This window comes from Tenrec ecaudatus, chromosome 10 (assembly GCF_050624435.1).
Source record: "Tenrec ecaudatus isolate mTenEca1 chromosome 10, mTenEca1.hap1, whole genome shotgun sequence".
Taxonomy (NCBI): domain Eukaryota; kingdom Metazoa; phylum Chordata; class Mammalia; order Afrosoricida; family Tenrecidae; genus Tenrec; species Tenrec ecaudatus.
In genome coordinates, this window is record NC_134539.1 from 135,214,689 (window position 1) to 135,281,878 (window position 67,190).

Sequence of the window (67,190 nt, forward strand, 5' to 3'; positions counted from 1 at the left end):
ACTGGGGGATGGGATGGGACAGAGGGGAGACAAGAAGAGCCCACCCTGGGAAAGCCCAGGAATCCTGGGGTGTTTCCTCTTGAATTTATCTGCCTGCCCTCCTGTTACCCCTGGAAATCCCCTGGGTCCCCCACCCCAATTTCCTACTTGGGGGAGGACACAGGAAACCCAGTCTCAGCAGGGGGCAGAGAAGATAATGCCATCACTGGCCTGTTGTACATACTTACCACGTGCCTGTCGTTGCGTGCATCAACTTATTTCATGATGAGGCCAATTCTATTACTCTGACCCCCCAGCATTTGTTAATGGAGACATCAAGGAAGAAGAGAAAGATGAAGTGACCCATTTGCTCCAGGTCACACAGCCTGTGAGTGGAGGAACCAGGATTTGAACCTTGGCAACCTAACTCCGGAACTGGTGTGCTTGACCGCCCTGCCCCCCACCACCCTGCCTCCTGCAGAACCAACTCCCCTGTGGTTATAGGGGTGTGGCCAGGAGCAACCACCCCTCAAGTCAGGGATCCCAGTGGACACAAACCTCTCCCTTTCTGTACTCTTGCAGACTCGGGGGTGCTGTTCACATGGCCCCAGCCCTGTGTGGCTTGTTAAGGACAAAGTCGGTTTTCCAGAAGGCTCTAACCCCTCCCTTCATTAGCCTGAGGAAGGCGGTGAGGATACTTGCCCAGCATCCTTTGCCCCCTCCCAGCCCACCCTCCAGGGCATGGGTGGGAGTCAGTTAGCATCTGTCAGGGGGACCACCCTGATACAGGGTTCTGAGATTCCAGCGCTCCCAGGGATAAGCTCCCCCGGCTCAAGGGGTCTTCTCTAAGGATTCTGGGCCTCCTCATCTCCCCAGAACTCAGAAAATCAGGAGACTGTGAGCAGGGGAGAGTCACTAGGAGACATGACTTTCCAGTGGAAGCCCACCAGAATAGAAAACCCATCCGCAGCTTAGCATGTGAGGGCAGTCAGAGAAACTAGGTTCTCCCGGGTTTTGCCCCAATACCCCCAGTTTCTAGGAGAAAGGGGTGATCTGGAGGGGCTGGGTGGGGTGGGGGCTGGGGGTGGGGGTGAGGGAAGGAAGCAAGAGGGACAGGCTGGCAGCTCTAAGCATCTCCTTGCAGCCCCCGGGGCCGGGTGCCTGGGCGGGAGGAGGGGGCAGAGCAGCTGCTGGCGATTTATTAAGCAGTCACGGAAAAATTGGTTTATAAATTAACAGCTGTTTTAACTTTAGGGCCTCTTCTTCAGGGAATGGAAGCAGCCGACTGGACCGGGATTGGAGTGTGTGTGAGGCTGGTGGAGGGGGTGGGAGGCGGTGGGCTCCGGCAGCTGGCATTCTTCGGGGGCAGCCTCAGCTGGCACCTCGGGGGCACCAGGCAGTGGCCAGAGCAGGGGGTCTCCAGGTGCCCGGGGCTGAGGCTGCCCCCGCTGTGGGCTGTCTGCTCGCTCGCTCGGCTGAACGTCCCAGCGCCCACCAGGGGGCGCCAGAGGGACCCGGCAACGCTCGGCTCGCGTCGGCCACGAGAGGGCAGCCTCGCGCGGACTCCTGCCGCCGCCGCCGCCGCCGCCGCCGCGCGCGTGACCCAGTCCAGGCCTGGTCCGGGGCCTGCACGTGCGCCTCCACGTGTCCCCGCGAACGTCTTCCGTCAAAACTCACCACCGCTGTCGAGTCCATCGTGACTCAGCTGCCGGGTAAGGCAGGGTAGAAGGGCCTCTTTGTGTAGAAAGTCTCCTCAACCCCCTCACGGAGGCGGCTGGTGGTTTCGAAGCGCCGACCTCGCGGCTAGCAACGCCCCTCACAGTCACACCACCATCACCAGAGGCCCCGAGCGTGCTAAGCGTGGACAGTTGAAGGTGCCGTCCAAGAATGAGGGCAATGGTTTCACCCTGCGTTTGGCCCCAGCCCCTCTGCAAAAGCTGCTACACCTCTGTGCGTCTCCGCGGCCTCCTCTGCCCAAGGGAATGGCGCTCGTGAGGATGAAGCGAGATGATGCGTGTGAAATGCGTGGCCCAGCGCCTGAAACCAAGTCAGACCAAAAAAACCCCCAAAAAACTCGGCAACAGGCAACCCACTCCTGTCCAGTTGGTTCTGACTCACACCAAGGACTGAGTTGAACTGCACCCCCCAACCCCCCAGGCTGTAAATCTGTGTGGAAGCCAACTGTCACGCCGGAGGCCTGGTCCAGTAATGAATTATTCGCTGGACTGCTGATCACAAAGTCAGCTGTCCGAACCCACCAACTGCTCCCCAGAAGAAAGATGAGACGTTCTGCTCCCATAAAGATTTACCCACCAGGGACAGTTCTACTCTGCCCTGGGGACCAGCTATGAATTGCAATCCACTGAGGACTGCCTCACCTTTCTACCATGGGGTGGCTGGGGAAGCAGCCGGCCACTTGAACTCCTGCACCACGACGGCTCCTTAGACCAGTGCCCAACGCAGACAGGGCAAATCCCCCACCGATGTCCCCTGGTGTCCATGGTAGATGACTTCTATACCCATCTGTTCATTCCTCCCACCACCCTGTCCTCCTACAGTGCTTGCTGGGCTCCGTCGCTGGTACTGGACAATTCAGCAAAGATGGATGGAGATGGACACTTCTCAAAATAGTGTGCTGAGGGCTAGGACTTGTTTATTTGTAACACATGTTTTATTGTACATTAGGTGGTGGGCTATGTATTCAACTACCAATCACCCCCCCCAGTCGATTAGCCTTCACGTGCTTCTTGATTTGTGGACTGCTCTCGTCCATCACACTCCCTTGCCCCCTCCCAGCCTGTGATTTGTTTGGGGAGGGGCGTGTCAGGGAATGAGAATGTTCTGGAATGTGCTGGTTACACGCTGTATAAACTTTGTCCCAAACTCGTGGAAAGGTACATTTAAAATTGGTAGATTTTTGGTAAGCAAACTCGAACTCAGTAAAGTTCATTAGAACGGAAGGAAAAACAAAAAAAAAAAACAGCCATGGGTAAATATTGAATGGGCAAAAGGACTGATACCGGATGAGTGAATGAAGTCAGTGTGTGAATGAGTGTCTCTTGTGACTGCCCACGTGTTCTGAGGCCACCATCGGCCCAGATGAGGGCGCCCTTGCCCTCCCCGCTCACGAGTTTCCCCAGAGGCAGCACTTGGAGCTGCCCTCACCCAGGTGGCCAGGACCATACCCAGTGTCCCCAGCCAGCGCTTCCCGGCTTCTCCAAGGCTGCTTCCCGGGGCTTCCGGAGCCTCCCTTCCAGCTGCCACATGCCAGCCGGGCCAGCTCCGGCTCCATGGTGCCAAGGTCACGAGTGTGATGGCCAACGCCAGACCTGCTGTGCCAGCAGCGCAGCCGCCAAACCCTGGTCGAATGCGCCACTTGCTGGCCGTTCTCGAAACGACACTCCGAGAGCCCTAGGGAAGCTGGAGCCCTCTCTCTGGAAGACCTACCACGTTGGGGAATGAAGACTGTTCTCTCTTCTTCTACCCTGTGAGGTAGACTCAGAGACCTACACAAAAGCGAGCCCAGAGAAGCGAAGGCATTTTGCCGAGGTCCCATGGGGAAAGACAGACCTCGAAGGCTGGCTTTGATCTGTCCCACTCTGTCCTCTACCCTCTGTGCACGTGACCCTTCAAGGGAGGGGAGCAGAGCATGAGCATTTGGGATTGTCCCCTCTCCTCACCTTCCAGAAAGTATGTGTATGCAGCCTTCCCAGTCCCCTCCCCGAGAAGGTGAATGCAGGTCGTGGGCCACGACAGATGGCGAGAAGGGCTTGGGACCTTAGCAGACACCCGCAGTGCACTTTCATTTTGTCAGAATTATAGGAAACCGAGCAGACTGACCCCTGGGTTCAATCAGCAGCGCTGAGTCAAATGTCGTGTTGAATTTGTTCCTTGGACCCAACCACCGGTGGTACTTTTAACTCAAGAATAATAACTGAGGAGTGACATTATTTTTACATCTCGTTTGCATATGATTAACTCTAAGTCGAGATGTAAATGGAGGTCACCCTGGCCTCTGTTTCTCAGTCTCAGGCATGTATTAGGTCCTGGGTCTCTCTCCTAGCCCAGGCTGGGCTCCACCATCTCCCCCACCCCACCCACTCCCTGCCCATCCTCCACTCACCCTCCCCCAGCTCCCAGAAGTCCCCGCGACCATCCTCCTCACCCACGCAGCCCCCGCCACCTGGCCGCCCACCTGAAAAACTTTTCCCCAAGTTCTCGAGAAGTTGCGTAGGATCCAAGAGAGAAAAATCAAAGTAATAAAACCTCATTTAATTCCTAACGGAGGGCAGAGCAGTGAGCTGCAATTATCTTAATGCTGAGCTATTTTTACTCTCTCCATCTCTGTCTCCTGCTTCTCTCCCTCACGGGGAGGTAGGCATCCTCTCCCTCAGCCTCCCTGCTTTGTCTCCCCCTCTCAGGCACTTGCCTTACCTACACCCCCCTATCTCTCCCTCACACCTCCTGTCTCTGCCACCTTGCCTGCCTGCCTTCTTCTCTAGCAAGGGACTGGACTCCTTCCACCAGCCAGCCAGGCTTCCCCACCCCTGGTCAGGGGTGCCTGGGCGAAAGCTGGTGGAAGGAGGCAAAGACCGCCCCCCCTCCACCCAGAAGGTTCCCTGGTCCTGGGAGCCTTGCTGGCAGGGAGAGATTTTTTTTGAGGCTCCTTTTCCTTCCTGGCCTGGGACCCCTGCCTGCATGGCCAGGGTTTTATTTTGCTGAATCAAGATTAGTCTTCCAGAGCACCAAGACTTTGGGCAAATCCTCCAGAAATTCTTACCCCCCACCTACATACACTCCAAATGAGACTCAGTCACAGAGTCTCCTAAGGCCTTTTCAGTGTTCAGTGTGACTGGAGATGATACCACTCTGTCCCTGCTCTCGGGGCATCTTCCCAGCTGTCCGCAATCCCCCTCAGGGCACCCAGGACCATTGTCCATGTCCCCCAGAGGAAGGACAGCCACTGCCCCGTGGCTGCTCATGCTCTCCGGCGCCTCTCCTTACCTCATTGACCTCCCTGGGCATGGCCAGACTGCTCCTTGCCATTCCCCACCCCACCCCTTCTGGGCCAAACCAGGGGCTGCCAGAGATGCCCACACCCAGGGCCAGCAACTTGGCATCTGGCTCTGCTCCCCCAACAAGCATGTAAGTCAACATATACAGAGGGACCTTAGCCAGGCCTGGGGTTGGGGGTGGAGTTGAGAGGCCAGAACTTCCCGCTCCCACAAATAAAGCTCTGCCCTGTGGCTACCCTCGCCATCACCCTGGGAGTGGGCACTGACCCTGTGGCTGAACACGGTTCCACAAGATTCCTCTGGCTGGGCCTCTTGCTCCACTGAGGACCCAGCAGGCTGGCGGGGGAGGTGGGGGGCAGAAAAGAAGCTGGGAGTGGAAAAGTTGCTGGAGGAGTTGGGGGGCAGGGAGGGCTCTGACTGCTCCAGGATTGAGTGTGACCAGGAGAGAAAACAGCCAACATAAACAGAGCCCCAGGAAGACACACACACATGCAGGTCCACACACACGCACATACACTCCTGCTCTCACGCACTCTTGGTGCTACAGACAGGCATTCAGAGCCAGTACAGGAAACACTGCTCCTCAGACACCCCTCCCCGGCCTGGACAGATAAACAGGGCCCTAGGGGCATACCAGGCCACAGGCCCTGTTCTCATGCCCCTGCTGAGACCCACATAAGTAACCACACCTCAGAGCGGAGCACACACAGGCATGACGGCACATATGCTGGTACAAGCAGACTCTGGCACCCCAACTTTGCCCCCTGGGCTGGCTCATTCTGGGGAGAAACGGCAGGAGGCGGCACTATCCGGGTACATCTCGGCAGGCCCACATCCCTCGACGCACACTCACGACCTCGCGCCCCCCCCCCCCAGGCTCTCAGGCATCAAGGATGCAGTGCCCCACCTCTGCAAACTGCACCCTCCTGCCACAACCTGACAGCCTCTGACAACCGCCTGGCCCCCACTCCCACCCCCGCAGGCACACAACCGGTCCTCCCACACCCTGCCACTCACTCTGCATCCTGACACTCTGACACACTTACTCACACTGGCTCACACCGCACCGACCCCCTCCACACAGCCGCGTGCGCGCGCGCGCACACGCCAAGCTATAGGCTGCCAGGCCTGGCGCTCACGCTCAGCTCACACCCTCCCTGCCACGAGGACTGACAGGTGTCCGCCCACGAGCAGCCCACCCGTGTTCGCACGCACAGGCGGGTAGGACACCCCCATCCACAGCGTGACTCGCTGCTACTCTCTCGGGACCTCACAGGCCTCCCCGTGACACTCCGGGAGCCCTGCTCCTGAAGGGATTAAAGCCCCGTCCCCAGCGCCGCTGCCCGCTGCCCCGCCCTCCCCAGCCCTCCCAGGGGCTCCGTCCATCACGCAGCTTCAAGTTCTGGGGACGCGGCAGGGGGTCCCCCGGCTCGCCTGGCCACGCCCCCGCCCGGCCCCCAGAGCGGGAGTCGCGTGCTCATTGGCCACTTCCTCCTGGGCCCGCCCCCCCAGCACGCGGGCCCGTCCCCCGCCGAGGAGTCGACGCGCCGGGGACCCCGGGGCTGGGGCCAGAGGGGTGAGGTCGGGAGCCGCCGCGGGGCGCGCGCTGCGAGCGGAGCCAGGCGAGGGCGGGAGAGCGGGAGAAGCCCCCGAAAGACCTTCGAGGACCCGGAGGGGAGACGGGCGGCGAGCCCGGGACGCGGCGGAAGGCGGAGGGTCGAGCCCGCGCCGAGCGGGCGGACCCCAGGCGGGGGCTCCCAGGCGACCCCGGTGAGCCCGACCCCCGCCCCCCCCCCGCTCGCGCCCCCGGCGGCCGCGGTATTTTTATCCGCGCGAACGCCCTCCTCCTCGTCGCCGCGCGCTGCCCGCAGTCAGCGCGGCGCCAGCAGCGCGGGGGAGCCCAGCGGCGACCGCCTCCCGGACCTCGAGCCGCGCGTCCCCGGCCCCGCCGACCACCCGCCGCCATGGACCCCAAGGATCGCAAGAAGATCCAGTTCTCGGTGCCCGCGCCCCCCAGCCAGCTCGACCCCCGCCAGGTGGAGATGGTAAGGGGACGCCCCCCCCCCTCCTGCGGCGTCGCCCACCACCCAGCGCCCTGCCAGCCCGGGGTGGCGCCGAGGGAGGGGATCCCGCACCTCCCTCCAGGACCCGGGCGTGAAGTTGAAGGGAGACGCTGCAACTTTTTCCCGGGGTTTGGGGACGGAGCGGCGGGCAGGGACCTTCCCGCGGACACCCCCAGGGAGCAGGCCCTTAGGGTCCCAGCGGCAGCGCCTGGTCCACCGAGAGACTCGTGGTCCATGGCCCCCCTAGACGGACCAGGATCGCCGGCCCCCCCTCGGCGCCCCCACGGCCCTGCCCCACACGCCTCTGGCCCCACCCTACAGGCCTGGCTTGGGGCCCCACAACCAACAGCGCTGTGACCCTCTTCTGCTGTCAGGCACCTGAGCCTCAGTTCAGAAAGCATGGAGGCCAGGCTGCCTCCCAGACCACTAAGTCCGCCCCCGCGCCCCACCGCCTACCAGTTCCCTCAGCCCATGATTGGGGAGGGGGGACTCCGGGTGAGGACTCTGCTCCCCAAGCCCAGCCATGGGTCACTTGTTGCTAGGACGCAGCTAGCTCCCACCAGAGCAGTCAGTGTGGGGACAAGTCCTTCTGGAGGCGGAGATGGGGGATCCTGAGGGATCATGGCTGGCGGGGTGTGTGGGGGACTTGGGGGGGTGATCCCGAGATTAGAGATTAAGCCACTTTTTATCTGAAGAGCTGGAGCTTTGGGAGCTGAGCCTGGGGCCTGGGCAGTTTCCATCCCATTCACCTGGTTCTTGGTGAATTTCCCTGGAGCTCAGAAGAAGGGACCTAATTAAGCAGTTGGTCTGGTTTGCTAAGCTGGGGGAGGGGGTGCTGATGAGAATGTTCAGGGTCCCCCCCCCGCCCCCCGCAACACACACACATAATAGCTCAGGCCTGGCTCCTATAGTCAGGAGGACACGGGTTGACTCTTCATGTTTGGAGAGGGGGAGGGTCCAGCCCCAGGCCTACCCTAGATCCCTGTGAGAGGGTGCAGGTGCATTCAGTACCCCAGCTCAGCTTCCCTCTGCAGCGGGATCTGACTTCTTTGGAGTCCTTGAGCTGACCTTAGGTGGGCAGGGCCATGTGGGTGCCATGCCCAGGGGGCATCTTCCCCAGAGGGCCAGAACCACCCTGGGCTCCTGAGGCCTGTGGTCCCCTGCAGAAGCGCCTGCTCCGCAGGAGAAGATGGGCAGTGAGAGGCATGGTGGGGGTGGCCAGGGAAGGCGGGGAGGGCATGGGCTTTCCTGCCCTCTCCCTGGGTGGAGTGTGCTGGCCCGGAGCACAGTGAGCAGCCTCTCAGAGGCTAGGTGGACACCTTTGTAAGTTGAAGGGACTGGGTGAGCTGTAGAGCTCTTTTAAGCCCTGCTAACTCTTTGGTCCTTAGGTTTCCTGGGGACTTCAAAGCACTGTTTGTCCCCTGCTGTCCCTGTCAGCTGTGTGTGGGGGGAGGGGGGTGGCAGAGGGTTTGGATTTGCCTTGAGGTGGTCAGCGGGTGTCTGTGCTGTTCTGTCCACCCACCCACCCCCATCCTTAGATCCGGCGCAGGAGACCAACCCCTGCCATGCTGTTCCGGCTCTCAGAACATTCCTCACCAGGTGGGACCCCTGCCCTGTCCCCTAGCCCCGGGTCTCCCCAACCCTGGCACAATAGATAACTGGGTGCCTTCCTGGGGTCCCCAGGAGCAGAGGCCAAGCAGAGCAGGAGACAGGGATGGGCAGGAACTGGGCGGCCACTCTGTGCCCATTTGTTGTCCCTGTTGCCTAACGGGAAGGGGGTGGGTGGGGGGAGGACCAGTCCCTTCCCCAGAGAGGAGTCTTTGGGAGAAAATAACTCCATTCTCTTCTCCCTCTGCCACCCCCCCCCCTTCCTTCTGCATGGCTCACTGGGGCCTCCCTCAGAGGAGGAGGCCTCCCCCTACCAGGTGAGTCTCCAGAGACAGATGGTTAGAGATGCTGGGCCCTTTGGGGTGGGATGGGGTGGATATGGATGGGACAGCCACCCCAGGGCACATTAGTCTACCAATCAATCGCCCCACCACTGCCCCCTGTAGATTTTCCTCTGACCCCCTCCTCTATCAGACCTGCTCCTCTTGAGGCCCCTCCCAAAGCCTGGGCTGTCTCTGCCTAGGTGAAGGATGGGGGGGCCTGGGGGGAAGAGTGGATTGGAAGGAGAGCGAAGGGGGGTCACCCAGGTGATCTTGCGTTCCCTGACAGAGAGCCTCCGGAGAGGGACGCCACCACAAGTCGAAGAGACCCAACCCTTGTGTCTACACTCCTCCCTCACTGAAAGGTACTGCCCTGACCTGCCAAAGACCACCATGCCTTTGAGCTCCCCACTCCAGCTCTTGCCCCCACCCCACTACCTCCCCACCCACCACAGCTGGGCCGACCCTGAAGTAGCAAGGAGAAATGGGGAGCTAGTGTTAGCTCCAGGGGGGCGGAGGTTATCCTGTGCACCCCTACTCCTAACGGGAAAACTAATTATTTCCTCATCTGATGGAGGGGGGTCAGCGGCGGGGGGCGGGGCTGGCAACCAGCAAGCAGGCACCTCCAGGAGAGCCCTGAGGCCTGCAGCTCCTTTTGCAAAAGGAGAGGTGCACTCTGAGCTCCCCACCTGTTTACAGAACATCTCCTTTCTCCACACAAAGCCCTCCTTATCCCACTACTGAACACCTAGTGAGTGCCAGGCTTCCTCTGGACACTTCCCTGGGGAGGAGCCACCTCCCCTGGGCATGAGGCAATAGTAGGAGTTCAACAGGATGGTGAAGCAGGGAGAGGGTGGGAGTGCAGGGAGGACAGTGAAATCTAGGTGGGGCGGGGGGGGGGGGGTGGTCCTGTCATGTCTTTAGCCTATTGGCTTCTGGGGGGCGGGTGAGGGGCACACCTGGAGGAGAAGGCAGGGCAGATCCGGGAGTAAGGGGGGTGCTTTTCCACACCCCCCAGCTCCTGCCTGAGGCTCTTCAGGCCTTGGGCCACCGCCCTGTTCCCACAGAGGGAGGTCAGGAGGGGGCCTGAAGGGTGTGCTGAGCTCTCCCTCAGGGGTGGGTTTAATCAGCTCCCAGCCTTGGCCAAGGTCAACAGGCGTGTCTGTCAGCCTGCCTGCCTGCTGGCCAGGGGTTGGGGATCGCTGGGGAGGACAGAAAGTCAGGGACCCTCAGTCTTCCCCCAGCAGGAAAAGTGGAGGGACTGAGCTGCAGGTTGGGGAGAGGGCCCAGCTGCTGTAGGGATGTGCGGGAGGGGTGAGGCTCTAAGTGGGGGGTGGGAGGCGGTCCCGGGGGTCCCAGTCAGGGGAGCCAGAAGAAGGATGAGCAGTCTGGAGGCTGTGCTGTGCTGAGGCGACCTGGGGTGGAAGTGAGGGGTTCAGAGGCACTGAGGTGGAGACCCCACCTGAGCCCAGGTGAGGTGAGCTTAGACCGCAGAGAGCCTGCCAGGCATGCAATGTGGCAAGGCCCTTCAGGTGGCTAGCACCTATTGTCACCTCACTGGAGCTCAGGAATTCTCCCAGGCAGGGGAGGAGGGGAGACTGAGGGCACTGCCACCTCCTCCCTGTCCTCCTTCAGAGTCCACCCCTCTGAGGACCCTCCCCTCTCTCTTGAGGCTGCTTCCCTGATCCTTCCCTCCTCTTCAGTCAGGATAGCCCCCCCACCCCAAGAGGAACAGCCTACTGGCCCGCGGGCCAGATTTTGTAGGGGGAGAGGGTGCTCCCCCTCATTCACTTTTGGCTCAAGGTGAAGCTTTGCTGTGTCCCCAAGGCCAGGGTAGGATGATTTATTACTTTTATTGCCTGGGTCTCTTGCCCAGCGCCAGCAGGAGGCACTGGGCTGGGGGGAGGGGTGTAGGGTGGGGCAGCACACAATGCACCCTCTGTGCCTGACCCCTGGCTGAGGCTGGCAGGAGTTCCTGCCCCACTCACCCCACAGGAGGCTTCCAAGCTGGACCTCCCCCTGTCGGCCTTCTGAGGGGGGAGCGGCCCCACGCCCTAGCTTGTCAGCCTCTCCTCTCTGTTCCTCCATGCTGCCAGCTCCTAGCACCCTGCTGACTCTGTCCTCCCTCCCTCCCTCGCCTGTTGGGTCCCTCAGCCCTGGTCCCCCTTGCTTCCCAGCCCCCTGCTTCTTTCCATCTTTTGGAATGTCTCTCCATGGTCCCTTCCTAGGCTAGGCGCCGTCCCAGCAGGCCAGGGTGGTGCTTTGTGGGGGGAGGTGTGCTGGTTTCTAGGTTACCGCAGCGGGAGTTGGCAGCTAGGGGATGTGGGTCAAGATGGGAGGGGCCAAGTCCGAGCCCACCACATCCCCAGGCATGGCCTCCTCGCTGGCCCTTGGAGCAGCGTCTGTGACTGAGCACATGCCGGGCAGGGTCCTGGAGAGCAGGGAGCCCTAAGCAGGCAGGATGCCTGCCCAGCATTTGAAAGGGGCAAACCAAACCACCATGCGGGCTGAATGTGTAGCCTGGGCAGGAGTCCATAGGGCCGTCTCCAGCACCGGGTAGCTGGCGGAGCCAGGAGCTACAGTCGTCGGGGAATGTTAAGCTGCCACAGTGGCTGCCTGGTCTTGTCCAGCCTGGTGCCCCATGGTGGAGTGGCATTGCCGCGTGCTCGCTTCCAGCAGGCTGGCACTTGGGGGGGCAGCTTGATTCAGGGCCAAACACCAACAAGAATCTCTCCCTGCTTCTGCCAAGTTCTGGTACCCAGCAGGGGGACCTGCAGTCCTGAGGGGATTAGCTCTGCCCCCCTGGCTAGTGTGAAGGAGGGGGCAGCCAAGCCACCCCCCTCACCAGCTCCACCAGCTCTTGGACTGCTTCTTGGGCCTGGCCGACCCTTGCTTTCCTGGGCCCCTCTGTTCCAGCTGTGCAGCGCATCGCCCAATCTCACCTGCAGTCCATCAGCAACCTGGGCGAGAACCAGGCCTCCGAGGAGGAGGAGGATGAGCTGGGGGAGCTGCGGGCCCTGGGCTACCCCCGGGAGGATGAGGATGACGACGACGAGGAGGATGACGAGGAGGACGAAGAGGACGACAGCCAGGCTGAAGTCTTGAAGGGTCAGCTGAAGGGGCTGGGACCCCGGGGTCTGGCCACCATGGGCAGAGCAGGGCACCAGTTCCCAGTTGCTCACATGTAGGCCTCGACTTGGCTCACTGCGGCTGCTGGAGCAGAAACACAAGGGGTGGCTTTCACAAACAGAAGTGGGCTTCTTACTGAAGCCCACGTGCAGGGAGCTGGCTTCCTCTCTCTGTTGGTTCTGGAGGAAGATCCTGGTCTCCTTGGACAGTCACATGGCTTTACGTTTCTCCCCCCATCTCTGCTTGCTCACTGATTACTTCCTTCATCTCTTTCATATTTCACTAGAGATTGATTTAAGATCCACCTGACACTAATCCTACCTCATCAATATAACAAGGATTATAACTGCAGGCATTCAGAAAATCTCCCCACGGCCAGCAGTGGAGCCAATTCTGACGCCTAGTGATCCCACGGGACAGAGTGGACTGCTCTCGGGCTGTCAGTCGCTCCGGGAACAGACAGTCTCATCTCTCTCCCTCCACAACAGGCAGATTTGGAGGAGATGCCGTTCAATCCATAATTCCCCATCAGGTTTCTCCTGGTTCCTCTCATTCCTTAGGAATTAAGGCATAGTGGGGTTGAGACTAGACACACAAGAAAGGATGTCTGATCTGTAAGGACAAAGGGGCACAAGGACATCCAGGGAGAGAGGACGGAAAGTCACTGCCCCCTTGCCTGCATTTCTGAACCCCAGTACCTTCTCCCCTTGGCGCTCAGGGCTGGTGGAGGTACCCTCTCCAGGCCCAGGGGCCACTTCTTTCACTTCACTCTCTTCTCTGGGGGTGAGAGGGTGCCCTCTGGTGTCCAAATGGAGAAACCAAGATTCAAGAGCCAACCTAGTCCCCTGCACCTCCGACCCTGCTTGCCCGGAAGGGTCTCAAGACACACCGACAGCCTCAGAGCCAGAGGCCCCAGATCCAAAGCATATGGGAGGGTCCTCAGGTCCAGAGAAGGTCTAGGCATAAAGATCGCATCCTCTACTTGTTGCTGCTCCGTGCGTTTCCAAGACTGTCGGTCTTCATGGGAGTACAAAGCCTCCTCTTCCTCCCACAGAGCAGCTGGTGGATTCCAACCGCTGACCTTGTGGCTAGCAGGTCAAGGTGTAATGCACTACGCCACCAGGTTTCCTGGGCCACGGCCACCCACTTTAAAAACCACCACCAGCACAGGTGTCATTGATCTCCATTTCACGGTGACCCCATAAGTATCAGAACAGAACAGCGTGCTTTAGGGCTTACCGAGGCGGATTTTTCTTGAAATAGATCGCCAGGTGTTTCTTCTGAGGTGCTTCTGGGTAGGCTTAAACCTTCAACCTTTTTGGTCAGCAACCAGGCAGACCAGCCACTGGCACCACCTAAGGTCTCCTGTGGGAGCCTGATGGCCTAGTGGGCCCATGTTGGGCTCCGACTCACATAAAGATGGACAGCCTCAGAGCCCCCGGGGGCAGCCAGAGCCAGAATGGACTCTCTGGCAGTGACTCCGGTGCTTTGGCCTCAGGCTTGTCTCTCCCTCCTGTCCGATGTCGGACTTTTTAGCCCCATCATGTATGGGGCGGAAAAAACAGCTGACAGCCCGGCCTGAAGGGTTCAGACCTGCACCAGACACAATGGCTGTGGGCATCCTGTTTGCCTCTCCAACGAGGAGGGTGGGAGGGGGTGCCCTGCTCGCATTGCAGGAGAGCTGAAAGAGCTAAGTCCACTCCCACGGAGACCCCAGAAGGAGGGTGAGGAGACAGTGAACAGAAACTGTCTCTTGAGGAAAAACGGCATCAAATGACAACTAAGGAGCAGTGTTAGGCACCATCGCCAACAGTGCGGGCACTGTATCCTTCCCCTGCTGGTCACCTACATGATTGCCCTCGTCCTCACAAGATTGTGGTGGGGAGCTCTCTGCTCCCAGGAAGACTGACAGTCTCTGAAATGCCCTGGAGCAGCTCCACTCTGCCCTATAGGCCGCCGTGAATTGGAATCAACTTGCTGGCGCGGGATCCCCTTCAGAGGGGACAAATGACTAGACTAAGGCCCACAGCCAGTCTCTGTGCTCTCTTCGCTGGATTCTGGGGCCCTCAGAAAGCTCTGCTTCCGCCATTGGAGAGAGGAACTGGGCCCGTGCGCCGGGACTGCTGGGTGGACACGCAGAGCTGGAATCGTTGGCCCTTTTTCCCATTCCCGGCAGGGCCGAAAGCCGCCTGTGGCCAGGGTCTGGAGGGGTCCTGGGAGCGCCCACCCCCTCTGGAGGAGCCCCAGAGAGACAGAAGCTCCGAGGTTCAAGTGGAAGACTCAGCACAAAGTGGTGAGGCCTGGGGTGGGGGAGGGGAAGGGAGGTGGGGCTCTTGGGGGGTAGGGCCAGCTCCTGAGTCCCTCCTGGCTTGCCTTGCAGAGCCAGGGGAGGAGCCGCGGCGCCCTGCCCCCTCTGAGCCTGGCACATAGGCACCAAGCCCAGCATCTCCCAGGAGGGAGAAAGTGGAGGGGCATAGCTGTTCTCCCATCACCCCATTCCTCCCTCAACCTAGTCTGTGCCCTTCCCCTCATCTGCTAGGGCTGCGGCTTCTGACTTCTAGGAGACTAAGGCTGGTCTGTGTTTGCTTGTCTGCCTACCTTTGGCTGATGCCCAGATTTCCGGGACTCTTGCTACCCAATGTCTACCCCTGCCAGTCTTGCCCCCAATACACCCAAAGGGAGGTGGGATGTAAGAAAGCCTGCACTGGAAAGTCCAGGAACTCTGAGACGATGAGGGCCCACCCTTCATTAACACCCCTCCCTAGGCCCCCTCCCCTAGGCGCAGGAGACCACAGGGCAGGACCCTAAGATCTGGGGGTTGGGGTGTGTGTGCTGAGAACCTGTTGGTGCCCATAGATTCTTCTCCATCTCCTCTCATATGGGGGATGCCAAGTCATCACCCTTCGACCTGGGATCAGACTTGGGCATCTCTCTCCACAGCCTCACTATCGTGGGATCGCTCCTTTTTACCACCCCCCACCCTAGTCTGGGTGCCTGGAAGGTGGACTGGCAGAGGCTGCTTTGTTGCGTTTTGTTTGTGCTTTGATGCCAGGAATGCCACCCAGTATGCATCCTTGTGGGGGCACGTGGTGGGGGTAGCCAGGTTTTCCTCATCCTCCATCGCCTGTGCCCACCCTCCTCACCCTCCCCCCCTTCTTCCCTGACTCCAGGTCTGAAACGTTCCCCTGCTGTAATAAATCTTTGTAAATAAACGTGCAAAGGCTCCTCTTTCAGGGGGAAGGCTCGGGGTTGATGGTCATCCAAGAGGTCGATGCTTCACCTCGATAGTGTCCAGTTTAGGAGCTATTCCTGCAGAGGACACACCCACAACAACAACAAAACCAAACTCACTGCCATCGAGTTGTTGCAAACGAATAATAGCCGTATAGGACGGGGTAGAACTGGCCCGTGAATTTCCAAGACTAATTTTGCAGGAGTAGAAAGCCTCCTCTCTCTCCTGTCACCTGAACTACTGCACCCCCAGGACCCCTCTGCAGACACAGCCTCGCTTACTCGTGAGGAAGGCCATGGGGATTCTAGGAAGAGCTGAAGGAGGCAGCGGGGAAAGAGAAAAGCCCTCCGAGAGTTACAGCTTATTCCTTCAAGGGCCCTGTCCTCCCTTTGCCCCTATAAGACTCCTCTCGGGAGTCCTCCCACACCCCCTTGACCACAAGAGCCAGCACTGTGGCCGACCAGCGATGCCGTTCATCCCTGGGTGTATCTCCAATAGTTCACACCCTTAAAAAGACCTTCCACATGTAATGGGAGGTTCTGCATCCGCCAGCAGTTCGAACCCCCAGCCGCTCCGCTAAAGAAAGACCGGGCTTCCGACTCCGGTCAAGAGTGATGGTCTCCGAAACTCTCAGGGAAAATGCTACTCTGTCCTACGGGGTCGGTAACGTCCAAAGGCTCTGTGGCGGCGAGGAAGCCCCCCACGCTGCAATCTCCCTAAGGCACCAGGGCTCGGGGCGGGGCCTGCGCCGAGGGGCGGGGCCTGGTCGAGAGGCGGGGCCTGGGCCGAGGGGCGGGGCTACGCGAGCCCCGGCTCGCTCTGGAGGGCGGACTCGGCGGCGGAAGTGGCGGTGCGGAGAAGTTCCCTTCCGCCCAGAGGCGCTGCCGCGGCCGCGGAGCCGGACTGCGACTGGGGCGGGGAGAGCGGGGCCGGGGCCGACATGGAGCAGGTGGGTCCTCGAGCGGTGCGCGGCCCGGGGTGCCGGCCCCGGGGCTGTGCCTGGCCGGCGGGCCCCGCCCCCCAGCCTCCCCGCCCGTCCCGCGCCGTCCGACCCTCCCTCCGCGCCTCGCGCCGCGGGTTCCGCCCCCTTCCTCGGCGGGGCCGCGCTCCGCCCCGCGCTGCCGTGGGGGGCTCCGGCGCCCACCCTCCGCGGCCCGCCGGCCGCACGCGTCTCCCCGGGGACGGCCCGGGGCCCCTTCCCGCAGCTTTCGGTTCCCGGGTGCCGGCCGGGGCGACGGGCCGCGTCCGAGAGAGCTGGGTGGAGGGAGGGACCGGGTCCTGAGAATGGGGGGGCGGGGATGTTTACGCATTCCGTTAGCTCGGGGCTGCGCTGTGAGCCCGTCTCCCTCGGCGGCTTCTCCGTGGAAGACTTCCATTGTGGGCTGTGGAGTTGATTCCGACCCATTTAACCTTTAGGACACACAGGAATTGCCCCGAAGGGTTGGTTATCGTTAAGGAAGTGGGCTGCCACGTTTTACAACCCCCCAGCAGCGCGGCAGGTGCATTCCGACCCAGTTTTGAACCATCGTGCCAACCGGGCTCCTGAATCGATAACACCCAGCCCCCTGCCATCGCGTTCTTGGTGGCCCATAGAGGACAGAGCGGAACTGCCTCACAGGGCTTCCAGGCTGTGTGGAAGCAGACTGCCACATCGTTCTCCCACAAAGCTGGGAGGTCAAATTGTGAGCACCCAAGCCCTTTAACCACGGTTCCTCTAGGGCTCCTTAGCCCCAGTGACTCTCCTACTTAACCTGCATGCGCTCCCCACACCCTCAGTAGCCTCGCCTGGATGTCTTCCTAGCCCTCTGATAGCACCTGCATGCCCTCTTCTTTTGCCCAGACCCTCACTGGGTGCATAAACAATCTGCATAAACCCGTCTACCCCCATGCGCCAGCCTTGGCCATCTCACTGTCTGTTGAACAACTCCCACTTCCATTCACGTGGGGGAGACCACCTCAGATTCACTCTGGGAGTGGGTCTTTCCCCCTGCAGACCTGTTCCTCTTCGGTGATTCCATCCCAGCCGGAAACCTGAGACTAGCTTGCATAACCCTCTTGCAGTACCCTCACCTCCCTCATTTGAGGGGTGACCTCACCCAGCTGACTTCCTGAACATCCTCCACACTTGGCCCCAGCCCTTCCTTCTCCTCTTCTGTTGCCCTCCTTGTTCGTGCACCTCTCACCTGGATGACTGACTGCAGGTGCTTTCCAGCAATCTAGTCTAGTCATGGTTGCCCCCAGCCCAGTCTCCACACTGCTGTGATCCTTTTAAAACTCGGCTCTGATACTGTCACTTCCTTAAAAGTTAAAGCCCGTTGCTAACTTCCCATTGCTTGTGTGAAAAGGCAGGCTGAATCCTGAGCACAGTTTTACAAAGCTCTCTGATCTGAGCAGAGCTCTGGTGGTGTAGTGTTTTGTGCATTGAACTGCAAGACGTAAAGTTTGGTGGTTTGAAGCTGCCAGCTGCTCTGTGGGAGAAAGATGAGACTGTGTACTCTAAAGGTTGAAAGTCTCAGAAACCGAAAGGGGCAGTTCTACTCTGCCCTGTAGTGTTGCTATGAGTCAGAATCTACTTGATGGCAGTGGGGGCTGGGGGTTGGTTTCTGGTGCTGTGCTCAGACCCCTTCCCTGCCAAACTGGTGTGTGCCCTCAGCTCCACTACTTCAGCGAGACAGGATATACTTTGCCCACACCTAGCTATTCCCTGGCTCCTTGCCTTTGTACATCAAAGCTCCTGCCAGCCTACCTTCCATTGTTCTTCAGACCTTTGCTCAAACAGCACCCCCTGGCTCATGCTCACCCCGCCCCAGGGCTATTTCCTTTCCATGTCCTCTCCAGACTTGTCCTAAGAGCACTTGGTTGATATCAGATTTCAAAGCCGCTCCACACAGCAGAGTGGACCTGCCGCCCCAGAGGGTGTCCCAGGATGCAGCCTGGTACAGGAGCAGATCCTCAGGCCTTTCTCCCGGGAGCCGCTGGGTACCACGCCTCTGACCATTAGCAGCCAACCGCTTAAGTGTTGCACAACCAGAGTTCCTCTTACAGTGGCAGAGTGTGTGTGTACTTGTATGTGCACTTTATTAATTTTTTTTCAGCAAAGGCCATTTGGATATTTTGTATCATCGTTGGCAGGCCATACAAAATGACCAACTGAAAGATTAGTCTACTGTATGTCATCAGACATTTAATGAGCTGGGACCGCCACTTTGGTGAGGCCTGTGCTGTTAGCGGGTGTTGATTTCCAGAGTCTTCTATGCCCCACAGGCCAGACATCCCCCACCCCTGGCTAAGAGCATCCCACCCACTGCTGCCAGGTCCATATTCCAGCTCCTCACCACCCTCTGTGGAGTAGCCCAGAGCTGAACCCTCGGTGCCACCAGGACTTCTTTTTAAGAGCATCTCAATTCCTTTGCCCCAGTTGATTCTGACTCAGCAACTCTAGAGAGGGTTTTCTTCCTACTTCCCCTTAATCTCCACAGGGGCTCTTTTCTGAGAACACAGTGGGTGGGAAACAGCCCGCTGACCGGCCTGCCAGGAACAGGTGGGCGTGTTCTGATCCATGACCTGGATGAAGACAGCGCCTGTGTTCTCACTTGTAAAATAAAGATCCTAATGTACCCACTTTCCTGATCCTTGGGAAGGTGAAGGTGTGGATGGAGCTGAAGACAGTGCCATGCACACGGTACTCAACCGACAAGCCATAGTGGTCACTAAACTGGCATGGGTTCCACCAGTGTGCTTGGTTTTCTTTCATTTCTGTCGTGAGAACAGTGTCACTGTGGGTGTGAGAGCAGTGGTACCGTTGTCTGAGAACAGTGTAGCACTCTCTGGCTGTTGGTTCCATAAGCTGCCTGAGGACAGGGAGTGGGCTTCTTCCTCACCAGAGGCTGAGTGCCTGGCTCGGCTTGTTGTCATTACCTCAAGTGTTGGGCTGGTGGTTACTGGAGGCAGGATATGAATTTATTGAGTGAGAATTCAAGGGTCAAGAAAACCCCAACCTAAGGCTAGTCTTCCCAGGAAAATGACTCTGGAAATGGAGAAATGTTACATTGAAGCAAAACAAGAAAACACTCACCTCATGTCCTGTTGAGTCCGCTGTGACTCGGGCGTGTCCCCGTCAAACGGCTCCCCCAGAGTTGCAGGGTCGGAGTTTTTCCAAAGAGGACCACCAAGGACCCTTGGGTGGACCCCGCTCTGGTTAGAAGCCAAGCACACGAACCATTGCCCCCCTCAGGGGTGCCACATGTTACATGATCAGTGGAGCTCTGGGAACCACAAAAAGGCTAGGGGAGCTGACAAGAGGTAGAAGTGGACTTGGGGAAACACTTGGGCCTTTGGAGCCGAGCTCTGGTGAGTGGTGGCGGGATGGGAAGGGAGGCAGGAGGAGGGCAGAGGCAGCCTCCTCAGCTGGCCAGTAGGGACCCTGTCCTGGGAGGGCGTGGAGCCTAGTGCCTGGGGGAAGGGTCCCGTGAATGGCTTTGAGTTGGGCATTGGTTGATCCTCATTGGCCAGCCCGGCTTACCCATCCTCTTTCAGCTGGTTAGTGCTGACCTGTCAGAGCCTGGGTGAATGGACTTGGTCCCATGGCGGCTGCTCCCTGTGGCTGCCCTGACCTCGCCCACTCAGCCTGGCTCACAGGCACGTCTCTCTGCGAGCTCCCCGTGGTCCTTTGTCCATTCCTCCCAGGAAGCACTTGCCATTGCCTGGTTCCACCTGGTGTGTGTCGGCTCGCCTCCCTCCCCAGCCACCAGAACAGGGCTCAGTGCCCCCAGGGATGGTGCAGTGTTAAGCTCATCCTCTACCATCCGGTCCAGTCCAGTGCCTAGTGAGCTTCCGCAGGGTTCCCAAGACTGTCAGTCTTCCATCTTCACGGGAGCAGACAGCCTCCTCGTTCTCCTTCAGAGCTGCTGGTAGGTTTGAACCACTTCCCTGACAGTTGGCCGGCTCGTGCCTAACCCACAGTGCCACCCAAGCTTCCCTAGCACACTGCGGTGCTCCATAAATGTGTGTTGGTTTAACTTGAGCTCTCACACCCGGCCTCCTTGGGATGGGACTCCAGGAAATGCCAAAAACCCTGGGTGTTGGGCCTGCGGGCTCGCCCCTGAGTGGTCCACATGGTTGCCTTTATGTGTGGATCAGAGCTGCTGAAATACAGCCCGCCTGGTGTAGCGTTCGGAATGTGTGTTTGTGGGGGAGGGGTGATGAAAACTTTGGCAAGAGTAAGAGGTTTCTGAACTCAAGATGCCCGCAAATTAATTCAAAGTCAAACGAGCTGTTTCTAGGAGCGCTTGTCCATGTTGTCAACTTCTCAGGCGCTAAGTGGTTACAAGTGGGAAAAGTTTGAGAAGCCCGGTGACGCCGTCGTGGAGCCTCTGGAGAGGGGACAAGCAAGATCATTCAGCAGGCCTTTAAAGCCTGGTCTCCCGGCTCATGTTCCCATCTTGCTCCCAGAAACTGCTGTGCGCGGTGGGACCCAGGCTAGAAGTGGGCAGCTGGTACATCTGTGAGGGGAAGGGCGCCCTTCATCTGCCCAGCCACGTGCCCCTCTGAACCTTCTGTGACGGAGCCTGAGCTGGGGCTGGGAGGAATCAGTACCCACATGCACGCGTGCACACACCCCACCACCACCCCAGATGGGATGTAAATCTCTGGGAAGTTAGCCCTTTTCTGGCACTTGCCAGGGGTCTTGGGATCACAGAGCTGGGGGCTCCTTGACATGTAACTGGGCGGGGGGGGGACGGGGAGAGTAGAAGAGGGCTGAGGAAATGGCCCTGTGAGAGCAGAGGAGTTTGCTTATGCTTTGCCTCCCCCTTCCACTTCGCAGAAGGAAAGCAGGGGCGAGGCTTCGACTGGGCTGCCATACCCACCTGGACTTAAACCTCCACCTCTCCCAGGCTTGTCCCAAGCTCCATGGGCTGGGCTGGGCAGGGCAGCGAGTCCCGGCACCCAGCTGATGGTGGCCTGGGCCATTGAGCCCTAGCTTGCAGGAGGAGCAGATGTGCCATCCTGGCTCGGTGCCCGTCCCCCATCCTGCAAGACTGATGGGACCCTCAGTTTGGGCAAAGTCTAGTTCAGGCCCTGCCTGCAGGTTTGTGCCCGGGGAGAGTAGTATCAGCAAGGGCGTCCTTCATTAAGCATGTCCTTAATTAATTAATTAGCTCATCATTCTATGCCTTCACCAGCTCTCTGAAGTGGGCACCCTGCCCTCCTCATTGTTCAGATGAGACCAGGCTCAGAGAGTCTGTGGGCTGGGCTTAGGGGTACCGGAAAACCACTCACTGCTATCCAGTAGTTACCCACTCATAGCGACCCTGTAGGGCAGCGGTTCTGAACCTGCGGGGTCGCCTTTCACAGGGGTTGGCCCATATGTAACAGTAGCAAAATGACAGTGACGAAGTAGCAACAAAAATCATTTGATGGTTGGGGGTCACCGCCACATGAGGCACTGTGTGGAAGGGTCGCGAACTGCTGCTATAGGGCATACGGCAGAACTGCCCTGGTGAGCCTCCGAGGCTGGCTGACTGCAGGAGTAGAAAGCCCCGTGGTCCTCCTGAGGAGCGGCTGCGGTCTCGGCCTGCTAGCCGTGTGCAGCGGAGCCCAGCACTTCGCCACCACAGCACCCGGGCTCCCAGGCTCCAGGGCACACACCCAGCCTAATGGTCTCCGTGCCGGGCCGCTAGCTGGGAAGTCAGCAGTTCAGACTCACCAGCTGCTCAGAGGGAAGGTAGAGAGGCCAGGCTGACGACCCCCATGATGATTTGCTGTCTTGGAAATGATTAGGGTCTCTGTGAATCAGACTTGACTCATGGTAGTGGTTTTATTGGAAATGGTTAGGGTCTCTAAGAATCAGACTTGACTCACGGTAGTGGTTTGATTTGGGGGGGGGCCAGGGGCTCTTGACTCCAGGTTTGATTATCAGTCCCCCGTTCTTTGCCCTGTGTTAGCGTGGGCACTATAGAAGCACAGACCAGACGCACACTAACTTCTTCCTCAGCACTGCGGTCGGCCATCTAGGGGCTGGAGGAAGGAAGGTGCTTGGAGGCCTAGGTGTCCCTGATAAGGAAGTGCTGACTCACAGTCCTGAGATCTGGGTCAGGGGGGTCAGGAGGGTGAGGGAAGTCTGCCTGGCATTTGGACTGTCCTCCCGTGAGGAAGTTGTTCTAGAATGAAGGACATCCGCGGAGGGGAGGCACAGGGAGGTTGTGGCATACCCTGGGAGCACCCAGTGGTGGGTGTAGCTGAAGTGGAGGATATGGGGGTGGTGGCACAGCACCCCACAGTTGGGGAGGAGTGGTCTGAGGGGGACTCCTCCTAAGACCTTCACTGTCCAAAACAGCTAGTTCCCCTGGAGTCTCCCTGCAGGCAGGGGCAGGGTGCAGGGCTGGGGAGGGAGCCACGCCTGGCGGTGCTCTAGAAGACAGTGCCCCTTCCAGTCTGTGGGGAGAAGTAGGTGTTGGAGGTGCAGCCGACCCCTGAAAGGTAATGGTGGTTTGGCCTGCAGAGGGGGATAGAGGAAGGGCCCCAAATGTCCAGACCTTGTCATGTCAGCTGTCTCTGCGACCTGATCTGGGATAATGCCAGCCATCACCCCGACTGCCAGTGGTCCTGCTGCTACTGTTTCCTTGGGGTGACTGAAAGAAGGCCTGGGAGGGGCTGCGTGGGCTCGGGGAGGACTCCCGAGCTCACCGACCTGACCTGTCCCCTCACCCAGCACAGTGATTCCTGCAACGCCATCCGTCCTCCCAGGGCCTTGGCAGCTCAGCTTCCGCAGACACACGGTGTGGAGTGCGCAGACCTCCGCTCCTTCACACCACATGTGCTCTTCTCCAGGCGCCTCAAGGCTCCTGGGAGGAGCCACTAACAGCTTGGCAGGGGGCTCTGCTCCCAGGGGTCTGGGGGGCAGGCTCCCACCACTCCTGCCGTGCATTAGTGGGGCCAGGGCAGGTAGAGGCTGCCTTTGTACCTGTGGACCTGCACCCTGTCTGTGCCCCTCCAGGGCCTGGCTCTGGAGTTGACCAGAGAACCAGAGCCAGCTGCTCTTCCCTCTTATGTGCCCCGAAGTCCTCCTCCACAGCAGGGTGAGCAGTTTCTGCCTGTTCCATTCAGTGACTCGGTTACGGTCCTGGAATTGGTCACCCATTCGCACCCGCCCTTTCCGTACCCTTCATCCCCCATGAACATCAGCTCACTGCCCCCTGAGGCCCCGTCCAGTCTTCCCACTGACTGTTGTCACCCTGGGAGCCCTGGTGGCGGCGTAGTGCTTCCCTGTTGGACTGCGGTCCACAAGGTTAGCAGTTCAAAACCACCAGCCACTCCACGGGAGAAAGATGTACAGTGACAGTCTTCCCAGAAACCCACGGGGCAGCTCTGCTCTGTCCCGTGAGGGCGATGGGAATAGGAATTGGCTTGCTGTTGGTGAGCTGGTTCGTTCGTTTGCTTGATCCCATACAGGTGGATCCTAAAAGGAGGCGGTGCCCTGGCACATTCTGGATTAGATAAGGTTGCCTCTGCTGGAAACCAAAGACCAAAGGTGAGAACCGCTGGCCTTTCTCTAGGTAAAGGGATGGGAGGTTGGTGAGAAGTGACTGGTCCAAAGTTACCTGGACTGGCCCCAAGACTGGCCTCCCTGGCTAGGGCTCCTCGACTCTCACTTGGCTGGACTCTGAGCGCCTTCCACTGGGGGTACAGAACCCCCTCCTCTCTCTGCCTCCTGGCCAGCTGTGCCCACCCCTGCTTGGCTCCCCACCAACCTTGTGTCTCCCTCAACACCTCTGCTCGTAGCCCCCATCTGTGTGTCTCTCTCACTTCGACAGGGATGTCGGGGTGTGTGAGTGTCAGTGCTATTGCCACTCGTAAGTGTGTCTCACACCCGAGCTGCTGCCACCCGAGTCCTGTCCCCAGAGAGGGAGGGGAAGGCCTGGAGAAAGACAGACAGACACAGATGCAGAGGGAAAGCTGGGAAGCCTCCTTCCCCAGCAGTGAGATGAGGTGGGGGCACAGAGGTAGAGCTTAGAAGGGGAGGGGGAAGGGGCAGGCTCTCAAGTGGGGGAGAGAAGGGGAGCAGAGACCCAGAGAAGGGGAGCAATACAGACAGACACAGGAAGGGGTAGCCGGGCGGGGGCTGGGAGGGGGAGATGGAGACACAGAGGAGGGAGACAGGTCTGGCAGGAGACAGAGAGCCTTCAGAGATGGGAAATGTCATGCACCCCCAAGCAGCAGCCCTGCCACTGTGAGGGATGTGTCCAGCGTGCACCCGGCGCAGGTCTGGCTGATGGATGTCGGAGGGGGGGGGTGGTCTGCCTGCTAGGACACTGTCACGTGTCCTCTCCTGACTCTGACTGCCTCCTCCTGCAGCTGTGCCCAGCTCTCCCGATGCCCTCTGACTAGGGGACCCAAAGCGGGTGGTGCTGGGACAGTCCTAGCGGCAGCCTCAGCTGAGAGCAGTGCGCTCCCGTTGGCTGGGGCTTGCAGAGGCTGTGGGAGAGACAAACCGGCTTTTTCAGGATCTGTGGCGGTGTGCTCACGGGTGTGGTGGTGTGTGTGACCTATGCCACAGCAGCGGGGACACGAGTGTGAGGACTGAGGTGAGGGTAGGGACAAGCCAGGAGCAGGGACCAGCGTGCCCTCCCAACCCTCGCCTTAAAACCTCTCTAGCTCTAAGCTGGCCTTTCCTTTGCTTCCTCCTCCTCCTCTTCACCCAGCACCGCCACTCCCCTCCCCCCCCCCCTGTTTAGGAGGGTCTCTCACCCTGCAGGTCAGGGGCTGGAAGCCAAGTGGCAGGAAGGAGGAGGAGTACCCCAGGCCCCGTCAGGAGGAACCCCTCCTTGTGAGGCTGAGAGACATACCCGCCCGAGGGCCAGTGTTTGGTGGGTGCTTTGAGGAGGCTGGGTCTTACCCTCCTTGGGGTTTGACTTCCTCCTTTCTGCTGTGCAGCCTGGATCCTGCCCTGGGTCAGCAACCGGTTATTACCGCCCAGGGAGCCCTGGCCGGGTGGTGGTTACACTGTGGGCTGTGAACCGCAGCACCAGCAGTTGGAAACTACTGGCCGCTCCTCAGGAGAAAGACGGCTTTCTGCTCCTGTAAAGAGTCACAGTCTCAGAAACCCACAGGGTGGGCGGTTCCACCCTGCCCTGTACGGCCGCTGTGAGTTGCGTCAACTCGGTGCCAGTGAGCTTGGTGGGATTTTAGTGTATGAAGGTGAGGCAGGGTTCGTTCTGTGGTACCCAGGGTGGTGATGAGCAGGAACCGATCGATTCAACAGCAGCCAAGCCACAGCCTGTGCCAGGGAAACGCCAGGCCAGTGAGCTCCAGCCCTGCCCCTGTGGAGCCCACCGTCTAGTGGGGGAAAGAGTGAGCACAAGGTCAGAAGGTGGCTGGGCTGGACTCAAGCCGGCTTCTCGCTCATCCCTGACAGTGGGGGACACAGCACTGTCTGTTTGCTCCGTGACCATGCTGCGCGGGGGGGGGGGGGTCCCAGGAGAGGCCTTCTGGGCACCTGGGCTGTGGGGGGAGCTGCCTGAGGACAGGGCTTGGGCCTTGAGCGGTGAGGAGGTGCTCACTGAACTGAGCACGTGGGCACGTGGACGCTGGGAGGGGAGAGATGGCCTGTAGTGCTTTGGTCTGGTGGCTGCAGCAGGGGGTGGTCGCCCTCCAGATCTGCACCCCTCTCAACTCCCCCCTTGTCCCAGAGACCACTGACACTGCTCCAGAAAAGCCCCTCCCAGTTGCCATGGATGGGGCGGGAGGGCAGGGCTGGCTGCTGGCAGGGCATGGGGCTTTGTGCTTTGAAACAAAGAACAGAGCCTGGGGCCCTCTCCTGGGGGTGGGGGTGGAGGCAGGACCTAGAGGCTCAACCACTGGGCTGGCTTTGGGGGTGGGCAGGCTGAGCTCCAGGCCCCAGGGAAGAGGGGAGGTGCGCAGCAGAGGGACCTCAGCCCCAGGCCCTGGCAGGCTGGCCTGCGGTTCCTCTGGGCTCTAGGGGAGGCTGCGCATATCCCACCTGCCTGCGAAGGCCGGCAGCTGCTGTGGAAGTGCCCTGGACAGTGGTGTTGGGGCAGGGCAGGGAAATATCTGTGAGGCGGGATGGCAAGAGGTCCTTGGGGGGGCCCAGTACCCTGTTGTGCAGAGCATCACCCAGCTACTCTGCCTTGCCCCCAGCCCTGCCTCTGAGGCCTTGCCCGCCCCACCAGGAGGTGGGGGGCCCCCAGGATGAGAAAGCTGCCCGGGGAGCTGGCCCGAGACCTGGAGCGAAGCCTGCCCGCAGTGGCCTCCCTAGGCTCCTCGCTGTCCCACAGCCAGAGCTTCTCAGTGCCTCCCCAGAAGCGCCGGGCCATCTCCGACGTCCGCCGCACCTTCTGCCTCTTTGTCACCTTTGACCTCCTCTTCATCTCCCTGCTCTGGATCATCGAGCTGAATGTGAGTGGGGCCCTGCCAGGAACCAGCCAAGTTGGGGGCGGGTAACCTGGAGGCAGCTGCTCCTGGGGGTTTACCTAGGCCAGAAAAGAGTGGGATCCGAAGAGCAGAGGTTCTCCTCGTCTTCTAATGAAGAAGGCGGCGCAGGGCCCCTAAACCAGTCTCTGAAGGAACCCGGCACCCACGTTCCCTATGGCTCTGGACCTACCGGCCCTCTAGTGGAGACACCTGGAGGTGCGCCGAGCACCTACCTGTTCAGCCTTTAGCAGCTTTTGTCCTGGAGCCCCTGCTGTGGACCGGGCTCTGTTCTGAAAGTGGAGGGAGGGCTTTCCAGGGTCGGTGGGATCCTTGGTGTGGGGTCTGCAGTACCCCTGCCCAGGGCAGTGCTCAGCCTACTCTCAGGGGATGCAGTCTGGCCGGCAGGCTTAGTGCTTCCCTAGCCCCCTGCTGACTGTGACCTCAGCCAGGGCCTTGACCCCTGGGGCCCTCCCCAGTCTCTGCTGCTGTGGGGCTGGCCCTGAGATGTGGGGGAGGAGTGAGCGCTCTCTAGTCCAGACAATCTTGTGGCTGAGAGAGGGTCTGGGGGGGATGGTATGGCAGCGGTGATGATGTGGTTTGGTGTGGTGTTGGTGTGTGTGTGTGTGTGTGTGTGTGTGTGCGCGCGCGTGCATGCGTGTGTGCGTGTGTTGGAGCAGGGCACTGGGGCAGGCCCAGACAGTGCTCACTTGTCACCATATCCATTCCAGCCTCGCGATCGATACCGCCCATTAAGCACAAACCTAATCAATTGATTTGCCACCTGGGGCTCTGTCTGACACTGCTGCCCACCCTTGGCCCCGTCACTCGATGGATTGTTGGCTGGAAAAATAGGAAGCCTCACTGGTGGGAAGGAGATGAAATTATGTGGGTGGCAGGTCCCAGTGCCTGGCTTCCAGCTCGGCCTCCCTGTGCAGGTGCTGTGAGCCTGGGCCCTAGGCTGCTGGGACCCTCAGAGGAATGGGTGTGCCTCAGCTCTGGGGTCTCTGCTTGTTTCAGGAACTTGTTGGGCAGGGGGCGCTGTGGGTGGTGGCTCCTCAAGGTGCCAGGCAGCCAGGGGACTTGGCTCTGCCTGCAGTCCTCTTCCTCTGTCCCCTCCCAGACTAACACGGGCATCCGCACGAACCTGGCCGAGGAGATTCTCCATTACAACTTCAAGACCTCCTTCTTTGACATCTTTGTGAGTGACTGGGGCAGTATCACCCCTCAGATTCTCCTCAAGAAGCTCCCAGCCTCTAAACAAGGCCATGTCTTCAGTGGAGGGGCAAGACTCCTTGTCCGTGAATGTGACCCCCAAAGTGTCCCCAGAGAAGCAGTGACAACCGTGGGAGGAGAACTGTGCAGCAGGACTGGAGGGGTTAATTGAGAAGGTTTCCTGGAGGAGATGGGCTGGGAGGAGGGTCAGCAGGTACCCTGTGCAGTGAAGTCTCCTGGTGGGTGGGTAGTGGGGGATGGGGGTGGTTGGGCCCTCCAAGGCCCCAGGTGCACATCATGTGCAGAGGGCTAGTGCAGTGGGGTGGGGGTGGGTCAGCAGTGATGCCTGGTGCCCCTCCCCTAGGTCCTGGCCTTCTTCCGTTTCTCGGGGCTGCTCCTGGGCTACGCCGTGCTGCGACTCAGGCACTGGTGGGTGATTGCGGTAAGAGGCCACTGTCCAGGCAGCCCTTGGCCCAGGTGGCGTAGGTTAAGGGAGGGGTGGAGGAAGACTGACTCCACCTCTGCTTCCCTCCGTCTTCTGGGCAGGTCACCACCCTGGTGTCCAGTGCCTTCCTCATCGTCAAGGTCATCCTCTCCGAGGTGAGTGGCTCCCAGTGGCCTGGCCCAGTCTGTGGGGATCCGCTCCAGGGCGGGGCCTCCCTACACAGGAACCATTCCTCAGAGTCCAAGTCCGCCTCTGTTGGCAGGGCTGGGGTGAGAGCTGGTCCTTGAGACTTGCAGGCCTCCCCCACCCGCCCCTGCAGCTCCACGAGTCACAAAGTCCTTCCTCCAGCCTGACCTCAGTTTATCCTGCTGTCACACTAACTGAGCAGCTCAGAGGCACGTGCCTCAGAGCAGCTTGTGCCAATGAGGGGCCCTGGGTTTGGGGGGCCTCCCTGGCAGGGAGCTCAGCCTCGCCCCTCCACAGCTGCTCAGCAAAGGGGCATTCGGCTACCTGCTCCCCATCGTCTCTTTTGTCCTTGCCTGGCTGGAGACCTGGTTCCTTGACTTCAAAGTCCTGCCCCAGGAGGCTGAGGAGGAGCGATGTGAGTGCTGGGGTGGGGAGCAGGGGTCACCCGGTCCGACAGGGGCGACTTGCAGGCCTGAGAGCCACTTGGTGCTATCTTGCCAACTTTGAGCAGCCTGCCACACCCAGAGGGAGTCTGGGGGTGGGGGTGGGGGCCCAGATGCTGAAGCTTAGCTGTCCTTGGTCTCTTCTCCCCCAGGGTACCTTGCTGCCCAGGCTGCTGTCGCTCGAGGACCCCTTCTCTTCTCGGGGGCTCTGTCCGAGGGCCGGTTCTATTCACCTCCAGAATCCTTTGCAGGTGAGGGCTGACTGCCTTCAGGGAGGGGCTCTCAGAGCAGCCAGGCAGGGCCTGTGCTCCTCTTGCGGCTCCCAGGGGAGCGCCAGCAGCTTTCTCCCCCTCACTTCAAACCTCCCCTCATCCTCACACACCCATTGCCGCCCGCCCCCTCCCACCCCTTCCCATTGTCATCATGTTCCCTGCAGGCTCAGATGATGAATCAGATGAAGACGTTGCTGCAAAGAAAAGCTTTTCTGCCCAGGTACCTGGCTGCCCCCCCCCCAACAGGTACCCCGAAGAGGGCCAGTGCTGGCCTGAGCTAGGGTGGGCAAGAGCCTCCTCCCAGCAGGGGCTCCCCCAGGGCAGCCTGAATCCTGATCAGTGTTTGTGGCCCCCACAGGCCTGAGACTGAAGCAGCCACACCTCCTAGCCTCAGGGCACAGGGAGACTAGCCTGGGCCCTGCCTCTGTGTGTGGGGGGGTGTGACTCCTGTGGGTGTGCAGCCCCCAGAGAAAGGGCGGGGCTCCCTGCTGACCCATTTCTGCACCGCCCTCCCCCTCTTGTCAGGAACGGGAGTACATCCGCCAGGGAAAAGAGGCCATGGCCGTGGTGGACCAGATCTTGGCCCAGGAAGAGAACTGGACGTTCGAGAAGAATAATGTAATTGGCTGCTCTCCCCTGGGTGGAGCGAGGAGCCCAGGGATTGCAAGGCTCGGGCCGAGTTCCTTCCCCAGGAACTGTCCCTGGGCCCCTCGCTGCCCTGCGCTCTGCCCCCTGGGCCCCGGGCTTCAGGAGCAACCAGACTTCTGCCCCGTGCCCAGTGTTTGGTTTCCTGAGCAAAACAACATTATCTGAAAAGCTGGCCGAAAAGCTTGGAACCCAGAGGGGCTGCATCCCGAACCCCCTCTCCAGCTGAGCTGCCTGCTGCAGCCCCGCTGCCTGGAGGCACAGCCCCTTCCCCACAGCCACACTCGGCCCTTTCAGCTTGGCAGCACCAGCTGCTCTCTCCTGGTTGCTGACTGTTTGTCAGACTCGGTGCTCTTTAACGGTGTCGCCCTGGAGGGGCCCACCCTGTGCCCTCCCCACACCTTCAGCCAGCTCTCTCCTTGCACAGGACTATGGGGACACGGTGTACACCATCGAGGTGCCCTTCCACGGCAAGACGTTCATCCTGAAGGTGCGTGTGGGAAGCTGCTGTCTCCTGGGGTTCCTTGTGGGCTGCTATAGGCTGCCCCTCCCCCCCAGTGCAGGGCAGTGTGTCTGAGTGGGGCCTCTGGCACCCCCTGCCCTAGGCCTTCCTGCCCTGCCCTGCTGAGCTAGTCTACCAGGAGGTGATCCTGCAGCCCGAGAGGATGGTGCTATGGAACTCAACCGTGACCGCCTGCCAGGTCAGCCTGCATGGCCATTTCCCCCAGAGTACCTGAGTCGGAAGCGAGCTGCCCTGTAGGGTGGGGGTGATGGGCATCACGCCCAGGGCCACGACAGAAAAAGGATGCAGGTCTGGGGTATCCTGGATCTCTGGACACAGCCTGCCTCACATCTCCCTGCTACTGGCCCTCAGATCCTGCAGCGTGTAGAAGACAACACTGTGGTCTCCTACGACGTGTCTGCTGGGGCAGCAGGGGGTGTGGTCTCCCCCAGGTGAGCCCCTGCCACCAAGTACCCCCCCCCCTCGCCTTTCCCTGTGGTTTTGGGTTTGGCCTTGGTTGCCCATGGAACCCTCCCTCCCCAGGGACTTCGTCAGTGCCCGGCGCATTGAGCGACGCAGAGACCGGTACCTGTCTTCCGGCATTGCTACTACCCACTGCGCCAAGCCCCCAACACACAAATACGTCCGGTGAGCCTGGCCGCGAGGACAGCAGGGTACACCATGTAGAGCTGTGGGCTCCCCCACCCAGTCCGCCTTCAGGTTCCCAGTCCTGCTGGGTCCAGGCTCCTAATCTTGCTAATCTCCACACTGTCTGCTGGGGTCTGGAGCCGATCATGAGAAGCAGGCCAGGGGAGACAGGGGAAGGGGCGTGTTGGAAGAACTATTGGGGAGGGACTGGGCTCGTCGCTTCAAGCACCGGGCTCTTGGGTTTTGTCTCCGGCCCAAGGAAACCTGGGTCCCCTGTCATCCTCCTCATTTTGTCCCCACTGCCTTGACCTTCTCCAGAAGACCCGCAAAGTGCCCCCCAGAGGAGGCATCGCTGTCTTCCTGCAGCCTGCCCTGGCATCCTCTTAGCCTCCTTGCTGTCTGCTCCCGCTCACTGCTTGTTCTTCCTGATCCCTCCCTGGCACTTAGCACTAGACACTCGCTGGGGGCCAGGGACAGGTCCCTTGCCTCTCTGGACGGCAACCCTCTTCTCTCTCAAGCGGGCTGGCTTTGGGGAGAATTCAGAGGCTCTGGGGCTCTAGGCATCCTGCCCCAGCCCTAGTTCCAGGCCTGGCTGCCTGTTGAGGATGCTCCCCCTTCTGGAGCCCACCAGCACTGCACCCTCCCCGCCCCAGCTGACCTAGAAGCCCCCAGGTGAGGGCCAGGAAGGTGGTGAGCTCCCCGCCACCATGGGGGTGTGCAGGGGTCAGCATACTGGAGTATTCGCGCCTCAGTTGGTGGGCTGGCCTAGCAGCTCCCCCCCTCCCCCCAGGATGAGGGTGAAGTCCCTAGGGGCCCTGCCTGGCTCCTAGGGCTCTACCAACCGTGTGATGTGCTGCTTTCTCCTCAGGGGCGAGAATGGACCTGGGGGCTTCGTCGTGCTCAAGTCAGCCAGTAACCCCCGAGTGTGCACCTTCATCTGGGTCCTCAATACGGATCTCAAGGTGGGGAGGGCAGGGAAGGGCGCCAGGGGGGAGAGGTCTGGGCCTCTGCTGCCAGCTGGTTGTGTTCTATACTCTGGGGGCTCACTGCCCGCCCAAGCCACCCCCACCCACCCCTGTCTCTTAGCCTCCTTTTGCTAAAATGTGGGGTCATGTTGCTGACACCACTGGAGGGCGTGTGCCTCCTCCCTTCCTGGCCTCAGGTTCCAGGCCAGCCTGCTGGGGAGGAGGCTGGCCGGGGAAGGATGCCCATCTGTGCCCCCGGGGGTGGGCCAGCCTCCACGTGACTACCTCCCACCTCCCCAGGGCCGCTTGCCTCGGTACCTCATCCACCAGAGCCTCGCAGCCACCATGTTTGAGTTTGTGATCCACCTGCGGCAACGCGTCACAGAGCTGGTGGCCCGGGCATAGCAGCCACCGCTTCTCGGCCACCCTGCCGGCCAGGGTCCTGACACAGCCAGAAGAGGTCGCTGGGGCTTCCCGCTGCCCACAAGGCCCGCCCTCCTGTGGAGGAACGAAGAAGGCCCTCCCATGTCAGCGCCTTGGCCCCAAGCTACCCCAACCCAAGGCCACTGTGCCCGGCAGTCCTGCAGTAAATAGGGTCTGGCTAAGGGGCTTGGGGTCTGCCCTGCTGGTGTTTACACGCACTCTGCTTCCTGTGGGGTCTGCAGGCCCTGCTGGGCCTGGGCAGGATCAGAGCTGGAGCAGCAGGTGTGGGAGGGACTGGAAGCCTGGCTCTCATGGTTTTTTAGGATTATTTTAAGGGTCTGGGACCCTTTTTCACATGCACTTGTGGGGGAGCAGGGTGACCAGTGGAGGTGGGGATCTGCCTGAGTCCCATATGCCACTTCCAGGACTTCCTTGGAGGAATCTTTGTAATTTGAGCCAATTAAAAGCCTGAACACAGAACAGTGGCTCCTCCCCCATGCCTCACTTGTGAAACTAGGGAGGGAGGAGGGAGGCTGAGGGCCACCAGGTGTGGGGGTAGGGGAGAGACGAGCACAGAACACAAACGCACATTCCTTGTCACCGCTGGGCAGAGCCCACAGAGCCAGTTCCTGGAATCCAGCCACACCGTGCTGAAAGCATCCACTGTGGGGTGACTGATCTGAAGTCACTCCCCACCCACCCTCGAGGTAAACCTGGAAGTGCAGGGAGAGGCCAGGCAGTGGCATGCCCACAGGGGCTACTGGGGCTCCTCGGGGTGCTCTGCCTCTGCTTGGTGCAGTCAGGCCCTCACAGATTGCACCCACAGAACGACCACACTGAGCCCACCCCATGCTCTCGCCCGAAGAACCAACTTGCTCTGAATCCAGAGTTGGGTCAGTGGGTAAGAGTGTGCCCTTGGCACCTCTGCCCCTGCTTGCTCTGTGAGCCAGAGCGGTGAGCCTCAGTGGGAGGCCCGGCATCCTGTGGCTGGTACTGCTGGCCATCACAGCTCTGGTCATGGCCTCTGCTGGTGCTCTTCACTGTGTCCACTCAACCAGGCCCCCATGGCTCCCTGCTGCCCACCTGCCCCTCGACAATCCAGCTTCTCTCCCTGAGCTGCCGCCCTTCTGTGCTGGCCACTCCCTGTGCCAGGAGTGGGAGCCAGCTGGTGCCCAGGGGCCTCGGAGTGGGCAAGCGAGATTCAGAGAGCCCCTGGGACCAGTCCCTGGTCGCGCAGCTCACTGATGGTTGACTTGGGACCTGACTGCCACTCTCCAGGGCCAATAGATTCCCATCTCGCCCTAACTCGGTATCCGGACAGAGCCGGGGCTACTTCCCACACCTGCCCCTCCACCCCACTGGCCTTGAGAAAGGCAAGCAAGCAAGACGGGTGGGGGTCCGGGAGTAACTTGCAACTGGGGGTGGGGGGAGGCCTTGGCGCAGACGCTGGGGCCGAGGTGGTGCCGCCCCTGAGGGCAAGGTTGTAGGATGTGCCCTTGGTTGTGCCCTTGGCCCACGCTGAGCGGGCAGAATTAGGGCAGGATCTGGTGCTGTGCCTGCCCAGGGTGGGCGCCACCTCCCACTGTTTCCTGCTCTGTTGACAGGCGCCTGCCCGGGGGAGGGGTGGGGTACAGGGCAGTGCCAGGGTATACAGGGCAGACATGGGTCTGCCTTGAAATGGTGTCTGAAGGGTATTGGGATCCCTGGAGGTGACCTTCTGAGGACCCCCACCCCATAGGGGCAGCCCAAGCCCTTCAGAAGCTGACCTGACCTGGGGGCAGCCAAAGTCCAGGTACCACAAACCCCACCCAGGGCCCAGAGCCGCCCCCTGCCCCCATCAGTGACTCTTGGCTCTGCTTATAGCATCTGACACCAGAGGGGCTGAAAATAGCCCCTGGAGGCGGGGCGGGGCTATTTAAAGGGCCTGGGGGAGCAGGGCCTAGCAGAGAGGTGGGAGGTGCAGCATGGCCACCACGGAGCTGAGCTGCCAGGTGAGCGAGGAAGACAGGGAGCGCCGAGAGGCCTTCTGGGCTGAATGGAAGGACTTGACACTGTCCACGCGGCCTGAGGAGGGGTGAGTGCCGGCCAGCCACTTAGGAGGCCTAGGACATGGCCTCTTAAGAGGCCAGGGTATGAACAAGAGAAGGGTAGGGCCCACGGGGGAGAGCAAAGTGGGATACCCCCACCCCCAACTGGGAGCCCCCAGCCAGCCTGTGGGTGGGGACGGCACCGCAGGCAGGGGCTCACTCAGGGCCGTCTCCCTCAGCTGCTCCCTGCACGAGGAGGATGCAGTGCGGCGGGAGACCTACCACCGGCAGGGGCAGTGCCAGGCGCTGGTGCAGCGATCCCCCTGGCTGGTGATGCGGATGGGCATCCTGGGCCTCGGGCTGCAGGAGTATCAGCTGCCCTACCAGCGGGTGCTGCCGCTGCCCATCTTCACTCCCTCCAAGCTGGGTGCTGCCAAGGAGGAGCGCGAGGACACCCCCGACCAGCTGCGCGAGCTGCTGGCGCTGGAGGCGGCCCTCGGTGGCCAATGTGTGGACCGCCAGGACATGGCCGAAATCACCAAGCAGCTGCCCCCTGTGGTGCCGGTCAGCAAGCCCGGCGCACTCCGCCGCTCCCTGTCCCGCTCCCTGTCCCAGGAGGCTCAGAGGGGCTGAGGGGGCTGGCTGGGACCTGGGCCCCTCCTGGCTAGAGGTGTGGAGGGGAGGGGCGAGGATGCTTTTGTAGTTTGCCCGGGGTTGGGGACTGCGGGAGAAAGGAGCCAGAGGCCTGGGTGCCCGGGTCCCCTGAGCTCCCAAACACAGAGAGAGAAGCAGAGACGATGGGCGCCAGGGGTGGAGAGGTGGGGACCAGCACTGCTGAGTACCCCCAGCCCCCGGAGAAGGGACAGAAGATGCTGGTGAGGGCGAGAACTTCCTGAGAAGTGACCGTGGCCTAGGTGTCACCTTCAGAGACTGACAGGCGTCAGAGGCCCAGAGATGCCTCTGGAAAGGCAGCTTGGGGAAGATGTGAGGGAGGGAAGGGGTCGTGATGAGGGAGGGAGGCACAGTGGCGCCCCCAGCCCCCTCTGTTAGCACTGCAATAAATGCTCAATCATGTTCAGACTTGTTTCTCCTTGTGGGGGTGGGGGGCACCCCATTGCTGTCCTTTGTGCCCACTTCTGGGAAGGGGCCAGGCTCTGCCTCAGCTAAATATGGCACTACTGGCACACCTCCTGCTTGGGGGGGCGGTGGGGGACAGAGCTGTAAACAGGACTGCTGCCTGTCCACTCCCTGCCGCTGCTGCCCAGGCCTGGCCTCTGTGCCCAGCCTCTTGGCACCAGGCAGAGCCCAGCAGGCCAGCTGGCACCCAGGACTGTCAGAGGGTGTAGACAGGGTCAGTGACCCAAGCCTGACCTGCCTCTCAGCTCCGGATCCAGACAGAATCCTTGGCTGTGCCTGGGAGCTCCACCCTCCCTGCCCTGGGTGGTTGGTGGGTGGGGGATGGGGTCAGGTTCCTGTCTGTGACCCCTGCATTTGTCCTGATGACTCATGGTCCAACAAGGAGAAACTCTCTCTTGGAGGAGGGGTGGGGGTGACCTCAGGAGAGGGGCAGCTGACTGAGCTTACCCCCTCCAGGAAGACCAGGAACATCTGCTCTGTGTTGGGGGAGGGGCGGGGGGAGGTGAGATCCTGGCCACCTGGCAGCCCCAGGATAGTAAGGCCAAGTAAGACCCCCTCTGGCCAGGATAGGGAAGCTCCAGCTGATTGGACCCCAGATTTCCAGTCTCCAAGTCCCAGTCTGAGCACTTCCACCCCTTGTGACCCTGGCCATCCAAAGCATGTGCCTGCTTCCTGCCCTCACCCAGGTCCTGTGCTTCTGGTGGGAAGGGAATGTTCTTCGCCCCCGCCCCCATGTCCCCTTACTAAGTGCACCAGCCCCTGCTCCACAGCCTGCCCTATCGCCACTGCCATCGGTCAGGAGGGGAAGGAGGCATGTGCCAGGCCTGGGGCGACGGGCCTCGGTGATCAGAACGGACTGTCCTTTGGGGACTGTGGAGGTGGCCTGTGGGGGGGGGGGGTCACTGGAGAACAGGGCAGGTAAGGGTGGATCTGGGGGTGAGAGGGGGCTGGTGGGGTGTTGCTAAGGAAATGAGGTGGGTGTGAGGAAAGTGCTTAGAGGTAGGGAGGGGACCTTGGAACCCAAGACATGTTAAAAGGTCGATTAGAACATGAGACAAGATGGGATGAGGGCGAGCGGGGCCGGGCGGGGTCTGTCCCCTGCTCCGACACTAAGGGAGATGGATGGGCTCCGGAGTTGGCAGCCTGGGGCGGCCCATGGCTCAGTCCCCCTCCCAGCAGCGCGGGGTCTGCCGCAGATATAAGACTCTCGGGAGATGGGGTGGGTGAGGGACAAGGCCATTGCAGGAGCTGCAGGAGCATGAGCGCCAACGCCCTGAGCCCCGCTGCGGACTCGGACCCTGGCCGTGTGGCTGTCGCCTCCGCCTACGGGCGCTTCGAGCCCCGAGCCTACCTCCGCAACAATTACGCACCGCCTCGTGGGGACCTGAGCCGCCAGGACGGCGTCGGCCCCTGGAAGCTGCTCTGCCTGGCGCAGACCTTCGCCACCGGTGAGCTTGGGAACCCCGAGCGCGGGGAGTGGGGAGAGGATGGGGGGCACAGGGCCAGGGCCTGAGGACCAGGAAACCCCGCGGGGGGGGAAAAGGGTGGTGGCGCCCAGACCTGAGAGGCACGTAGTGGGGACAAGTGTGGGAGGGATGGGAGACCCCAGGGTCCAACACCCACTCCCCCCACCCCACGCACCTGAGAGTGAGAGCAGCTTCGCTAGATTAAGTCAGTTAGTCTGTAGAGACAGTAGCCAGGAGCAACGGAGAGGGCAGAGAGAAGCCCTGGGGGAGGTAGGGCTGGCCGGCAGGCCTGCCTCCAGGACCCCCTCCTCTGCCCCGGCCAGGGGAGGTGTCTGGACGCACCCTCATCGACATCGGCTCGGGCCCCACCGTGTACCAGCTGCTCAGCGCCTGTGCCCACTTTGAGGACATCACCTTGACGGACTTCCTGGAGGTGAACCGCCAGGAGCTGGGACTTTGGCTGCGGGAGGAGCCGGGGGCCTTCAACTGGAGCGAGTACAGCCGGCACGTCTGCCTCATTGAGGGAAAGGGGTAAGGCCATCGGCAGGGGCTTCCCCGGGAGGCATCTGGACAGGGCGTGGGTGGTCCCGAGACCCAGCCCTGCCTTGTGCCCCCCACAGGGAGTCCTGGCAGGAGAAGGAGCGCCAGCTGCGAGCCAGGGTAAAGCGCATCCTGCCCATTGATGTGCACCAGCCCCAGCCCCTGGGTGCTGGGAGCCCGGCACCCCTGCCCGCAGATGCCCTGGTCTCCACCTTCTGCCTGGAGGCGGTGAGCCCAGACCTGGCCAGCTTCCAGCGGGCCCTGGACCACATCACCACGCTACTCAGGCCTGGGGGGCACCTGCTGCTCATTGGGGCCCTGGAGGAGTCCTGGTACCTGGCTGGGGAGGCCAGGCTGGTGGTGGTGCCCATGCGCGAGCAAGATGTGAGCGAGTCCCTGCTGCGCAGCGGCTATGAGCTACGCAACCTGCGCACCTTCACCATGCCCGCCCACCTGCAGACGGGCGTGGATGATGTCAAGGGCATCTTCTTTGCCTGGGCCCAGAAGAAGGGGGCAGTGTGAGAACCCAGTGTCCCCAGTGCTGTGGCAGCGGCACCCACCCGGGGTCCCCACACCTAATAAAGCAAGCTGCTTCTGAGCCCTGGCTGTGGCTGTGCTGGTTTTGGGGATGGGGGGGGGGAGGGGCACCAGAAATCCTAGCCTTTCTTCCAGACCTTTCCATGAGCCTAGGTCTCTCTTCCCACTCTCCCCAAGCTCAGGGTATATATATTCGAGCACCTACTGTGTGTGGCAGGCACTAGGCATCGCCCAGCCCTCCCGATCAGAGGTAGGTCCTGGTATCCTGTCTCCAGGTGAAGCTCAGAAAGGTCAAGTAGCAGAAGCGGAGCTTGGTCTAAGTCTCAACTGCTCCGAGGGGGAAGGTGGGGGGGAGCAGTGGGATAAGGACACTGAAATGACATGTGCAGGGGGCTGGGGGCTCCCTCCGACGCAGGCACAGACAAGGGCCCAGGGAGCAGGAAGGGGAGGGTGGCACGTGGCTCCTGTTTCCTCCTCCATCAACTCTGCACAGTCCTATATCCTGTCCCTGCCATCCGGCCTGGCCTCACCCCGCCCGCCCCCCCCAACCATGTCCTCCTCTCCCTGCAGCCTATGCGCATGGATGAGCAGGACAAGGGAGCTGAGACTCAGAACTGGTTTATTGACACAATGCCCCATGCTGTCCTCTGCTCTCAGACAGCTCTCAGGATCAAAGAACCCAACCCAAGTCCCTGAGGTTGGCATCTTAGCATGGCTCCCCTCCCTGCAGGAAGGCAGAGCAAGGACCCCGCCTGCTCCACCTTTGGGATGGGGAGATGCCTAAGCATCACACAGCACCACCCTCTCCGCAGCTGCGACTGCAGGGGTCACCTTTACTGGGGTGCAGAGATGGCATGGCCCCCTCCTGTCCTGAGGCCACCCTAGAACAGTCACCCCAGGGAGGACAGTAACCAGACCCAGACACACACTTCTGCTCCCCCTGCTTCAAGCTGTCCTGACCATTCCCCGAGATCCAGGCCATGGCAAAGGGGCTGGCAAGGAGGGAATGGGGAGGAGGAGGGCCAGGGTACCCCCTCTTCTGTCCCCCTGGTCTGCGAGGGACTGGTTCGGGAGTGATCAGTCATATGGGGTGCTGAGACCAAGACCAAAGAGCAAGGTGCCAAAGACAGGGCTCTACCCACACGTGCGCACACCCACCCCCCAGCAGGTGACAGGGTAGCCTACTTTCTGCCCAAGTGGAGCCTTGTGCAGAGGGGGCATCAACAAAGCAGGATAGGTCGTGACTTGATCCCTTCATCGCCTGCCAGCCTCCCCGAGCTGTGCGGCACGCTGCTGCTCAGACACCGCCCCCAGACACGCGCGCGCGTGCACACACACACACACACTTTAAAACCACTCACAAACGTGTTCTGGAACTAGTCAGAGGTGTGGGCTGCACAACACGGTGACATGCTAACTGCTAGTGCTGTGTTCACTTGATGATGACCCTCACAGCGAGTTCAGGCTCCACTCCAGACAACAGTGCAGAGGTTGTGAGGGCTGCTACTCAGATTTTGGGGCCCTGGCCCTAAGTGGAAGTGGGGTGAGGCCTCTGGGGTGGCCACCTGGGTAGTAGTCCTCGGTCCTTCCCCAGCCTAGCCAGAGTCCCTCTAATCCCAAGGGAAAACAGCTGCTCTGAAACCTGACCAGCAGCCCAAGTTCGAACACTGACTGCCACCTAGCGGTGCCCTGGGGAAGGGCGGCCCGGGTGGAGGATCAGAAGGCGGCCCAGCAGTCTCCCGTCAGGTGGTAGGTGCCTGGTCTCCTAGCGCTCTGGGGAAGACCGGCAGGCTGGCCGAGGGGCAGTGTGGTGAGGAGGCAGGGGAAGCCTCCCCTCTGTGGGGTGCAGTACACTCAGCTCCCCTAGTTCACCCCCAGGAATAAGAGGCTGCCTGCTTTGCAGACTGAGGTACTGAGAGGCCAGCCGAGACCAGATTCCCAGATCTGTCTGGCCACATGCGAGCAGGCCAGGCAATGGGGTGGACACTGGGCATCCTCCTCCTGTCCAAGTGCAAGTTGCTAAAAGGAGACAACCAGTCATCTCCAGAGATGGGCGTGGGAGGCCGGCAGGGTGGGATGACTTGCTCTCAGGCCTCAGTCCAGCTTGAACTTGGCCTCTGGCTCCTTCAGCAGGTACAGGCTGTCCTCCTCCAGGAAGCTGGGGGTGAGGGGGAGCCTGCTGAGGCCCACTCCTGGGAAAGCCTGCAGCAGCCCCGCTGCCATGGTGCCCAGGCAGGCCAGGGGGTGGGCGGGGGGGGGTGCCCACCTGAAAAAGAGCACCTGGACGGGGACGGTACTGATGTGCCACATGGCGTGCGCGTCCAGGACCCAGAGGAGTGGCGGGAAGTCCAGCAGCTCCAGCAGGGACAGCCCCTGCAGCAGCAGGACCACCGCCATGCACTTGTGCACGTGCGGAAGCCGCCGGCGGTTCCACAGACACCAGGCCAGCCACCACACTGTGTTCACCACACCTGGGGGCCGCAGGGGGGCAGGCTCACCGCTGGTTCCGCCTCCTTGCCTCACAGGAGGGAGCGTGCCGTGACCTTTGGCCCCACTTTCCCAGGAGCCTTTGGAAGAAGCCCTCACACCTCTGTCCCCCTGCCCACACCCCAAGGGTCTCCAGAATTTCTTCTTGGAATGGTACCACCGCCCTCTCCCAGGCCCCAGTGCCATCTCACCGATCACCACATTGGCAGCTAGGTTGTAGCCATAGTCGAAGTGGACGAGGCTCAGGTAGGAGACGTGTGCGGTCAGCAGCAGCAGCAGGAGGGCACGGAAGGTGCTGACGACAGCCGGATGCCGCAGTCCCACAGTCCTGACCCCCAGCCAGAGCTGCTCAGGGGACGTGCCCATCCCCAGGGTGGCAATCCCTGAAGCAGCTCCTAGCCCCAACATCAGTGGGTGGGCCTGGTAACCCCGGCCCCTCTCCCCCAGAGGACCAAGTGCTGGGGATCCTTGTCTGAGCCAGGGCCCCTTTCAGGGCAGTGCGGGTGTTGGGGTGTCAGGGAGGGTTGGGAACCCAGTGCCCAGGGCCTGTCCCGCCCCCATGATGCGGCCTCACCTGACGCAGCACAGGTAGATGGAGTGGAGGATGACGGTGGAGGCACAGAAGTAGTCCATTTTCTGCGGATGGGGAGGGTGGAGGGCTGCAGGGAGGAGCTGGGAAGGACCCACCCACCTCGGACGGGAACAGAGGAGCTCCGAGGCTCAGTGGCATCTGTGGGGGCCCTGGGCCTGTGTTCACTGGCCCCCGGCTCAGCCCACACCAGGCCTAACAGGGTGCTCTCTTAGCCAAGGAGCACTCCCAGGGCAGCCCGGACTCCCACAGGCTCACTCATGCCAGCCCAGATGCGGCTCCTGGGCAAGTGTGGAGACCCTGCTCCTCCAGGCTCAGCTCCCTTATCAGGTAAAAGGAGAGTAGGGCCACGCGCACCTCAGGCTCCCACATACGCCACGGGTGTTAGAGACTCACGGTGAGCACCCTGCCCAGGCCTCTGGGGAGCCTGTGGGGCAGTCCTAGCAGGTGCTCACCTCTGTGAGGTCGGTGTCCCTGGTGTGAAAGACTGTGGACCAGAACCAGGCATTGAGGGAGACCTGTGGGGAGAGGGGCTGTGAGCCAGACCTCCAGAGGGTAGGCATGAAGGGGACCAGTCTCCCAGAACCCCCCCAAGGCAGCTGTTTTCCCAGGGCTCCTGGAGCCTCGCAACTCCCTCAGGTCTGGCTTTCCACCACCCTGAGCCCCCAGGGCCACAGGGGCTGCAGCCTCCACAGGTTCCGGCCTGGCCTGGGAACCAGTTCTAGCAGAGCCAAGATCCGGGGTTACTCAACACCTAAGATAACAACCCCCGGGTGGGGGGCCTTGCCTCCTCCCCACTCCCCACCTAGCAGCAGATGATGACAGCCCCACCTGGGCCCAAGGGAGCCTGTGACCTCAGCTTCCAGGGGCGGGAATGAGGTGGGTGGGGTGGAGGGGTGCCAGCCAGTATGGGGTGTGTCCGGGACAGGGAGCTAGCAAGTGAGGTAGCCTTTGAAATCAGGCAGATGCCACTGGGGCCAAGTCTCTGGGGAGCAGGGTGGCAAGCCAGCCTCCTCCTGCTGAACTGGCCCAACCTGCTGGGCCAGTGGCAGCTCCCATGCCCTGGGAGGAGAAGCAGAGAAGCAGGGCAGTGGCAGCAGGGCTGGAGGGCAATGGTGGGCAGGGGTGAGGTTTAAAGATTCTGCGTAAATGAACTGCACGGGAGGGGGATGGAAACCATCTTGCCAGGGAGCCCCAGGTCTTCTGGAAGGTGGTGCTGCTGCGTCAGGGGCCCAAACTGCTGAAGGAAGGTGGGGTTGGGCTGGGGAAGGGCAGGGAAATCGGTGAGAACCAGGGGAGACAGAGCTGGGCGGGGCAGGACCTGCTTCAGTGGGACGGGCCTGCCAGTGATGGAGAAAGGCCAGAGCTGCTCACTTAGGTCCTAGAGGCCAGGCAGGGGGCAGGGGAGCAGGGTTACAAGCCATTCCCCACCTGGCCCTGCAGCAGGAGGGATGGAAGTCAGACAGCAGGCTGAACTCCCTACTGCAGGCCATGGCACTGGTGACAGAGTGGCAGGAGCAGCGGGGTGGAAGCTGGGCAGTGCCCTGCCCTCACGTCAGTGGGACATTCTGTTTCCAGCCCCAGGAAGTGTCTAGGCTACAGCAGCCAGGCGCAGCCCGCCTGGCCTGGACCCTAGGCTGAGCCTGGCTGTGAATGCTCCTGGCAGCCTGGGCAATGGCTCAGTCCTCAGACGGGGGCTGCTATCAGCTCTGACGTCAGGCTATTCATTTGTTTTCAGTCAAGTTGCTTCCTCCTTTGAGGTTCGCGCAGGCCGGCTCCTGCCCTGTGCACCAAGCTCAAGGCTCCTGCTTGTGCAGTCTTTTCCTCTGAGAGGGTAAGGGGGCGCCTGGTGACCTTGGGGACACGATGGTCAGGGTCAGGGTAGGGGTGTCCTTGGGAGGACAGTGGCTCTGGAGCCTGTGTGGGAGGCAGGTAGAGGAGATGGCAGCAGGGACTGGCAGTCAGCCAGGCCTCCTTGTCACCCACAGCAGGGGGGAGGTGACAAGAAGGTTGAGCTAAGTGGCAGTAGGAATTAGAAAATCCGGAGGAAGGAGGTGCACAGGGCCAAGGCTTGGCACTACTGGACAAGGTGGGGTGGCTTTGTCTAACGTCCACCCTCCACCCCTGCCAGGGAGCCCCCTGGAACCTGGCTCTGCATACTCTGAGGAGCATCTCCCAGTAGGGAGCCCCTCTTCTGACTCGTCACCCAGGTTTTGAAGGCAGTGTCGCGAGGAACTTGGGCCCGAGAGCAGACTGTTGTACACCAGGGAGTCCCTCCTGTCTTGCAGGGCCCCAGCAAGGCTTAGTCTTTATGGTCACAGACCTCCATGTCTCTCTCTCTCTCTCTCTCTCCGAGCAGCTGGTTGGCTCTCTTAGCCAATGCCAGCTCCCATCTTCTTTGTGAGCCTGGGCAAGTTATCTAGCCTTGCTATGCCCCTTCCCTCATTTGTGAGATGGAAATGGACCATGGGCTAGTAGAGTCCATGAGCTGGCGGTGCCGAGGACGGGGCAGTATGAGATGCTGTCCCAGCCCGGACCCTCAACTTTCCGCAGACCTCAGCTCCAAGAGGCCAAGTTGGCCTCCTCTCCACCCTGCACATTTGGAGGAGTGCTCCCCACAGTTGCCCACAGAGATGGCAGAGGGACCGGCACCTCCACAATGAGCCCGACGCCCTTTCCCAGGCTCTGGATTCGAATTCTGCCTCCGCCACTAACTGGCTGTGTGAACTCGCCTCCCACGCCTCGCTGCACAGGACCACGAGGAGGAGGATGACTGCAGGTGCCTGGCACAAGGGAGCCATCGGATGCAGGGGTGCTGTGAGCACAGGGGGCCCTCTCTCCAGCTGCCCACCCCTACTCCCTTCACTCTCAGCGGTCACGATGGTCAAGGTCAAGCCTCTTGGGTCCAGAAGGCAGGCCCTCAGCTCTAGGAGCTCCCTCTGCCTCCTTCCCGAGCTCCTGGGCCACCATGTGGACTGCTCAGAGCTTGCAAGCCAGACACAGGGAAGGGGACAGAGGGCTGTGGTGGGAGGAGAGAGCTAAAGGCAGATGCTGGCTGTTCCCAGACTCCTGGGCCAAGCCCCAGGGGAAGGGGGGCAGGTCAGGACCCGGCCAATCACACAAGCCAAGAGGCCCTGGGCCGGCCCAGCAGGCGCCAAGGGTGGTGTGTAAACAGGGAGGACAGGGGGCTGGGGCTGAGGCTGTGGGGCAGGAACAGGGAAGACTGGGTGGGAGTGAGCAGCAGGCTGCTTCAGTCTGCTGGAAAATACAAAAATCGAGACAAAAATATCCTAGCCATGAAACTGGTTGGATGCCAAGTGAGCCAGACCTGTCAGGAATTCGACCCCAGTGCTAAGCCCGGTGCTCGGAGCTGTCATTGACACCATGGCAGTGGGGACAAGTGGGTCTTTAAATAGCTTGGTGTCTCAGATGTGGGGGAGGCAGAATGTTAAATATGACGCCTGCTGCCATCCGGGCCCCCTCCCCCAGAGGCCACCAGGTCTCACCCCCTGCCCAGGCCAGGCCAGCCTTCCTGAGCCCACTGCTGAGAGAGCAAGGGCAGAGGCGGATGGGGTGGGAGAAGGAGGGCTTCTGCCACCAAAGGATTCCTTGATTCCAGCCTGTCGTGAAGTCCTTTCTGAATTCTAACCATCATTCCCCTACAGACACTTGTTTATTTCTTCTCAATGTTTTCTCCATAGAGATGGCCCTAAACATGCTGCCGAGATGGCTGGCCTTCCCTGCACCCGCACCCCAACACACACACACACACACACACACACACACACACACACACACACACACACGGAGCTAGAGGAGGAGGCCTGGGAGCCCATGTGATCTCCCAGTGTTGGCAGAGAGCCGGGGCCCCCATCCTGGGGGTCAAAGGGCCGTGGTATGCCAAGGCCTGGCGCGTTACACTGCGCTGGCTGGCAGCAGTCCAGGCGTCAAGGGCAACATAAAGGGGCTGACTTCTTGGGACAAAACTTCATCAGCCCTGCTGGTGGGCAGGGCTCCTCAAGCCCCTGGGAAAGAGCCTTAGCCCAGCCTACCCCCTTCTGGCTAGCCCCCCCACTCCACCCCACCCTGGAGCCAGAAGACCCAGCCTAGGACAAGGTCCATGCCACACCCTCACCACAGCTCAGGGCCACTCCCTCCTGCAGAACCAACACACACACACACACACACACACACACGACCAAGTGTAACACCCAAACTAGATTGTCAACAGGCATGTGGGCCCTGAGCCTCTGTCCACAAGAGGGGCCCATGCCTCAGAATCCTGCATCCTGTCCTGCCCACCCTCCCTCTGCCACCTTAGCACCTCTACTCTCCCGAGGGTCCTCACAGAGGCAGGACTCTGGGACACCCCTTGGGGCGTGCTTTCTAGCCAGAAGGAAGCTGACTGGCAGATATCAGTGAGCTGAACCATCAAGAATCCTGGGGGCCAAGACAAGAGTTGTGACGTGGCCATCGGCCCTGGCTCATGCCATGAGGACAAAGACTGGGACCTTCTGCTCCCCTCAGACTTTGGGGACTACCCAAGGAGGCTCTGAGCTTTGTGCAGGGGAGCCTGTCCAGGGCTGGGGCATGGGGGAGGGGCAAACACTGTCCAGAAGGCACAGGGAAAGGGCACAGATGCCCTGCAGCATTTTTTGGCCAGGACAAGACCTCCTTCTCTACAAGAGGCCTCAACAGGAAGTGGTGGCTCTTTCTCACCCAGGCCTGGGCCACTGGTACAATGGCAGGCCCTTGCCAGCCTGGACACTTGGGGCCCTCTGCTGTCTGTTTTCCAGCCATGCTCCGGCCAGGCTGACCATGCCTGTCTCCCTGTGCTCCGTGGTGCTCCAGCTTCTCACAAGTCCAAATTGAATCAGGCCAACAAGGCACCCTTCCCACCTCCCGGAGAGACTTTCCCACGTACCGGGACTCCTCCAGCCCCAGGGCTCCCAGGGCCTCCCTCAGATCCACCTCGCTCTGCCTCTTTTCTGGGCAGGGTGGGCCGGCACCTGTCTCTGAGCCCCCATCAGCCTCTACTAACGACCACCTTTCTGATCCCTCCCTGTTTCCTGACGCTCCGAGGGGGGAGACCTCAAATGTTACCATGGCCCCAGGCCTGGCCCGCTATACCCACGTGAGTGCCTGCTTTCTGACCCGCAGGCCTCGTGGCCCTCAGGCCCCCAATGATTGGCATTCTCTCTCCTGCCTTGCAGATCCTGAAGTTCTGCTCAGACTTCCTCTGCTTTCCCCAAAGTCACCTTGCAGGTGCCTCCTCGTCACCCACAACTACCCCACGGTCCCCTCCGCAGCAAGGCCTTCCGTGGTTGCCTGTACTGATCTGGCCCGTCCCCCATCACAGAGCCCTAACCACCTGTCCCCTGCTGCGGCACTCCTCCATGCCCCCCACCGTGCAGGTGGAGGAGTCAGACCAGAGGGCAGGGGCCAGTCTGTTTTTACACGTTTTTCATCTCCAGCACCCAGTCAGCTGCCTGGCACAGCACGCGGGAGAATGGCTGGTTTCGGGGCCGGCGGATGAGTGAGCTCCCCGCTCTTCCTTCGGTTTGTAGCACATCTCTGATCAAGAGCATGCACCGCAGCTGCTCACTCGTCCACTTACCCAGGTGGCAATAGCTGTCCCCAGATGACCCTTCCCGTCGCTGAAGGCTCCTCTGACCAGCCACACCGTGACAATCAGAGGCTGGTACACAGGTGGCACCTGCGTTAGCAGGGGTGGTCCAAGACCAGGCTGTGCTCCAGACAGACAGTGCTTTGTCTGCCACTGCCCACCAGCCTTGGGCTGCGCTTGGGATGGCTCCAGTTCTTCCCGAGGGGTCTTGCATTCTGCTATTAGCAACTGGGATACTTCTGAAGCACCCATGGGAAGAGCTCTGGTCCCAGCATGCTCCCTCCCACCCACCTCCATGTTTGGACACTGTGCTGTCAGGACATTAGCTAGCTTCCTCCTTCAACACCTGCCTGCCTGCCTTCCTCTCTCCCTGCCAAACAGGTGGTGTGCCCAGCTCAGGGCCTGCCCTGGGTCTCCCCAGGCCTGACCCCCTGTAATGGTAGCAAAGGGGGAGGCAAGTGGGTAGAAGCCCTGTTGGGTGAAAGTGGGGGCCCACCGAGTTCCTCCTGCCTGGATGAAGTCGCTGAGCGGAAACCCCATCAGGTTACCTACCCAGGCGAAGGCCACACAGGTGTGGTACATGGGTGAGGAGGCCGGCACGGAGGTGCGGTAGCGGCAGAGCATCATCAGGCTGGCCATGCCATTAAGGAAGGAGGCCATGGCAGAAGCTGGCTCTTGGAAGAACAGGAACCGGGAGAAGGGCCACTGAGGAAGGAGCAGATGAGGGGGCCTCAGGGGCCAGCAGTTCCCTTTTCTCTGACACCTGCTGCATCAACAGGCCCCTCTGAATCTTCAACTCTGGCCTTTGGCTAAAGCCTCAGATTCAACTCCCCTTTGGACCAGTGAGCCCCGTTCCAGTTCCATACTGAAGGCCGTATGTAACCCCAATCCTGCCCAGCACTCAAGCTGTAAGCCCTTGTCTCCAGGCAGGTCAGGCGGGCTTGTCCAGGGGCTCAGCTTCGCCTGGTGCTCAGCAGGAAGAAACTGCAGACTTACCAGCCCGAAGACACGCGTCTTCATGGCTCTTTACCACCGACCATAAGTTTTCTCAGATTCAGCTTCCCAAAATCAAACCAAACTCACTGCTGATTCCCAGGGACTCTACAGGACAGGGTAGAACTGCCCCTGTGAGTTTCCGATACTGTAACTCTTTACCGGAGTAAAGAGATCCTTCTTCCTTCCTAGGTGTAGCTGGTAGTTTCGAACTGCTGACCCTGCAGTTAGCAGCCCAACATGTAACCACTATGCGACCAGAGCTCCAGAGACTCAGCGTTTGCTGTGACACACTGGGAAGAATAACCTTGCCAGACTAGAATGAGATAATATTGCATGAAAGGGCACCAGGAAACGGTGCCTCATACCTGAAGGGATGCTGTTATGAATTCAGAACTCTACTGGAGAAGCAACTGGAATCATGCCGTGGTGGCTCACGGGATTTGTCCCTACAGTGAAGCGGATGTCACAACCACCCCAAAAGGCGCAGCAGCATGCTGTGAGGAGGTCCTCAAAGCCCCCAAATCCTATTTCTCAAACCCAGAAGCAGGACTCAGGGGTTCTATAGGATTACAGGAGCACTTGATTTTGAGAAGAAGTTCCTGCTCCAAGCACACAATTACTACCCCGAGGCCCACGCCCCAGTCTGGATTATTTGGATAGTGTGGTCTCACTGAGGGGGGGCGTCCTCCCCCTCTCCCCATACCCATCCTGCCACCTCCTGCTCACCTTGCCGTGGAACTGAGGAACTCTGTGGCCCTCCTGAAGGTAGAGGCGGACGGTGTGCCACATACACTCATACTTACAGTCATCCCGGCAGGTCCAGCCTGGAAAAAAACACATGTGGCCTGGTCCATTCCCCAGCCCAGAGAGCCACAGAGAGAGCTCAGATGGGGTCGAAGGGAGAAGGGTCTGCAGGTTGGTGAGAACCAGAAGGAATCTCAAATTTTACATTCCCACTGGATGGGTGAGAGATGGTAGGGCATATATATAAGGGTGTGTGAGAGAGAGCGAGAGTGAGTGAGAGAGAGGAACAGAGAGAGAGAATGCATGTATGAGAGTGTGTGGGCAATAGGAGAGAATGTTTTTGTCTTCTTTTGCCCAAGGGAAGGATCTTGGCTGATCTAGGAATCCCTGGCTGTATGTCTGTCCCACCTGAACACCAGATTTATCACACTTCTCACCAGCACGGAGCCCTTGCTGCCTTCTATGAAAATGAAGCCCAAATGCTTTGGCCTGACTTTTGAGGTCCTAAATGGGCTTTCCGCCCTGATCTCCCCCATCCCATTTTATGTATGCTGATCTATGACTAAATCAAGCTTCTGGAAGTGTCCACAGGTGGCCAGGGCTTCCACTCTTTCAAATTCCCGGTGTGTTAGAAGAGGAGCAGACTGCAGTGAGCCGGGTCGGCGCTGGCCTGGCCTTCGGCTTGACTAGCTACTAGAGGTGGGGCTTGGAGCAGGGACCTCGCCTCCTCTTGAGCTTTCCCAGCTGTAAAACTGGGACAAGAGAAACTACTTCAAACAACTGTTGTGAGAATCAAGTGACCAGGCCTTTGACCAGGCGGTCCTTCGATGCTGGCTCCAAGAGCAATGCAGCCACAAGGGAAGAAGCAGGGGTCAGAAGAGGGTCCAGTGCCCTAAGTGACAGAGCATGTCCTTCCTCTCAGATAGATGCTCCTTAGTGCTGGTCCGATGGTTCTGCCGACTCCCACGACTTCCGACCTTGTGTGTGCACATGGCTGGTGCCCTGTGCGGGTCGGATCTCCATCACTGCAGGACATGTGCACTGAATGCATGTCTGCCCAGGCGAATGGCAGCTTTGGGGAGAGCAAGCCTGGCCGCTCAGGGCACCCCGGGGCTCCTGTCCTACTCCTACCAGCGCCGGAGGTCAACTGGGGTTGAGAGTGCACAGAGGGTGGGGGTGGGGGGCGCCAGGGGCGGGGCCTGGGCGGCAGGCGGGGCTCTGGGGGTGGGGCTTACCTGCCAGGCTCATGTAGATTGGCTGGCGGGAACGGAAGTGCCTCAGCGCGCCCCCGGAGCAGTTCCGCTCCTCGCAGCGGAGCACGCAGTCCCGGTAGACCGGCTCGCGGTCGCCCTGGGAGCCGCTCGCCAGCGCGGCCGCCGCGGCCAGCAGCGCCAGCTGCACCGCGCGCCCGGCCATCCCTTGCCCGCGGCCGGCTGCCGCGGAGGAGCTCGGGAGCGCGCGTGGGCCCTGCTTCCGGAGTTACCGGAAGTGCCTCGTGCTCCGGGTTCGCGTCTCCGATTGGTCCGTGCCGTGCAGCGGGAAGTCCCCGCCCGGGTGCCTCGCCCGGGCCCAGCTGTTGAGGCGGAGAGGAAGAAGGGGCCTTCTGCCCACGCCGGCCTTGTTTCTGTCCCTGGGTCTGTCTGATTCGTGGTGGCAGGGCCACTTTTCTGCCACCCGCCCTGCCGGCCCACTTCCTGTAGCTGTTTCCTCTCTCCAGCCCCCCTGCTGCCACCTGGTCGGACCATCTTTTGTCACCAGACAGCTTCGGTAGCTTTTCTTTCCTCCCGGCCTCAAGTTTTGCCCCATCCAGCCCACGCTCCCCATCCAAAATGTCAAATCATTACATTTCTTCATTTAAAAAAATGCCTTCATCTTGAAGATTATTACATTTCTTCATCCTGGCGATGCTCAAGATAAAATCCAAACTCTTCCAGCTCTGTATTAACCGTTCTTCGAACACGTCTTTCTCATTCCATTCACTTTAACTTTCACTCCTGCTGTTCTGAGTTTACCCGCCCTCCTGAGCCAGGTGGTTGTACCCGACAGACAGCCTGTCTTCCCAACGAGGGCCCTCAGTACGCTTTCATTAACTTTTTTAAATGAATGAGCAGCACTAATCTCTGCATGCTATCAGATCCAGGACTGTCAAATTACCCTGATTTGGGCCACACTGAGGTAGGAAAGATGTAGGTGGAGAATGTTTGGGAATAGAATTTCTTTGGCATCCCACCCCTCCCCCAAATACCACCAGCACTACCCTCTCCCCTTTCACACCCCATTTTCTAGGAAGCCTTGTACCTAAATGCAGAATAATGGTGACTCCTCCCCCTCCCCTCCCTCCGGTCAACTTTTCCTTTGTACCCTGAGGCTGAGGGTTAGAGGGGTGGTGGTGGCAGGATTAAGAATTAAATGTGCATCACTGGTGGCCTCCTGTTTGTACGTTGGGCTGTCCGGCAAGGTCAGCAGTTTTAAACCAGAAAGGCAGGGCTCTCCACACTGGTAGAGAGCTGCCGCCTTGGAAACCCAGAGGCAGTTCTCCCCTGCCCTATCAAGTCGCTGGCCGGTCTGAGTCAGGATCAAGTCCATGGCACTGAATTTGGTTTGGTTTGGGTCCATTCATCCACTCAGTCAGCAAACATGTTCTGTGCCCTTAGCTCCTGCATAACAGCAATTAAAAATAACAGTGATCCCGTGTTAGACAAGACACGGTCGACTCCTGGAAGCACCAGCCACGTGGTCCAGTAAACCTGTGAAAGCTGGGACAAGTATAAAGCAGACACCGGTTGGAAAGGAAAACTCAAGGGTTGTCCAGGAAAATGACCAGTGACCCACTCACTGCCATCTCATCAACTCTGACCCATAGTGACCCCACGGGGCAGGGTAGACATGGGTTTTCGAGGCTGTCAATCTTGACAGGAGGAGCAGAAAGCCTCATTTTTCTCCTGCCGAACAGCTAGTGGGTTCCAACTGCTCAGGTTAGCAGCCCAACTCGCAATCCACCAAGATGGCAAAGCTGCATCCTGGCATTCCTGGTGCGCGTGACTCTGAGAGGCTCTCCTGTGAATGGCGCTCAGGGGAGCACAATTCACTCTGCATTTTCTGTAAATGCGCTTCACCAAGTTGAAAAGGAGCCTGAATAGAGCCCCCTGGAGTTGAGTCTGGGAACCAGGAAGCTGCAGTGAAGAAAACAACCACCCTCCACCCAGGAGCTCGCCAGGACTCTGAACCTGCAGAAGGGTCCTTTTCTAACCCAGCGTGAGAAAGCAGCCGCCCCAGGCGGCCTTGTTTTTCCTGGTCTGGCAAGTTCTGTCACCTTTTGCCAGGATGCAGTCTCATCACTTTCTTATCACTCAGGTGAGTGGGAGATAATGGAGGTTCCCTTCCCTCCCCAAGTCCCCACATTACACAGGTTGATGGTACTTGGTTTTATCCTTATTATAACTTTGGGGTGAATCATTTTGTGAGGATTCCCTGTTGAAAGAGGAGCAAATTGAGGATTAAGCGGATAGAATCCTGAAGGCAGGAGCCTTCCTATGAGTAGACTCAGAGGCAGATATAGAGCTCATTTAGGATGTTTAAAGTTCTGAGGTTGGGGCCCTTAAGCCACCCAACGGAGCCCTGGTGGCGCAGTGTTGAACTGCTAACATCAAGGTTGGCAGTTTGAAACCACCAGCCACCCCTCCGGAGAAAGACGAGGCTTTCTACTCCCGTAAAGAGTTTCAGTCTCAGAAGGCCGCTCAGAATCAATTCCATAGCAGTGTGTCTGGAGTTTTGTCTGTAAATCTGTGTTGGAGCTTCTGAGCACCCCGGTTTGCAGAAAGCTATGGGTGACAGTGACAACCTAAACTCCACTTGCAAGGTCCCTAAATAGGTTAAGCCTCCATTGAATTCTTTCCGATAATGAACCAAGGATGTAACCGGTCTTGCCCTCAGGCAGGATACCTGGGAGAGGAGGTTCCCTCCATCCTGCTCCCACCAGCTTAGGGAAGGGCAGTCTCTCTCAGGGACTTGCCTGGGCGTGTCCTTCTTGGAGGTCACCAAGAGGAGGGCGTTTACAGAGGGTTGCACGGTCATGAGTCAGGCGCTGTCGGTCTCACCCTGGCTGCCTTGTAAGCCTTTCCATCTAACAGTATCAGTGCCCTAGTGATGGTCCCCTTTGAGCTTCTCTAGCCCCACCTGTGACTGTGAGCTACACATCTGCCACCGGTCCTGAATCTGTGATAGCTCCCTTTGTCCCGGGCTTTACTTATCTAGCTTTCGACTTGTGAGTCTTGGAACACTATGTGGACTTTGTGCTAATGACCTCTCTCATATGGCTGAGTGTCTGTGTCCTGTCCTTGTCTCTTTGAAGACTTAATAAATGTTCTTAAATTCAATTTGCAATAGGGGGGTGTCTTTTGTACCCTAAAACAAACTATGCATGTCTTATGTCATGTGGTGACACCCCAAATTAAATGACATTTATAAATAACAATATCTCTCTCCGTACACTCATTCCTATCCAGTCCATGTCCACTCTTAGCACCCCTACAGGACAGGGTGGAACTGCCCCTGTGGGTTTCTGAGACGGTACCTTTATTATCCCCCCACCAAAGGAAAACTCTTTTTATTGGGAGGTAATACAGCTATCATGTCATTCCACAGTTCAACCAGCTACCACAATCATTCTTAGAGACGGAAACTCTTAAGTCATGTCTTTCTCCCAAGGAGTGACAGGTGGTTTCAAACTGCTGACCTTGCAGTTAGCATCCCAACACATAGCCAGAATGGCACCAGGGCTCCTGTATAAATAGCTATATACAGTTGAATTTAGCTGTTTGAAGTTGGCGTACTATGATGCTTTGCATACATTTAATAAAGCATTGGGATTTGTCTGCTATATTTTGGAACTACCAGTTACAAGAATTATTTTTAGGTTTCAGATATTTCACAACTTACGAAAACATGTTGACATAGAAAAAAAAAAAAAGAATCCATGTGGGGATCCTGGAAATAGATTTAGGGCATCCGCTGGCATCCACAGCCTTCTAAACGTTAGGTTTCAGAATTTAAACTTTGATATCATTCCCTACTTTGGAGTTGGATTTTATTATTTGCACGCCTTGGATTACGAGGCTGGTGTGCTTCTTCCAACTGGATTTACTTGTACCGTGTTCACAATTTTGATGGGTGCCCAGTTAAACATGGAAGGGACCCATTACCCACAACCATCAAGGTGATTCTGACTCACACAAACCCTATAGGATGGAGTGACCTACCCCATTGGGTTTCTGAGACTAAATCTTTAGGAGGGGAAGTCAACCTCATCTTCCTCCTGTGAAGGGTGCAATGGACAATTTTGTCCACTTGCCTGGTGTGGCAGTCACCTAATTGGGTGTCAATTTAAGGATTAAGGGTGGTTTAGGGGTGGAGTCTGGGCTGTCAATCTGGAGATAGCCAATGAGACTTCTGTGGATATGGCCTTCTGAGGATTCTGGGAAATCTGGTCCTTCCTCCTTGAAGGTGGAAGACTTCACTCTCTCTCTGCTACTCCCTGGGAGACATTGCAGATGACAAGCCACATGGAGGCAACCAGCCTTCAGAAGCCAGAGAAGCCACAGAGAAACCCCTGCCAGTGCTGAGATGCTTACAACGCCACTGGACCCAAAGACTTTCTACAGGGTCATCCTGCATTTGGCTTCAATGCATGTGTTTCATGAGTCCGAAGAGGACTTTATAGATTGGTATGGGACATATGGGCTAAGATTGGACTTACGGACCTGATCTGGACTGGACTGGGCTGGGATGTTTTCTCAATGTTCAATTGCTCTTGCATATAAACCTCTTTCTTGTACACATATGTGTGTCCATGGATTTGTTTCTCTAGTCTACCCAGACTAACATGCCTGGGGTGAGAGATTTCTCTCTTTCTCTAAGATCTCTTGAACGTTGACTCTGTCAACATAGCCCTGCGTCTCTAGAAAGCATTTCCTGGCCCTTTAGCCTCCCTTATCCACTGGGCTCCTTAATCTGCCTCTGCACTTGTGTTTGTATTTGGCTTGCAAAGTTATCGTTGGTTTATCCCTTCAGCACAAGCTTCTTGCGCTTTGCTGGGTGTCAATCATGGTACTGGGCACTGGGCAGAAAAGGAAGATGGGTCAAAAGAGCTCCCTGTCCAGAGAGGAGAACACTAGAACAAATGTCACAACCTCCAAAGGGCCCAGTGGCAAGGCTCTGAGAGCAAAATCGGGGGGCGGTCTAGAGAGACGAGGCTCCTCGTGCGCCACATCTTTACGGAGGCTTCCTATGGACAAGCCTCTGGGGCACGTGATGACCAAGATCCCCTCCTCAAGGGCAGAGGAGAGGGGCAATAAACAAAGGCTCAAGGAAAGACCGGATGGTTTCACTAATGCAGGAGTCATTGCTACACTCCCTCTAGTATCTCGATGCAAACACAGCGACACGAGTCGATGCTGACCTTGTAGGACAGGGTAGAATTGTCCCTGTAGGTTTCCGGGCCCATAACTATCTTTTTCCATTGGTGTGGCTTCGAAGTGCTGAACCTGTGGTTAAGCAGTCCAAAGCATAACCACTGCGCCACCAGGGCTCCTGGTGCCAAATGTAGTCGTATAATAGTATCATGTGGCACTACCTGAGTGTAAAATGTACATACTCTTGAACTCAGCAATTTACATAAACCTTCCAACCCAGCAGTTTCGCTGATAGGTTTGCAGCTCCAGTGTGTCTGCATAAGAGCAAATGTTGCCATTAGAAGCTATTCAGGGCAGCGATCGTTCCCATAGCTCTCCCCAAAGAAACGACTTTTTAAAAAATAAATCATTTGGGGAGCAAGGAGGGAGGGGGACGACAAATGAGGAGCTGATACCAAGGGCTTAAGTGGAGAGCAAGTATTTTGAGAATGATGAGGACAATGAATATACAAATGTGCTTGACACATTGATGTATATATGGATTGTGATAAGAGTTGTATGAGCCCCCAATAAAATGATTTCAAAATATAAAAATAAATCATTTTATTGGGGCTCTTACAGCTCTTATCACAATCCATACATCAATTGTAACAAACACATTTATACATATATTGCCATCATCATTTTCTTTTTCTCTTTTTTTAATTAAAAAAATAACTTTTTGCCATCCTCATTTTCAAAACATTTTCTTTCTACTTGATTGAGCCTTTGGTATCAGCTTCTCTTTTTCTCTCCTCCCTCCCTCCCCCCTGTCTCGTGAACCCTTAATAAATCATTTTTATTTTCATAACTTCCACTGTCCTCTGTCTCCCTTCACCCACATTTCTGTTATTCGTCCCCCCGAGGGCAGCCAGGGGCGTGGTTATGCATCTCCAATCATTGCGATCGGTTTCCCATTAAGTTGTTTAAAAGAAACAACTTAATGTCCATCAATAGAGAATGAAAAAAATTCATGAAGGAGATCCACAGAGTAGAATTCCTGGCGGAAATTGATAATAACCAAGCATGTTTATAATGTACTGATATGGAAAGTCTTCACGATACTTTAAAAAGTAAAATCGAGTGTGCAAAATTTGTCGCCAGGTGTGAAGAAAAATAAACACGTAGAATACCACCTCAAACCCACCACCGTGACGCCGACTTTGACTCGTTTCGGAGACAGCCTCCTCTTTTTCCCATGGGGTGGCTGGTGGGTTTGAGTTACTGACGTTTGGCAGACAAGCGCTTGTATCATGTGTTTGGTATTTTGGAGCGTTTATCTAGGTATGCAAGAAACTGGAACGAGTTGTTGCCTCTGAGGAGCAGATCCTATCGGTCTCTAAGGTCATTGCGGAGAGTTCAGGCGGGGCAGCAAGCAGGGGTGTGTTTAGCACTGGAGTTGACATGATCAGAGTCGTGTTTACAGCACTTAGGCTGCCTTACAGGTCGGGCTCCACCAGAGGATGCACACCGGTGCAGACAGGAACTGGAAACAGGGAATCCAGGACAGATGATCCCTTCAGGACCAGTGCCGAGAGGAGCGATACCGGGAGGGTGGAGGGAAGGTGGGGTAGAAAGGGGGAACCGATTACAGGGATCTACATATAACCTCCTCCCTGGGGGACAGACAACAGAAAAGGGGGTGAAGGGAGATGCCGGACAGTGTAAGACATGACAAAATAATAATTTATAAATTATCAAGGGTTCATGAGGGAGGGGAATGGGTAGGGAGGGGGTAAAATGAGGAACTGATGCCAGGGGCTTACCTGGAGAGCAAATGTATTGAGAATGATGAGGGTAACGAATGTACAAATGTGCTTTACACAATTGTATGCATGGATTGTGATAAGAGTTGTATGAGTCCCTAATAAAATTATTTAAATTAAAAAAAAGAATGATTGGACAAGAAAACCACTAAAAAAAGAAGAAACCAAACTTGACCAATGGTTTCTATGGGTGAAGGGAGTTTTTGCTTAGGGGGCATTGAGCTGTGTCAATGGTGGCAGAATAATTTGAAAAAGATGATCAATAGTGGTCGGACAGTATGAAGAGTCTAATCAATGGCACTGAGTTACACAAGTCGAAGCTGTGGAACGGGAGAAGGTTTTGTTGGGTATATTTTTGCCACAATTAGAAAAAAAATACATGAATAACTATGAGCACAAGGAAGAAGAAAATGTTCTAGAATTAAATACGGTGACAATTGTACAACTCTTGATATGATTGCATTATTGAATTGTACAACATGGGGGTGAAGTTCCACTACAACTGATATAAAAAAGAATAAAAACTGGATGTAATGGGCATGGAAAGAATGAAATTTTTTTCAAAGTGAAATTAACAATGTGAGTTCAGCGAATAGTTAAACAAAATCAGAACACAAAGAAATTAAAACCCAGGGTTTATTCTGAGCAGTTAATTTGTATGCATGCAGGGATGTAATGGTGTTTCTAAAATCAAGTAATCCGGTTACAATTGCTAAAAAATAAACCTTTCGATAAGCTGAGAAGAAAAACACTATATACAATTGATCTTGTTTAATAAATGATTGGTAAACATATACCTCATTTTATCTGTGCGTGTAAATGTATGTGTGTGTGTGTGTATACACACATATATAGTCAGAACGCCTTGCCACCTGGTCTGCTTCCACTCATTTTAACCCTACAGGACTAAGTGCCATTGCCCCTGTGGCTTTCCGAGATGGAACTTTCTCTGGGTAGGAGCGGTGGGGTGCAGTGGTTACACAAGAGGGCGTCTATTTGAATGGTTGGCAGTTCGAAACCACCAGCCGCTCCTCGGGAGAAAGACGGGACTTTCCACTCCTGTAAACAGTAATAGTCTCAGCATGGACTCTGAGCAGTGAGTTTGGTTTGGTTGACTCTTTTAAAAGCAAAATTTAATAAATCATTTCATTAGGGCTCTTACATATTATAGCAATCCATACGTCCATTATATCAAGTGGACATGTGTAATTGTTGGCACTGACATTTTCTAAACATTATCTTTCTTCTTGAGCCCTTTGATGTCAGCTCCTCTTTTTGTTCCCTCTCGCCCCACCCTGCCAGTCCCTTGAACCCTTAATACAGTACACATGGCTATTATTATTCATACATATCTTGCATCTCCCATTCTGTCCCTTCACCTACTCTCCTGGTTCTCATCCTCCTCAAGGGGGGTTTCTTTGCCATCATTGCTCTCCGGGCCCCCTTCCTCCCTCTCCCCCTTTCCCTTCCCTAATCTCCTGGAATTGTTGCTCCCATTACCCTTTCGGAGGGGGTCTGTCTATCCTGAGTTCCGCATATTGAAAGCTCTCGCCTGTGCGGCTGTATGTACACCGGTTTAGCGGGGTCTGCGAGGTAGGACTGAGATGGCAACAGTGGGGGGCGGAAGGATTAAAGAACTGGAGGGGTGCTGTGTGTTTCCTCGGTGTTAAAGTCCCCCTGGGTCTATTTTCTCCTCCGTGCGGCCCTTCTGCACGGGACTGTCCCGTTATCTGCGGATGGGCTCTGGGTCTCTCCTTTGACCCCTCTCCATCACCTCACCTCAATGAGATTATTTATTTTTGAACTTCTGGTGCCTGATCCCGTCAACACCTCATGATCACACAGGCTGGTGTGCTTCTTCCATGTGGGCTTTGTTGATTCCGTGAGGTGGCTGCTTGTTTGGCTTCAAGCTTTTAAGATTCCAGATGCTATATCTTTTACTAGCCAGGCACCATCTGCTTTCTTTATTTGCGTACGCACCCAGTTTGTCTTCATTGATTGTGTCGGGGAGATGGGCATCTCCCAGTGCCACATTATTAGAACAAAGTGTTCTTGTGTTGAGGGGAGACTTAAATAGAGGCCCAGAGTCTATTCACTACCTCAATGTATTGTCATATAAATATGTGGACATAGTCCAATACCCCCCTATTTTTTTTTCTGTTTGCATCACTTTTTTTTTTAATTTTAACAATTTATTAGGGGCTCATACAATTCTTATCACAGTTCATACATATACATACATCAATTGTATAAAGCACATCTGTACAGTCTTTGCCCTAATCATTTTTTTCTCCTCTTTTCTTTTTTTACATTTTATTAGGGATACCCCCCTATTTTTATGCATTAATATGTGTATATATGTACACATCTATGTTTATACCTCTATAAATGGTTTGTTTTTCTGGTTCTTTCCTCTGTTTCCTTTTACCTTTCTCCTGCCCCACTATCAGGCTCACCCCACGTTGGCCTCTCAACAACTTCTCTTGATTAGATTACGGCGGCTGTAGCACCACCCACCAGGCACTCTACAGCCACCTCTCTGTGGATTTTAGATCCCTAGTTGTTCCCCTGCCCATGACCTTATTTGCTCACTGCCCCCCGGCCCCTCTCCCAAGTCCCCCACTCCCCCTGCTGAGCCATTGGTTGCGTTGTTGCTTTCTCCTCAGGCTGCTTCTCATGCCCATCTTACACACATAGACGGGCTAACTCTTCATGGGAGCAGGAAATCTTTTGCTCCCTTGAAGTGGCTAGTGGTCTCAAACTGCTGACCTTGCAGTTAGTGGACCAACGAATAACCCACGACACCACATCAGGGCCCCTGTGTACACAGACATGTGTGTTGTTAGGTGCCATCAGATCAGTTCCGACTCCTGGCAACCCCATGAGAATCGAACCCCGTCGGGCCCTCTGTCACCTTCACAATCGTTGTTATGTTTTGAGCCCGTTGTTGCAGCCACTGTGTCAGTCCATCTCCTTAAAGGCCTCCTTCTTTTTTCCTGAGTGACTTTACCAAGCACGATGTCCTTTTCCAGGGACTGGTCTCTTCTAATAAGATGTCCAAAATGCATGAGATGAAGTCCCAGCATTCTGGTCTTTAAGGAGCCCTGGGGCTGCACTTTTTGCAAGACAGCTGTGTGGGCAGTGAGCGGCCTTGCTGTCATATGGAATGCACTGGAAAGTGTAGTATGACAGATCCAACTCGGGGAAACTCTTAACACCTTATCATTCGGTCTCCCTTTTGATCCATGCTAAAGTTATTCTAGATTTTGAAACTTTCTGATTTCTTCCCAAATGGGCTTTCCCCCTCTTTTATTTTGTTATTGTCATTAGCTTTTTTGACTCCTTTGTTTGTATTTTTGTAAGTTTTTCTGTATATGAAATTCAGGATGGCTGAATCTATAGGGACAGTAACCATATTAAGGTTTCCTGGGGGGTATGGCAAGGGAGGTTGGGGGAAATGGGGAGCTAATAATAAGGCATGTACAAAAAAAGAAAATGTTCTAAAATTCATTGTGGTAATGATTGTACAATATTTCTTGATATTATTGAATTATATTTGTTCTTCTTAATTGAAAGACCAAAATCAAACTAACATAGATCCAGGGGTGTTTTCTGGGCTCACACTAAATCCCAGCTCCAACTTAAGAACAATGAGTTCTTTTTTTTTTTTTTTTAACAATGAGTTCTTACATCACGGCCCTGCTCCATACTTCTCCAGGAGGAGGAGATGGGTGCAAGAACAAAACGTGGTGAAGAAATTAGATGGTACCTGGCTATCAGATAAAATAACGTCTTAGGTCTTAAAGGCTTGTCTCCAAACTAGCAGCTCTCTAAGTGAGATGTCAATGAAGTCCACCTGGAAGAAGCCCACCATCATCAGTCAACGACGGATTGTGAAGCATATAATCTGAAGTCGAAGGAGGGATTGGTATCAGAGACTAAAGTCTGAGAATCTGGTTTCCAGAAGGTTATGGGTGACAGTGGGAGGCCAAGATTCATTGGTGGAGCCATACAGGAAATAAACCTCTGGCGGACTCCCTCGATCCACAACGGAAGGATCAGAGGAAAGTGGTCGCTAAACGGAGTGCATTGGTGAGTGGCGTAGAGGTCAAATGCTGAAGCCTGACTTGAACAGTTGAAACTTGTCAGCTGTACCTGATCTGGTTTCCAAAACCTTCTGTATTGTTTTGTTTTTGATTGTACATATTAGGGGTATCTCAAGAGTATTATGTCCTTGGGGTCACCCTCTTGAAATTGTGGTAAATGTTTCATTTTGGGGTGTATAAAAATCAGGACTGGGGGGTAGGGAGGGAGGGGGAAAAATGAGGACCTGATGCCAGGGGTTTAAGTGGAGAGCAAATGTTTTGAGAATGATGAGGGCAATGAATGTACAGATGTGTTTTATACAATTGATGTATGTATGGATTGTGATAAGAGTTGTATGAGCCCCCAATAAAGTAATTAAAAACAAAACAAAAATATTTTCAGCCTAAAAAACAAAAAAACAGCAAAAAACCCCCAGGACTGATGAACCTGCAAGTGGAATAAAGACTCTGTGGGGGGAGGGGATAGGGTGAAGGGGTGATGATATCAAGGGGTCCAAATAAAAAAAGAATGTTTGGAAACTGACTGTGGTAGCAAATGTACAATTCTGCTGGACCTGATTGAACTATGGAATGATTTGATATCTGTATTAATCATAATTAATAAAAAAGAAAAAGTGAAAAAAAAAGGTTTGTTTTTCTGGCAGGCCATGGTATTTTAATAGTCTTTAAAAGACATATATATGAAGGGCATTCAGAAGGTTCATAAAAAATGGAGTGAAAAGAAAGTGGAGCTCCCCCCTGTGGGGTCAAGTAGGTCCTGGGTGGACCGGGCAGAGGAGAAGTGCCCACGGGGTCTCTGAAGCTGTAACTCTTTGGGGAAGCTGCACCACTCCCTGCAGAGTGGGTGGAGGGGGGTGCAGTTTGCTCCTCAGCAGCCCAGTGCTTCACCCCTTGCGTTACCAGGACTCCTATGTGAGGAGGCTTTAAAAAGTTTGTGGGAGGGGAAAATAATTGAATTACAAGATAGTGTAAAATAAAAAAGATAAATTAGTTTTTTTTCACAAACTTTTTTGAAGCCCTTGAATACATATGTATAGTTTTTTTCTCCCTTAATGACTGTAAATTTCCATGATGACAAACTACTTAACAATGATCGTTCGTGTTAGCATTAAAAAGTATCCCCCCCCCAAGTTGTCCATTTACATATTTGTAGCGATAAGACCTCTTGAAATGAAAATTTAAATCCCCAGGTAATGGGTTTGTCACAATGTAACCATCTGAAACTGGGATGTCTTCTAACACAAAGGCTTCATGATTGCCAATTTTCTGCTTCTGGAACGGTGTTACTCTCCTCACAAAACCGAAAGTCAGAGACAAGCGTGTACACACACACACACACACACACACACACACGCACGCACGCACGCGCGCTCGCGCGCACACACACGCACGCTTCCCTGGGGAGGCGCATGTGCTGGGAGTTGAGAAACTCCACAGGGAGTGGGAAGGTAGACTCAGAGTTGGTGCCCGCGGGGGACCTGGGCTGGGGACGACTCCATGGGGCTTCCAAAGGACAAATGTGGGGATTGGAGGGCTCGCTGTCCCCCACACACCGAATCAAAAAACACAGTGACTGAAAATCATCCGGTCCAACCCTGACATTTCAGACGGCACCGTGAGGTCTGATCCAAGGCCACACAGCAACGCTGCTGTTCCGAGGAGGATCGCCCTACAGACAAACTGGGGCCACATGTTCAATACCTCCCCACCCCCGACCCACAGAAATGGGCACCAGGATACCCTGGCGCGCACACCCGCCACCCGTCATGTATATGCATGAAAGGGAGGCGAGACCAAGGGCAGAGCGCCTTTTCTTGAGGGGCCTAGATGTGGGTGAGAGGGAGGAGCGCTAGGACCGGGGCAGCTGGTCTCGGGGTTGGGGCTGGCCTCGCCGGTTGGGGCTCTGCCTCTTCTCTAGCGCTGGGCCCAGGAAGCGGCCTCCCACGTGGTTAGACCAGAAGGGCTCATCAGTGGCCACCTGTAGCACATCCTGATTTTCTTATCAAGGGGCGTCTAAGCTAAGGCCGGGAGGGAAGGCCGGCCTCTGTTCCCAGGGGCCTCCTTCTGGGTAACTGATTCAGTGGAACACCTGCCCAGGAACCAGGCCCCAGGCCTCAATCGGTGGCCTGGACCTCGGACTGTCCCCTCCCTTCTGCTGTTTGGTTTCTGTCCTCTGACCCCAGGCAGGGGTGAGGTAGGCAGCGGGGAGACAGACAGACACACTCCTACTCACACACCCAGGAGGTTGGCTGTCAATGATTGACTGGCATTTCACAGGCAGCTGGTTGGGGACCCCTAGAGGTCACCTTTGTCAGCCTGCCTCGCCTTCTCCGAGCCTCGGCTGACCCGCACATGGGGGTCTCCTCCCCCATCGCCCAGAGCTCAGGCATCTGCCGCTCTCCCCCTCCCTTTGCTCCCCTCTGTCCTGGGATCCCCCTTCCTCGGGACCCCGCATTCTCCCTGCCCCCCCAAGCCTTTCTCCTCTGGGACGTCCAGGCTTCTCCAACGACCCCGCCCGGGCCCCGCGGCCCAGCAGTCGCTCCCCCTTCCCGGTTCTTTGTCCCCCCGACATCCTCTTTCCTGGGCTCTCCTGCCAGGCCCTGCTGGAGGACAGTGTGGGGAGAATCGAATCAGCCGCGCCCCCTGTCCTCCCCCTTCCTCTCCTCTTGTCCAGCGGCAGACACGGCTTTCCCCCTTCCTTTCCGGCTCTGAATGGGCTCATTCTCTCCGAGAGATTGGGCCCCTCTCGAGCCTCCTCCCCGGGGCGTGAGTTCTGACCCCGGCCCCTCCCCACCCCCTCTCGGGCCCGCACGCCCGGCTCCGCCCAGTCGGAGCCGCCCACCGGGCCGCGCTTGCTTGGCCCGCCCTTGTTTGGGGACCCGGGATGCTGAGAGGGTGGGCTTGCTGTTGACCCCTCCACAGGCTGTCTGAGAGGAGGGAAGGGCCCAGAGTTACCCAGACTTCTTGGAAGGGTATCCTCTAGCCCCCTCACCCCTCTGCCCCCTGGCAGGGGTCTGGGGAGTTGGGGGTTCAGGGTCCCCAGCATTTGGGGCTCTCAAGGCTGAAGACAACCCAAAGGCTCCATGGTCCTAAAGGCCAGGGTCCGTCCATGTCCATTTCCACTTCTGCTCTGCGACCCTGGACAGGTTCCTCTAGGACTCTTGGGTTTCCACTTTGGTCAAAAGGGACCCATAGCGCCATCTTCTCCGTTGCCCCAGGGTCACCTAGTGCCCTGAGGGCAGTGGTCCAGGGCACAGAGTGGCAGCTGTTTTCACTGGATGAGCCCTTCTTGACACTGGGGGAAAAGAGACACCTCTGACCCTGACTTCAACTTGGCCCTAACTTCCTGAGGCCTTCCCCAGGCCATGTGCATGCTCTCACCCAGGTGCACAGCCCTGAGGTGCCGAATCCTGTCCCCAAACATAAGGGTTGTCAATCCCAGGCTCTCTGCTCCTGGGGAGTAGGTCGGCTTTGCTTTGTGAATGAAGGGTGGAGAGAGTATTCTGGGTCCCATCTTGGGAGATCTGGAAGAGCTTAAACAAGCCCGTTGGTAAGATAGGAGCCACCACACACGGTGGCCCAGAAGCACAAGAGCCTTTCTCCAGAACAGAGGGTGAGCCTTTCCTTGGAGCCAGCAGCCTGACTGTAGACTTCTAGCCTCCTAAACTGTGAGAAAATAAATTTCTGTTTCCGGAAACCACCCCTTTGTGAGGTTTCTGTCCCAGCAGACCCAGGAACCAAGAGAATGTGTGATCAGCAAGTGGCTCTTGGAGCCCAGGCAGCACCTCCTTACTCTGACCAGCTGCAGCTGCGGGCCAGGGAGGGGCTTTAGACTGTTTGAGGGGACATGAGGGACGGGATATTCAACTTTCCTCCAGTTAGCCCTACGATGATCCTGGGAAAATTGCTTAACCCTTTTGAGCCTTAATTTCCTGAACCCTAACTCTCAAGATTAAACACGCACAGCAGCCATCAGAGGAAGGAGTCCTGGCAGTGTGGTGGGGTAAACATTGGGCTGCTAATCCCAAGGTCTGTGGTTCAAAACCACCAGCTGCTCCACAGGAGGAAGATGCAGCTGTCTGCTCCTGTAAAGATGTATTCCAGTAGAAGGTCATTTGAATAGGGCTTGAGTTTGGTATTTTTTTTTCTAAAGATGATTTTTTTGGGAAAAAAATAGATCATTTTATTTGGGGCTCTTACAGCTCTTATAACATTCCATATATCAATTGTCTCAAGCATATCTGTACATACGTTGCCATCATTATTTTCTAAACATTTACTTTCTATTCAAGCTCTTGGTATCAGCTCCTCTTTTTTCCCTTCCTCCCTCCCTGAGTTTGAATTTTTAACTTCTAGAGAAAATTGAAATGTGGGCACTCATCCTGAAGGGTCTCTGTGTCCCCACGCACAGCAGAATTTTGCAAGCATGTGTTACTATGATCCACGGAATACATCCATTTACATCTCTAACTGCCATGTATGCACAGAACCACACGTCCCCTTCCTACATGTGATGTTCTCGCTCTTTTTGATTGCACTTCATTTCTATAAAAGAAAAGCTGATCTTGATCGCCTCACTTGGTTTCGTGACCCTCTAGTGGACCTCATTTTGTATTTATAACTGCGTTTCTCTTTTCTTTGGTGCCTTGATGGCCTAGTGGTTACGAGTTGGGCTGCAAAGTCAGTCAGCTGTTGGAAAGCACCAGTCACTGCCTGGGAGAAAGAGAGGGGAGAGAGATGCGGCTTCCTGCTCCCATAGAGAGCCATAGTTTGGGGGGGCAGGGAGAAGGGGGCTTCTACCTTGTCCTACAGGGTGGCTGGAGTCGGCATCGACTCGATGGCAATGAGTATGGTCTTGGTTTATCCCCTTTCTTTTTTTAATCACTTTATTGGGGGCTCATACAACTCTTTTTTTTTTTTTTGGTTTTTTTTTTTGGTGGAGGTGCTGGGGATTGAATCATACAACTCTTATCACAATCCATACATACATCAATTGTATAAAACACATCTGTACATTCATTACCCTCATCATTCTCAAAACGTTTGCTCTCCACCTAAGCCCCTGGCATCAGCTCCTCATTTTCTCCCCTCCCTCCCGCTCCCCCTTGCCTCATGAACCCTTGAAAATTTATAAATTATTATTTTTTCATATCTTACACTGTTCAACATCTCCCCTCACCCACTTTTCTGTTGTCCATCCCCCAGGGAGGAGGTTATATGTAGATCCCTGTAATCGGTTCCCTCTTTCTATCCCACCCTCCCTCTACCCTCTTGGTATCGCCACTGTCACCACTGATCCTGAAGGGATCAGCAGTCCTAGATTCCCTGTGTTTCCAGTTCCTATCTGTACCAGTGTATATCCTCTGGTCGAGCCAGATTTGTAAGGTAGAACTTGGATCATGATAGTGTGTGTGTGGGGGGGGTGGTGTGAGGAAGCATTTAGGAACTAGAGGAAAGTTGTATGTTTCATCATTGCTACACTGCACCCTGACTGGCTCATTTCCTCCCTGTGACCCTTCCATAAGGAGATGTCCAGTAGCCTACAGATGGGCTTTGAGTCCCCACTCAGCACTCCCCCTCATTCTCAATGATATGATTTTTTGTTCTTTGATGCATGATACCTCATCCCTTCGACACTTCGTGATCGCACAGGCTGATGTGCTTCTTCCATGTGGGTTTTGTTGCTTCTGAGCTAGATGGCCACTTGTTTACCTTTAAGCCTTTAAGACCCCAGACGCTATATCTTTTGATAGCCGGGCACCATCAGCTTTGTTCACTACATTTACTTATGCACCCATTTGTCTTCAGTTATCATATAGGGGAGGTGAGCACACAATGATATGATTTTTTGTTCTTTGATGCCTGATAACTGATCCCTTCAGCACCTCGTGATCACACAGGCTGGTGTGCTTCTTCCATGTGGGCTTTGTTGCTTCTGAGCCAGATGGAATGCCAGTTTAATAGAACAGAGTATTCTTGCATTGAGGGAGTACTTGAGTGGAAGCTCGATGTCCATCTGCTACCTTAATACTAAACCTATAAATATATGGACATAAATATATTTCTCCATCCTCATATATAAATATATTTACATATGTACATGCCTTTATTTAGACCTCTATAAATGCCCTTTGTCTCCTAGCTCTTTCCTCTATTTCCTTTGACTTTCCCCTTGTCCCACTATCATGCTCAGCCTTCATTTG

General features: G+C 57.3%; 5 protein-coding genes across 8 annotated transcripts; 4 read left to right on the plus strand and 1 right to left on the minus strand.

Annotated features, from left to right (window-relative positions):
• The first annotated feature begins 6,550 nt into the window (after positions 1-6,550).
• Positions 6,551-15,297, plus strand: PPP1R1B (protein phosphatase 1 regulatory inhibitor subunit 1B). Its single transcript, XM_075559325.1, has 7 exons — positions 6,551-7,039; positions 8,596-8,656; positions 8,960-8,982; positions 9,275-9,350; positions 11,902-12,093; positions 14,291-14,407; positions 14,495-15,297. The coding sequence occupies exons 1-7, from the start codon at positions 6,959-6,961 to the stop codon at positions 14,542-14,544; spliced, it is 600 nt and encodes a 199-aa protein (XP_075415440.1). The 5' UTR covers positions 6,551-6,958; the 3' UTR covers positions 14,545-15,297.
• An 866-nt stretch (positions 15,298-16,163) lies between these two features.
• Positions 16,164-32,997, plus strand: STARD3 (StAR related lipid transfer domain containing 3). Its single transcript, XM_075561761.1, has 16 exons — positions 16,164-16,295; positions 23,798-23,876; positions 26,504-26,761; positions 27,897-27,974; positions 28,353-28,430; positions 28,535-28,588; positions 28,917-29,034; positions 29,215-29,313; positions 29,499-29,554; positions 29,860-29,952; positions 30,407-30,469; positions 30,585-30,680; positions 30,854-30,933; positions 31,025-31,129; positions 31,998-32,091; positions 32,395-32,997. Exons 3-16 carry the CDS (start codon positions 26,555-26,557, stop codon positions 32,497-32,499), a joined length of 1,326 nt encoding a protein of 441 aa, XP_075417876.1. The 5' UTR covers positions 16,164-16,295; positions 23,798-23,876; positions 26,504-26,554; the 3' UTR covers positions 32,500-32,997.
• A 1,009-nt stretch (positions 32,998-34,006) lies between these two features.
• Positions 34,007-35,527, plus strand: TCAP (titin-cap). The gene has a single exon (XM_075559326.1). It carries the CDS (start codon positions 34,650-34,652, stop codon positions 35,175-35,177), a length of 528 nt encoding a protein of 175 aa, XP_075415441.1. The 5' UTR covers positions 34,007-34,649; the 3' UTR covers positions 35,178-35,527.
• A 1,412-nt stretch (positions 35,528-36,939) lies between these two features.
• On the plus strand, positions 36,940-38,209 carry PNMT (phenylethanolamine N-methyltransferase). Its single transcript, XM_075559645.1, has 3 exons — positions 36,940-37,129; positions 37,471-37,678; positions 37,768-38,209. The coding sequence occupies exons 1-3, from the start codon at positions 36,940-36,942 to the stop codon at positions 38,207-38,209; spliced, it is 840 nt and encodes a 279-aa protein (XP_075415760.1).
• Positions 38,210-38,826: 617 nt separating this feature from the next.
• Positions 38,827-50,124, minus strand: PGAP3 (post-GPI attachment to proteins phospholipase 3). Of its 4 annotated transcripts, XM_075561764.1 has the most exons (8): positions 49,902-50,120; positions 48,649-48,746; positions 47,479-47,631; positions 41,756-41,818; positions 41,286-41,347; positions 40,903-41,039; positions 40,491-40,695; positions 38,827-40,382 (listed from the first exon to the last, which is right to left on the minus strand). In XM_075561764.1, the coding sequence occupies exons 1-8, from the start codon at positions 50,080-50,082 to the stop codon at positions 40,319-40,321; spliced, it is 963 nt and encodes a 320-aa protein (XP_075417879.1). In that variant the 5' UTR covers positions 50,083-50,120; the 3' UTR covers positions 38,827-40,318. The 4 variants fall into 4 exon arrangements, with proteins under 4 accessions (XP_075417879.1, XP_075417880.1, XP_075417877.1 ...); XM_075561765.1 differs by lacking the exon at positions 41,756-41,818 and having other exon boundaries at positions 49,902-50,122; XM_075561762.1 differs by having other exon boundaries at positions 40,491-41,039; positions 49,902-50,122.
• Between the last annotated feature and the right edge of the window lie 17,066 nt (positions 50,125-67,190).

Bases quoted from the DNA above. Each gene is read 5' to 3' on its own strand.
- PPP1R1B (XM_075559325.1), top strand. From the start codon at position 6,959: ATGGACCCCAAGGATCGCAAGAAGATCCAGTTCTCGGTGCCCGCGCCC. The intron at 7,040-8,595 runs GTAAGGGGACGC...CCCCATCCTTAG, and splicing joins ACCCCCGCCAGGTGGAGATG to ATCCGGCGCAGGAGACCAAC. The intron at 12,094-14,290 runs GTCAGCTGAAGG...CATTCCCGGCAG, and splicing joins CCAGGCTGAAGTCTTGAAGG to GGCCGAAAGCCGCCTGTGGC.
- STARD3 (XM_075561761.1), top strand. From the start codon at position 26,555: ATGAGAAAGCTGCCCGGGGAGCTGGCCCGAGACCTGGAGCGAAGCCTG. The intron at 29,555-29,859 runs GTACCTGGCTGC...CCCTCTTGTCAG, and splicing joins AGAAAAGCTTTTCTGCCCAG to GAACGGGAGTACATCCGCCA. The intron at 32,092-32,394 runs GTGGGGAGGGCA...CCACCTCCCCAG, and splicing joins TCCTCAATACGGATCTCAAG to GGCCGCTTGCCTCGGTACCT.
- TCAP (XM_075559326.1), top strand. From the start codon at position 34,650: ATGAACAAGAGAAGGGTAGGGCCCACGGGGGAGAGCAAAGTGGGATAC.
- PNMT (XM_075559645.1), top strand. From the start codon at position 36,940: ATGAGCGCCAACGCCCTGAGCCCCGCTGCGGACTCGGACCCTGGCCGT. The intron at 37,130-37,470 runs GTGAGCTTGGGA...TGCCCCGGCCAG, and splicing joins GGCGCAGACCTTCGCCACCG to GGGAGGTGTCTGGACGCACC. The intron at 37,679-37,767 runs GTAAGGCCATCG...TGCCCCCCACAG, and splicing joins TGCCTCATTGAGGGAAAGGG to GGAGTCCTGGCAGGAGAAGG.
- PGAP3 (XM_075561762.1), bottom strand. From the start codon at position 50,082: ATGGCCGGGCGCGCGGTGCAGCTGGCGCTGCTGGCCGCGGCGGCCGCG. The intron at 41,819-47,478 runs GTAGGTAACCTG...CTCTCCCCACAG, and splicing joins CCTGTGTGGCCTTCGCCTGG to GTCTCCCTCAATGCCTGGTT. The intron at 41,040-41,285 runs GTGAGGCCGCAT...GCTGGGGGTCAG, and splicing joins ATCTACCTGTGCTGCGTCAG to GACTGTGGGACTGCGGCATC.